This window comes from Aegilops tauschii, chromosome 2, assembly GCF_002575655.3.
Source record: "Aegilops tauschii subsp. strangulata cultivar AL8/78 chromosome 2, Aet v6.0, whole genome shotgun sequence".
In the NCBI taxonomy this organism is placed as follows: Eukaryota; Viridiplantae; Streptophyta; class Magnoliopsida; order Poales; family Poaceae; genus Aegilops; species Aegilops tauschii.
The window spans coordinates 358,096,400-358,168,488 of record NC_053036.3 but is presented as its reverse complement, the minus strand read 5'-3'; positions in this window follow the sequence as shown (position 1 = coordinate 358,168,488).

Sequence of the window (72,089 nt, the reverse complement as noted above, 5' to 3'; positions counted from 1 at the left end):
TCCTTCTTCAACAGCTCCGTCATAGGCTTTGCAATCTTGGAGAAATTCTCAATGAATCTCCGATAGTATCCCGCAAGTCCCAGAAAACTACGGATCTCTCCAACTAAGGTGGGTGCCAACCACTCAGTGATTGACTGAACCTTGGTAGGATCCTGTGACAGCCTGGATTTTGCCTTTCTCTCTTTCGCCGGACTTGGTTTTCACCGTGGTTTTTGCCCTGATTTGATTTGGGTTTTGGATCAATTCAAATGGACTTGTCACTTGGGCATATCCTTGGCTTTCACCCAAGTGACCCATCTATCTTATTCCTCCCACAAATTCCCAAAATAATCAAATGAATATTTTTCCTAAAAGAAAAATATTCATTTTTCTCTCTTAAACTCACTTCAGAACCATGTCCTCCAAAGCAACCCCATTTTTTCTTGCTCAGAAAAATCTGAGATAATTCCTAAATATTCTTAGAACCCTGGCACACCTTCCCATGCAAAAATATTGCATCACTTTTTGTAATATTTTTGCTGTAGAAAATCTTTTCTCTTCTGAACTAAGATCCCAATTTGTACAGCAAGTACATTTTTCCTTTAGCTTTTGGCCTTGAACTTAAGCACCTTCCTAAGAAACCCTAAACCCCAGGAGATTAGCCCTAATGGCCTTCTAGAAGGTGGCCAAACTTGGCGACCAAGTTTCTGACCAGAAACTTGCCAGCTTGGTAGAGTCACGTCTGGTCGGCCTGGGTATGATCCATCACCCCTCCTTGACGTAACACTGCACGGTCGAGCGCTTGGACAAGGTTTGGCCGCTCCTAGCTGTCGTTTTGACCATGCCAACATGGTGACCGCACGAGGACACGGTGCCTGGCAGCGTCTCGACGCGCTGTGGCTGTCGCCTTGCCCTCTATTTCGCGCGTGCTCGTTCCAGCGCTCGCCTCCGACTGCCGCACCACGCCACAACCCTCGACCCATCAAGCTGGACCCCTCCCTGGCGCTCGCCGACGCCGGAGCCGCCGCAACAAGCACGGGCGTGTCGCGTCCAAATCAACACAGTGCGCGCGTGCACTTGTCCTCTTCTCCAACCGCCTCCTGTGCGCGTCCGCAAGCGTGGGCAAGCCCCTGAGTCGACGCAGCATCTTGCCCCCTCGCGTTGGAGCTTCTCGTCGACGTTCGCCGCGTGTCCAGAACACTCCGGCGGTGACACATTCCCTCCCTCCGCTCTGGCTATATATAGCACCCCCGCCTCACTTGCTAGCCACGCACGAGTCCACACCACCTCCACGAACACGTAGACGAGCACAAGCCCGGTCTGGCAGGCCTTTGGCCGTCGCCCCGACCCGAGGACTCCGGCGATCCCCGCAGTCCAGCTGCCATGCTCCGTTGCCTCTCGATCTCAAGCAGCTGCTTGGGCGGGGCATTGGGGGTCTGCTGGTGCTGCCTGGAGCCCGCCATGCCCTCAGAGGTGCCTCTAGCCACCGTCTTCAACCTCTCCGGCGAACCCCATCCTCCACCGAAGCTTGCAAGCTCGACTGCGGCCAGCTCCGTCCACCTCTCGCCAAGCCACGGGTACGGGCAGGTGCGTAGCGAGCCCCGCTTCCAATCTATCCCTCTAGCTTAGTCCCAGACCCCTCGTCGCCGGCATGAGCTCCGACGAAACGCCGTCCCTCCTCTGATCTCGATCCCCCTTCTCTCTCCTGACGGGCAGGGCCCAGTGTCAGCCTCACCATTCGCGCCCGAAGCAGTACGAGTGGAGGCGCACTCCCGTTTTACGCCATCGACGTCACCCCCTAGGATTTTCTGTTTATTCAAATTTAATTCAGAAATTTGACTAAACTTTGACCAGCCACCATTTCTAAACCATAAGTCCAAATGAATTGATTCTTTTTGCATTGTCAGCACACCAAAAGGTGGATTTTTCCTTGCTGTCTAGAATTTCTGGTGATTTTCAGAATGTGTTTTGACATTTATTTTTGTGGTTTAAATTGTTTTTCAGAAGGAGAAGCTTGTCTTGAAGCAAACCAAGAGGGGTGTGATCCTCCTCTACACTAAGGCAAGCCACACCAGCATTTGGATGGTGTTATTTCAATATCTATGATTTTTGTACTTGAATATGAGTTCTTATTTGCATTAAAAATTTGGTAAATAATTTTGGTAAATTGCTAGTCACTTTATTCTGTTAGAAATGCTTGTTTTAGTTACTGGTTGCATGCATGAACTTGCTTGGTTAAGTAGAGTAAGATTTTTACACTATGCATATTGCTATGGAAATTGATGGTATTAATTTTACTAAATGATATTTTCATTTATATAAAGAACTAATAAAAATATTACTTGTTGATAAAAATGAGGTATAACCAGAAAGTTTGATCCTTAGTGTTGCAAGATAATTATGTGGTTAAGTTTTATCCATGAACATGAGTTGTTTGCTTTGCATGGCGAGTAGTTGCATGATTTCCGGTATTATGCCATTGTTAGTAATAAAAAGTTTTCTTAAGAGTTAAACTGGATTAAGTTCAACTTGAATATGATGTTGATCACATCATGGTGCCACTGAACCGGGTTTTTAGTTTAGTGCGACCACATTTACCTAATGGGAAGGTCTTGATTCGGTCCTTTGTTGTGGCTCTCACCGGTGCCTCCCGTGAGGGAAGGTTATGGGCGTGCATACCCTGGCCCGGTAGGCAGACATAACCTTGTGTGCTCGTTTTTGTTTTATGGTACCTTATCCCCGTTTGGGACCGTTTTGCCACGACGGTGGCCGTTGGTGTCTTTGGTAGACACGGGGCCACCCAAGACCTAGCCCTGAGAGGGAGATGGTCGCAGTGGCCGGGGAGAGTGCATGACAAAGTGAGGGTTTCGTCGGGATATTTTGGTCCACCCGAATGGGAGTGCGAGGCCAGGTATTCCGTAGTGTGGGTAAAGTGCACTACCTCTGCAGAGTGTATTTAATCTATCGATAGCCGCGCCGTCGGTTATGGGCAAAACTCGGGAGTAAGTCACACCATGGGTCAACTTTTATAATTAATCTTTCAAACTAGAAATTGTTGTGATGCATTGTTTCGTGGTGAACCTTGAACACTCGAGGTGTTCATGAGCGATTGGTTTCAGGTGTGACCCCGGTGTGGTCACCGTTTGGTTACGAGGTAACCGTCTGGTAAGCGAGTCCGTGTGACTCGGTGCGCTGTTTGGCTGCTTTGCATCTGTAGTATTTTCTTGCATTATTTTAACCGGATTAATTATCATGATATTGTCTGTCATCGTGCTTATGTTTGTTGTGAGCTTACAAGTACATTCAATGTACTGACCTGGCGTGTTATGCCAGCTTTCAGGCAAGTCGAACCGCATCAGAGTGCATCTGGTGTCTAGGCCGTGTCCACGTCGGTGTCCCTATGCTATGGAGTTCCGCTACGACGTTCTTCTGCTGCCGCGTAGTTTCGTGTGATCGAGGCCCCAGCCATGTTCATTAAATAATGTACATACTGTCCAGCAACACTGTGCGTGCCGCTTGGCCTCGAATCTCGATGTAATATCAGACCTATGTACCCCGCTAGTATCAATAAAGCGGTTCTTTCTGTACCATGTTGTTTTGTGTTGCCAGAAGACTCGATCTCTGGGCTGGCAAGGCAGGGTAAACGTGTTGCTCTGAGCCGGGGTGCCACAATGCTTGGTATCAGAGCCGCGCTGATTGTAGGACACGCTAGGCCGGTAGTGCGTTAGTAAAACGGTAGATAGTTTCGTTTGAGTGCCGGTAGACATAGGAATTGGTTGTTGCATTGCATGCATGTTTAATTGTTGTTATTACTAACCGTATGGTTTGTGAGTGTAGATGGCACCAGTACCGATCTTGTACCATCCTGAGCCAGCTCCGTGCACATCGCCACACCTGCTTCAGAACGTGTGGCGATGACTCTATCCAGAGGGTGCTGATCCAGAGTATCGGGTGTATCGCGAGCATCTGGCCGGTGCATTGTATGAGTATTATGCCGAGGTCACTCTACACCACAGTTCCCCATCCAGCGCTTACACTCATTCGTCTAAGGATGGTCTTGCTTCTACGCCATCTCAGGCGGTTCAGTTTGCTGCTATCGAGGCTCTTGTAGACTTGCGCTACAATGAGGTTCGCATGCACACCCACCGTGGTCTTTTCTACTACCCATCTCTGCACAAGAATGGGCGTATCCGCTTTCCTTTGATTAACCCGGCGTGCGATCGTCCCACTAGCCACCTTGCATGCCACATCACCGCTAGTTATCTCCTTAACTACGAGTTAGCTTGGGAGCTCTCACGCGCTCGCGCCGCTCTCGCTGCTGCTCATATAAGGAACCCTCTTCCAGCTGTCATCTACAATTCTGCTCCTCCCACCTCCGTTCCTTCGACGACCTCGCAGGGTACCGTTAACCGTCTGGCGGTGAACCCTCGCAGCGCTCCTGCTGCATGGTCTTCTCTTGTCGCTACTCCTGCTGCTCCTATGCTTAGATCCCATCCACTGCCTGCCCCTGAGGGAGAGCCCTTGAGGCAGCGCCAGCGCACCTCTCTTCCCCCGAAGGTCTCTACTATCAGTTCAGGATCTGGGTCCGGCTCAGGATACGAGCCTGCAGCAGCACCATCCGAGCAGTAGACCATTAGAGTATCGTTGTAGTCATGAGCATGATGTATGGCTGTAATCGCACTTGTCATGACGCGTAGTTTCATGTACGAGGGTAGTAGACCCATTGTGATGTTTACTTTCATGTTGGGACTATGTATAATTATGTTGGACTCTTTTATTCGACTTGGTTTTCATTCGCTGTTTTCTTCCGGGATTTGTCATTCGTTTTTCCCCCATTTTGGAATTTTCTCATCCTGGTTGCTATGTATTGGGAAAACGAAAAATAGGATGCCGCGTGGAGGCAGCAGTAGTCAAGATGGTGAGGATATCCCTGTCCGTTGCTCCGCAAGACAGGCATGACATTCCCCTGAGCCATACCAGCCACCACCACCTCCACAACCGCCTTCCACCGAGATAATCCTGCGAATGTTTGAAGAAAGAAGGAGTAACGATCTGCTGGAAGTACTGAAAAGTGTACAAGTTATGGTTGGGCAGAATGGAAACCAGAATGGCCATCACTCCAAGTTATTAGATTTTCAGCGAACCAATCCTCCCAGCTTCAGCCAAGTACTTGATCCATTGGACGCCGACGACTGGCTAAGGACCATTGAGAAGAAATTGGAGATTGCCCGCACTGAAGGAGGAGACAAGGTTCCTTTCGCAACACATTATCTCGAAGGAGCTGCTGCTATATGGTGGGATAATGCCAAAGCAATATGGCCCGCAGATGAGGAAATTACTTGGACAAAATTCAAGGATCATTTCCGCAAGTATTATATTCCCACCGGAATCATGAAGATCAAGCAGCACGAATTTCTCGCTCTCACTCAAGGCAGCGCGACCGTCATTGAGTATCTGAACAAATTCAACCATTTGGCCCGCTATTCTCTCCACAATGTGGCCACAAAAGAGCGGAAGATCGACCGGTTTCTTGGAGGCCTGAATCAGCATCTCAGGTGCACTCTCAGCATGTTTGATTTCCCAGACTTCCTGACTCTGGTGAATAAGGCCCTCATTGCCGAGAGGGAACATAAGCTCATGCACGACAACAAGCCAGCCGTTAATGACCACAAGCGCAAATTCGAGCCAAAGAAGGATATGCAACCAGTGCAAAAGGCCCGTACTTGGCAACAGACTCAGGTGGAGTACAAACCCAATTGGCAGCAGAATGTCAACAAGACTACTACACAAGTCAAGAATGTCGTGACCAGCCTGGTGCGCGACGATTATCAGCGCAACAATTCGTGCTTCAGCTGTGGTCAAACCGGACACTACGCCCGACAGTGTCCCAAGAACACCAGGCACGTCGCTCCATTTCAGCCGCAAGTCAACTACATGGAGCCGTATTCTGCCCCCGATATAATCCAAGGGCAAGTTCATCACATCTCCGCAGACGAAGCCCAAGAGGACTTGGAAGTCGTCATTGGTATATTTCTCGTTAACGACATACCAGCCGTAATTTTATTTGACTATGGGGCTTCCCACTCTTTTATTTCACGGGGTTTTGCTTCCCAAAACAATTTTCCTTGCTCTATTTTGGGAAAACACATGCTGGTACAATCCCCGGGATCCCTACTCAGAAGCAATCTCGTCTGCCGAAATTTGGAGATCGACATCAAGGGCGTCAAGTTTCCAACATCATTGATAATCATCGATTCCAACAAATTGGATGTCATTCTGGGCATGAATTGGTTGACCCAATACCAAGTCTGTATCAGCTGTGTGACCCGAGAAGTTACCCTGAAAAATATGGAAGGTCGCACTACCAGTTTTTATGCCCGCAAGCGCATCCCCACGAAAGATATGGTTTTCGCAGCTGTGGCAGAAGAGGTGGAATTAATTCCAGTGGTCAGCGAGTATCCAGATGTATTTCCTGAAGAATTACCCGGCATGCCACCAGACCAAGAATTGGAGTTTGCTATTGACCTGGTGCCTGGAACCACTCCGATACAAAAGAAATATTATCGGATGCCTTCCTCAGAATTGGTGGAGTTGAAGAAACAACTGGATGAGATGCTGCAGAAAGGATACATTCGTCCAAGCTCTTCACCATGGGGATCACCCGCAATCTTCGTGGACAAAAAGGATGCCAGTCTACGAATGTGCGTAGACTACCGACAGCTGAATGACATCACCATAAAAAACAAGTATCCACTACCGATGATTGATGATCTGTTTGATCAACTCAGTGGGGCCAAAGTATTCTCCAAAATTGATTTGAGGATGGGATATCATCAACTCAAGATAAAGAAGGAAGATATTCCTAAGACCGCGTTCACCACTCGGTACGGTCTTTATGAATACACCGTTATGTCCTTCGGGCTCACCAATGCTCCTGCATTCTTTATGCATATGATGAACAAGGTGTTTATGGACTTCTTGGACAAATTTGTGGTGGTGTTCATTGAGGACATACTCATTTACTCCAAGAGCAAGGACGAACATACGGAGCATCTTTGAGCAGTTCTGCAAAGACTTCGCGATCATCAACTGTATGCCAAATTCAGCAAATGTGAGTTTTGGCTCCAGCAAGTGGGATTCCTTGGACATATCCTCTCAGCAGAAGGAATCTCGGTGGAACCAAGCAAGGTAAAGGACGTACTTGATTGGTCCGCACCCACCACCGTCTCAGAAATCCGGAGTTTCCTTGGACTAGCCGGATATTATCGTCGGTTTATCGAAGGATTTTCCAAGATCACCAAGCCAATGACGGAGCTTCTCAAGAAGGACAAGAAGTTCGTATGGACTGAGGACTGCGAAAGGAGCTTCAATGAGTTAAAAACCAGGCTGACGTCGGCACCTGTATTAATCTTCCAGACATCTACCACAGTTTCGATGTTTACTGCGACGCCTCCAGAAGAGGACTAGGGTGTGTACTCATGCAGGATGGCAAAGTGGTAGCCTATGCATCTCGCCAATTGCGACAACATGAAGGAAACTATCCTACCCATGATTTGGAATTGGCTGCAGTGGTGCACGCTTTGAAAATCTGGAGACATTATCTGATTGGAAAGAAGTGCCAGATATTCACCGACCATAAGAGCCTCAAGTATATATTCACTCAGCCCGACTTGAACCTTCGACAGCGAAGATGGGCTTAAGTTGGTTAAGGACTATGACCTCGGAATAAATTATCACCCGGGCAAAGCTAATGTGGTGGCTGACGCCCTCAGCCGCAAACCAGCCAACCTTAATGCTCTAATGGATTCCTTACCTCCGGAGCTTTATGAAGAAATCATGCAGCTAAACTTGGTGATCACCGACGCCCGTATTACCAGCATATTGGAAGTTGCCCCCACTCTCGAAGAGGAAATCCACTGTGCTCAGGCGGATGGCAAGGTGTTACAAATATATGTCCAGAAGATGCACCAAGGGCATGCACCGGATTTCTCTATGGATCAGCAGGGTTCGCTAAGATTCCGCGGAAAACTTTGCGTACCCAATCACGAAAGCCTGAAGAAGAAAATATTGGCAGAAGCGCATGAAGCACCATATTCAATTCACCCCGGTGATACCAAAATGTATGAGGACCTTCATCAGATATTTTGGTGGGATGGTATGAAGAAAGACATCGCGTATTTTGTGGCCTGTTGCGACACATGCAATAAAGTAAAGGCGGAACATCAAAAGCCCGTCGGACTCCTTCAGCCTTTGCCGGTATCCCAATGGAAATGGGATGATATTTGCATGGATTTCATCACCAGATTGCCAAGGTATCATCGAGGCAATGAGGCGATATGGGTCATAGTGGACACCTTAACCAAGGTAGCACACTTCCTACCTATCCGGACTACATACCATGCAAATCAGCTCGCACAACTATATGTATCAAGAATCGTCAGTCTACATGGAGTACCTAACACTATCACCTCCGACAGAGGATCCCTTTTCACCTCCGCATTTTGGGCCCGACTACATCAAGCCTTGGGGACCGCTCTGAAGTACAGCACGGCTTATCATCCTCAGACAGATGGACAAACTGAGCGAGTAAATCAAATACTCGAGGATATGCTACGAGCCTGTACATTGGCCCAAGGAACCAAGTGGGAAGACTATCCGCCCTACGCCGAGTTTTCCTACAACAACAGTTTCCAGGCCAGCTTGAAGATGTCACCCTATGAAGCCCTGTATGGCCGGAAATGCCGCACCCCATTGAATTGGTCTCAACCGGAGACAGCCGCATTTTCGGGACTGATTTAATGCTTGAAGCAGAGAAGCAAGTCAAGGAAATCCGAGACAGACTGCAACTGGCCAAATCCCGACAGAAGAGTTACTATGATGCCAAACATCGTCAGATCAGCTTCGAACCCGGAGAACACGTATATCTCCGAGTCACCCCTATGAAGGGAGTCAAGAGATTTCAGACCCGAGGAAAATTGGCACCCAGATATATCGGCCCATTCCCTGTCAAGGCCAGAGTCGGAACCGTTGCCTACCGGTTGGAATTGCCACCAGAATTGTCAGAAGTACACAACGCGTTTCACATCTCGCAGCTAAGAAGATGCATCTCGCCACCGGAGCAAAGGACTGATATGTCAGAGATAGAATTGGCTAAGGATTTGACTTATGAGGAAAAGCCAACCAGAATATTGGATCAGACAGAAAGGGTCACTCGCAGCAAAGAGATACGGTTTTACAAGGTTCAGTGGGAGCATCACACCAAAGAAGAACCAACCTGGGAAAGAGAGGAATTTTTAAGGACTGCATACCCAGAATGGTTTTCCAAAGCAACCGAATCTCGAGGACGAGATTCATCCTAAGTGGGGTAGGTTTGTGACAGCCTGGATTTTGCCTTCTTTCTTTTGCCGGACTTGGTTTTCACCGTGGTTTTTGCCCTGATTTGATTGGGTTTTGGATCAATTCAAATGGACTTGTCACTTGGGCATATCCTTGGCTTTCACCCAAGTGACCCATCTATCTTACTCCTCCCACAAATTCCCAAAATAATCAAATGAATATTTTTCCTAAAAGAAAAATATTCATTTCTCTCTCTTAAACTCCCTTCAGAACCATGTGCTCCAAAGCAACCTCAATTTTTCTTGCTCAGAAAAATCTGAGATAATTCCTAAATATTCTTAGAACCCTGGCACACCTTGCCATGCAAATATATTGCATCACTTTTTGTAATATTTTTGCTGTAGAAAATCTTTTCTCTTCTGACATAAAATCCCAGTTTGTACAGCAAGTACATTTTTCCTTTAGCTTTTTGCCTTGAGCTTTCTTGAGCTTAAGCACCTTCCTAAGAAACCCTAAACCCCAGGAGATTAGCCCTAATGGCCTTCTAGAAGGTGGCCAAACTTGGCGACCAAGTTTCTGACCAGAAACTTGCCAGCTTGGTAGAGTCACGTCTGGTCGTCCTGGGTATGATCCATCACCCCTCCTTGACGTAACACTGCACGGTCGAGCGCTTGGATAAGATTTGGCCGCTCCTGGCCGTCGTTTTGACCATGCCAGCATGGTGACTGCGCGAGGACACGGCGCCTGGCAGCGTCTCGACGCGCTCTGGCTGTCGCCTTGCCCTCTGTTTCGCGCGTGCTTGTTCCAGCGCTCGCCTCCGACTGCCGCACCGCGCCACAACCCTCGACCCATCAAGCTTGACCCCTCCTTGGCGCTCGCTGACGCCGGAGCCGCCGCAGCAAGCACGGGCGCGTCGCATCCAAGTCGGCACAGTGCGCGCGTGCACTTGTCCTCTTCTCCAACCGCCTCCTCTGCGCGTCTGCAAGCGTGGGAAAGCCACTGAGTCGACGCAGCATCTTGCCCCCTTGCGTTGGAGCTTCTCGTCGATGTTCGCCGCGTGTCCAGAACACTCCGGCGGTGAAACATTCCTCCTCCTCCGCTCCGGCTATATATAGCGCCCCCGCCTCACTTGCTAGCCACGCACCACTCCACACCACCTCCATGAACACGTAGACGAGTAGAACCCCGGTCGGGCAGGCCTCTGGCCGTCGGCCCGACCCGAGGACTCCGGTGATCCACGCAGTGCAGCTTCCGCCCTCCGGTGCCTCTCGAGCTCAAGCAGCTGCTTGGGCGGGGCATTGGGGGTACGCTGGTGCTGCCTGGACCCCGCCAAGCCCTCGGAGCTGCCTCCAGCCACCGTCTTCAACCTCTCCGGCGAACCCCGTCCGCCACCGAAGTTTGCGAGCTCGACTGCGGCCAGCTCCGTCCACCTCTCGCCAAGCCACGGGTACGGGCAGGTGCGCCGTGAGCCCCGCTTCCAATCTATCCCTCTAGCTTAGTCCCAGACCTCTCGTCGCTGGCGTGAGCTCCGGCGAAACACCGTCCCTCCTCTGATCTCGATCCCCCCTTCTCTCTTCTGACGGGCGGGGCCCAATGTCAGCCTCACCACTCGCGCCCGAAGCAGTACGAGTGGAGGCGCACTCCCGTTTTACGCCTTCGACGTCACCCCCCAGGATTTTCTGTTTATTCAAATTTAATTCAGAAATTTGACTAAACTTTGACCAGCCACCATTTCTAAACCATAAGTCCAAATGAATTGATTCTTTTTGCATTGTCAGCACACAAATAGGTGGATTTTTCCTTGCTGTCTAGAATTTCTGGTGATTTTCAGAATGTGTTTTGACATTTATTTTTGTGGTTTAAATTGTTTTTCAGAAGGAGAATCTTGTCTTGAAGCAAACCAAGAGGGGTGTGATCCTCCTCTACACTAAGGCAAGCCACACCAGCATTTGGATGGTGTTATTTCAATATCTATGATTTTTCCACTTGAATATGAGTTCTTATTTGCATTAAAAATTTGGTAAATAATTTTGGTAAATTGCTAGTCACTTTATTATAATAGAAATGCTTGTTTTAGTTACTGGTTGCATGCATGAACTTGCTTGGTTAAGTAGAGTAAGATTTTTACACTATGCATATTGCTATGGAAATTGATGGTATTAATTTTACTAAATGATATTTTCATTTAAATAAAGAACTAATAAGAATATTGCTTGTTGATAAAAATGAGGTATAACCGGAAAGTTTGATCCTTAGTGTTGCAAGATAATTATGTGGTTAAGTTTGGTCCATGAACATGAGTTGTTTGCTTTGCATGGCGAGTAGTTGCATGATTTCCGGTATTATGCCATTGTTAGTAATAAAAAGTTTTCTTAAGAGTTAAACTGGATTAAGTTCAACTTGAATATGATGTTGATCACATCATGGTGCCACTGAATCGGGTTTTTAGTTCAGTGCGACCACATTTACCTAATGGGAAGGTCTTGATTCGATCCATTGTTGTGGCTCTCACCGGTGCCTCCCGCGAGGGAAGGTTATGGTCGTGCATACCCTGGCTCGGTAGGCAGACATAACCTTGTGTGCTCGTTTTTTTTATGGTAACTTGTCCCCGTTTGGGACCATTTTGCCACGACGGTGGCCATTGGTGTCTTTGGTAGACACGGGGCCACCCAAGACCTACCCTGAGAGGGAGATGGTCGGAGTGGCCGGGGAGAGTGCATCACAAAGGGAGGGTTTCGTAGGGATATTTTGGTACACCCAAATGGGAGTGCGAGGCCAGGTATTCCGTAGTATAGGTAAAGTGCGCTACCTCTGTAGAGTGTATTTAATCTATCGATAGCCGCGCCCTCGGTTATGGGCAAAACTCGGGAGTAAGTCACACCATGGGTCAACTTTTATAATTAATCTTGCAAACTAGAAATTGTTGTGATGCATTGTTTCGTGGTGAACCTTGAACGCTCGAGGTGTTCGTGAGCGATTGGTTTCAGGTGTGACCCCGGTGTGGTCACCGTTTGGTTACGAGGTAACCGTTTGGTAAGCGAGTCCGTGTGACTCGGTGCGCTGTTTGGCTACTTTGCATCTGTAGTATTTTCTTGCATTAGTTTAACCGGATTAATTATGATGATATTGTCTGTCATCGTGCTTATGTTTGTTGTTAGCTTGCAAGTACATTCAATGTACTGACCTGGCATGTTATGCCAGCTTTCAGGCAAGTCAAACCGCATCGGAGCGCATCTCGTGTCCACGTTGGTGTCCCTGTGCTATGGAGTTCCGCTACGACGTTCTTCCGCTACCGCGTAGTTTTGTGTGATCGAGGCCCCAGCCATGTTCATTAAATAATGTACATACTGTCCAGCAGCACCGTGCGTGCCGCTTGGCCTCCAATCTCTATGTAATATCAGACCTATGTACCCCGCTAGTATCAATAAAGCGGTTCTTTCTGTACCATGTTGTTGTGTGTTGCTAGAAGACTCGATCTCTGGGCTGGCAATGCAGGGTAACCGGTTGCTCTGAGCCGGGGTGCCACAGATCCACTGCTATACCTTCACCTGATATAACATGTCCAAGAAATCCAACTTCCTTCATCCAAAACTCACACTTACTGAACTTAGCGTATAACTGGTGTTCTCTGAGCTTCTCGAGAACTAAATGCAAATGCTCCTTGTGTTCCTCTTCATTCTTCGAGTATACCAAAATATCATCAATGAACACCACAACAAACTTATCCAAGAACTCCACGAATACCTTATTCATCATACTCATGAAATAGGCTGGGGCACTAGTCAACCCAAATGACATAACCGTATACTCATATAACCCGTACCTTGTGGTGAAAGCTGTCTTGGGTATATCCTGTTCTCGAATCTTCAACTGGTGGTACCCTGATCACAGATCGATCTTGGAAAATACTTTAGCTCCTTGCAGCTAGTCGAACAAGTCATTGATCATCGGTAGTGGGTACTTGTTCTTGATCGTCACTTCATTCAATGCACGATAATCAACAACCATTCTCAATGATCCATCTTTCTTCTCAACCAAGAGCACTGGGGCTCCCCATGGTGACGAGCTTCGTCGAATGTAACCTTTCTCCAATAACTCCTTAATTTGCTTCTTAATCTCCTCCAGATCATTTACGGGCATCCGGTATGGTCTCTTCCATATCGGTCTGGTGCCTGGCAATAACTCTATCACAAACTCAATGTCTCGATCCGGCGGCATGCCTGGTAACTCCTCTGGAAATACATCTGGGTAATCCTTCACTACAGGCACTTCCTCCTGAACAACTCCCGTGAGATAATTTACTTGGGTCCTCCTCGGCGCATGCCTGGATACATACTTGATCCGTTTTCCCTCCAGGGTGGTGAGTAGAATTAACCTACTAGCATAGTCAATGTTTCCTCCATACTTCGATAACCAATCCATTCCTAGTATCACATCCAATCCTTGTGACTCCAGAATTATTAGGTCTGAGGGGAAAACATGGCTACCAATGGTTGAGGGTATCCGATCGCACCATCGGCTGGCCATATACTCTGCACCTGGTGAGCTTACTAACAAGGGTGTCCTAAGGGCTACGATGGGTAACTTAAACTTGTCCACAAATCCCCTTGAAATTTATGAATGCGATGCACCAGTATCAAAAAGAACGAGAGCGGTAATGACTTAACCAAAAACTTACCGATAACTGCATCTGGCTGCTCTTCAACCTCCTCCACGTTCACGTGGTTTACTTGTCCCCTATTGAAAGGGTTGGGCTTCTTCCCAGAGCTTCCATTGCCATTACCATTCTTTGCTTCAGAACATTCAATGGCGTAATGTCCAGTCTTCTCGCACATGAAACAAGTAATGTGACTTAGATCCTTCTTGGCGGGCGTTGCTGGGTTTAGAGAAGTTCTGATTGCTGCCTGCTCCATTCCCGTTTCCATTCTTGGGGCCACTGTGGTTATGCGAACTTCCTCCATTGTGAGTATGTCCTCCATGGTTATGAGTAAATCCTCCCGAGTTCAGGGTGAAACGAGGCTTCTGTTGAGCTCCTGAGTTGTACTTCCCCTGTCCATACTCCATCTTGCGGCTCTCAATCTGTTGCTACTTCCCTTCAATCATAAGAGCCCTGTCTACCAACTCTTGATAGTTAGCAAATGTCGCTACCATCAACTGCATACTCATCTCATCATTCAGCCCTTCCATAAACTTCTCCTGCTTCGCGGCATCAGTGGCCACATCATCCGGGGCATAATGGGCTAACTTACTGAACTCATCCACGTACTGCCCCACAGTACGGTTTCCTTGGCGCAAGTTGCGAAACTCACGCTTCTTCATGCTCATAGCCCCAGTTGAGACATGTGCAGTGCCAAATGCTTGCTGAAACTGATCCCAAGTGATATTGGCTATAGGGAAAGTGGTCGTGTAATTCTCCCACCATGCAGCTGCGGGTCCATCCAATTGATGTGCGGCAAAACGCACCTTCTCAGCATCTGTGCAACCTGCGATGGTCAACTCCCTTCCAATCCTGCGTAGCCAGTCATCAGCAACTATTGGCTCGGTGCTAGTGGAAAACACCGGTGGCTGCAACCTCAGAAAACGAGCTAAGTTGTCAACTGGAGGTGGTGGTGGAGGGTTGTTGTTGTTGTTGTTGTTGCCTTGGTTCTGGACTAGTTGCTGTATCAAGGCATTCTGCTACTGGATCAACTGGGTGATCTCAGGTGGGAAGACAAATCTGGTGTCACGTCTCGGAGGCATCTGATGGGTTTAGAGGGGAGAGATTAGAATAGAATGAGGTCTAGTGAGAAAGCACTACCCATATGCACATGAGACAAACACAATCATGTCACACCAAATCAATTCAAGCAAGGGCACACAATCGGTCTAGAACTATCGTTACAAAGTGCTCGGACTACTACTGTATACATGGGGAAATACTACTATTAATATGGTGGTCATCTAGAAATTTTAATTGGTGGAAGACTCCATGATATCCGCTCCAGCTTCGTCTTCATAATCATCATCACTATCGTCGGGGTTGGAGTCATCGATGATGATGTAGTCTTCAGAACGAATTTCCTTGGGTTCGTCGTCTTCTCCTCCTGGCGCGGGGTCTCCCATGAATACTCCTAGCTTGCTTGTCTGGTCGTCATTCTTCTCCACTAGTATTGCGATTTCCTCCTCATATCCATCGCGGGTAGACTTGAGTTCCTCTTCTAGCTCCGTGTTCCTGGTCATCGCCTTCTTCAAATCGATCATGCTTGCGCACATCTGGTTCTCCTGGCGACGAATGTGTTGGTTTAACTCCTGGATGAAAGCTGCAATGGACATGTCCCTCCTGGTGCTGACTATCTCCCATTGCTCATCTTGGCTCCCACATATCTGGTAGATAGTGTCCTTAAGTTCCTTGTGGTAAACTTCGCCGATGCGTCCCATGGCGATGTGGGCTGCCATGCTCTTGCCTAGACTCTAGGTTGGTGCATCAAATGGAAACTCTATGGGCTCCTGGAACTTGAACTCGAATCATCCAACGCTCCTCTTCTGGTAAAGTGGCGGTGTAGGTCCGGGTGAAGCTTGGTATTCCGATATTCTGGTACCTAGTGACTTCCTTCAAGTGTCGTCCAAAAGGTGTGTCTTCAGCCAGTTGTGCAAACTTGTTCCTCGAGTCCGCCATCCTAAAGAGTAGAAAATGGAGAGGAGTCGGAAATTAGTAGAGAAGAGTGACCTATGGCTCATCTTAGTGGTCGTGTCCTACATTCAGCATGTGCTCTGATACCATCTTGTAGCGATCCGACCTCAGACGGTCAAATCTTTGTGTTCAATGTCATCCCTGGATCGGTAATGCTGACACACACAGTACTCGAAGGATTTATAACAGAGTTGCAATCACACACTTATTACATCGAATGTCTCAAAAGAGAACTTATTACAATAAATATGGCTTAAGGCCATCTAAAAAGATAACAGCGGAAGGCTTGGAAGATAAAGTGAGTCCATCAACTCCAACGGCATAGCTGAGTGCATGACAAATGACCTAGCGCACCTTACTCTTCATCTGAAAATTCTGCAACATGATATGTTGCAGCCCGAAATGGGTCAGCACATGGAATATGCTGGCAATGTAACACGGTAGAGCAATGAACAGATAAATGTTGTCACTACATGCATATATGGCTGGTGGAGGCTCTATGGTTATATTGTTTTGGGAAAAGCCAATTTTTCCCTACAACAAAGGAATATATTTTGTTTAACTATCATGGTGGTTGAAACATTGAGAAGGTTCCTCCAACTCAATCCCAGTTAGAAAGTAATTAGCAACCCAACAAATTAACTTAGAGTGATGAGATCAAATCAATAATTCAAGTACCAGATGCTCAAGATGTCCATAACCGGGGACACGGCTAACCATGATTAGTTTATACACTCTGCAGAGGTTTGCACATTTTCCCCACAAGACTCGATCTCCTCCGTTGGATTTCTCGCACTACATTGTGTTTGAGAAACGGATGACCGAGACACAGTCTTTCAGAAGCATTAACTCTAACCCTGGGTAGACAGTACCAACCTACATCCCCTACATCTGCTAGCCTACCACTGGAAGAGGTCATGCAACATACTCAACTATGCTAGAGCCCATAATAGCTTGTGGCCGCACACGGAAGTTTCTAGCATGAATAATCTTATGATCCCTTTGACCCTGGGTGGCGAACCGTAGGATGATCACACGGGTACTCCGGGATATCCTAGGACAACACTGGATTCTCCAAGTGCCCGCAACCAATCCACCCAGATGTGTATTTAAGTAGCCACCTTAAGTTAACCATTAATTAACATCTCACATCTATCATGGGTACACTCAAACCCAATCCACGTCTACGAGCATAGCATGGCAATAAGCATAACGTAGAAGTAACTCCGAAGGGTTTGGTAATAAAACAGGTAATAGGTTCTACCTCATCATCTACTTCCCAATGCCCACAAGTTAATCACATCCTAATCATGCAATGTTTGAGGATTGTAACTAATGCACAAAAACTGGGTATGAAAGGAGTATGATCAATGTGTTACTTGCCTTGCTGACGATCTGCAAAACCTAGTGACTCGTAGTAGCACGCTTCGCACTCTGGGAGTCCTATCGCAAGCAAACAATAGCATACATAAGTAATCAAGCAAAGATGCACGGGTAAAACTCAAATAAGAGGATCGAATCTGAAAACTCAACTGAACAGATTCGATCTGCAAAAAGAATCAATCGAATCGGAGCTAGAGAATTGAAACTACGGTCAAAAGAACTTCGAATTCAAATCTGCTTGAAACCATGTTTTAAATTGTCAAAACCTTGTTCAAGTTGGTCAAACAGAAAGAGGGTTTCGAGATGAAGATTTTGGCGTTGGTTTCACTGGATTTGGACAAACGGTTAAAAAGTTACGAGGGTTTGAAGATGAGGGGCTAATCTGCGATAAAAATAATCACAGATAGGTCCCTGGCCGAAAAAAGAGAAAAGACTAAGGAACGGACGTTCGCTAACAGAACCAATCTAACGTAAACCGTTCACTAACAAATCTAAACGAACGAACGTTCGTTAAATAAATAAATCGACGAAAAACCGATCTAATAAAATAAAGCGCGAAACTAATAAAAACAGGGTTAAACTAAAAAAACGATCGGTCAACGGCGGCGGCTCCGGTGGCGGGATCCGGGCGGCAGCGGCGCGGGCAGCGCGCGGCGGCGGCTAGGGTTTGGGGCGGGGCGCGGGGCGGCTACGTGGGCTGGGGGCGGCCTCGCCTCGCCTTATAAAGGCCCGGGCGGCAGTGTCCTGTTCGGACAAGGCCCGTTAAGGCGGTTCGCGTTTTCTTTAAACAGATTTCGCCGGCAAAATCCTAATAAATAAAATAAAAATCTAAAAATGCCAAAACAAATTTTGTTCTGTCTAAATAAAATATTTAGAACATGATGAACATTTTGTTGGCCTAAAATGTGGATTTAAAATATGCATATTTTTTAATTCAAATAAAATTGCAATAAAATCCCAAATAAATTTATTTATTTGATTTTAATATTTTTCCTCCAATATTTCTTTTATTTTGGAGAAGTCATATTATCTCCTCTCATATATTTTAATATGAAATATTTTTCGAAGAGAAAAATAATTAAAACCAAAATGATCCCCATTTCAATATTTGAGAAAATTCAAATATGAAAATCGTGAAATCCCCAACTCTCTCCGTGGGTCCTTGAGTTTCTTAGGATTTTTCTAGGATCGCAAAACAAAATGCAATGAAATATGATATGCATGAATGACCTATGTATAACATTCCAAATTGAAAATTTGGGATGTACATGAACCCCGTGAACCCTAACCCCATGAATCCCATGAAACCCATGAAACCCTAACCAGAGGGAGATCATCTCCATGAATCCCCATTGATCCTTCTCCATGAACAAGAAAACCAGGAGATCTATCAATCCTAATCCCATGAACCAGAGAGCAACATGTACCCCATGAACCCTACGCTAACCATCCCCACCCCCATCAATCCATTCCCATGAACCCTAGAAGAACCCACGAGGGGGATCTACCGAACCCTAGAAGATCTACCGAACCCATGAGGGGGATCTACCGAACCCTAGAACATCGAGGGGAGATTGATCGAGGGGAGAAGTACCTGTCGTCGTTGATTGTCGTCGATGTAGTCGCCGTTGTCGATGTAGTCGTAGCCAGGGCGGTCGATGTAGCCGTCGATGTTGTCAATGTAGCTGCCGTCATCAAGGGGAGAAGGGAGGGGGATTCGACAACGGGGAGAGGGGAGAGGGGCGGCGGGACGACGCAGAGCAGGGGAGGGAGTGGGGGTGGGGAGTCGTCGGCGGCGGGGCAGCGGGGAGGGAGTGGAGGTAGAAGCTAGGGTTCGTCGAGGAGTGGGGAGGGGAATGGGGAAATTGTGGGGAGTGGGGAGGGGACCCCGCGTGTTAGTGGGAGACGGAGTGGTGGGTCCCGCCTGGTAGTGGGAGAGCGAGTGGATGGAAATTTTGGTGGATGGAAATTTTTGGTGTCGGATGGAAATTCTTTTGGGTTTGGAGGCCGAAATTTTTAGGTTTTTTTGTAAAGTTTGTATAAATAATGGTTTAAATCATACCGAATAGCTGAAGAAAACATCGGTATTTCAAGTTTAATATTTTTGCTAGTTGGTAGGCCACATTTAATGATGTGACGTGGACGTTTCCCATATTTTCTGATTTTTTGAAGTTTTTAACGGTGTTTTCAAAATCCGTCCGATTTCGTCGCGGTGGCCGTCCGTAGCTAGGGGTTGAATCATGCAGAGTTGTTGTTGATTCTTTGATGAAATGCTTACCCATGAAGCTAAAAATGATTTTTAGCAAAAATAACGTGGAGGCTATGGAGGACCCGTAGTTCAAATTTCAGTGGGTTCCAACTGAATCGGCCGAAAGTTGTCTGAATGGCCGGGAGTAGCTACGAGGGTCGAAAATGCATGATTTTTGGCGACTGTCCATAAAATAGGGTCTTCTTTGAGATAGACATGGAATGGCGCCATTTGGAATGTCTCTCTTTGTAGCCGCTTCACGAAAACACACATGTTTTTAGCATTCAAAAAATGGAAAATGGTTTTTTTTGTGAAACAAGTTGGAACCTCACTTTGGAAACATTGTTTGCCATCCCAAGATGCAGGCATGTGCCAAATTTGGGCATATTATCACAAACTATTCAACGAATGCGGCCATATCATTGCTTGTTTGGCTTGAAAGCCATGAATCTTCGTTCATGGGAGGTCGTTTTATAGAACACCTTTTCAAGAAAACATCGATATTTCAAGTTCAATATTTTTTCTAGTTGGTAGGCCACATTTGATGATGTGATGTGGAGGTTTCCCATTTTTTGAATTTTTTATGGTGTTTTCAAAATCTGGACGATTTCGTCGCGGCGGCCATCCGTGGCTAGGGGTTGAATCATACAAAGCTTTTGTCGATTCTTTGATGAAATGCCTACCTGTGAAGCTAAAAATGATTTTTAGCAAAAATAAAGAGCAAGCTATGGAGGACCCGCAGTTCAAATTTCATCTGGTTCCAATCTTAACGAAAAACCATGTTTTTAACAATCACAAAATAAAACTTATATTGTTTCATACATGAGCACGCACAAAAACCCACAATTTTATCTTTCATCCATGAGCATGCACAAAATTTCAATTCCCATTAGTTACCAAACTAAATATTCATAATTAAGAAACTAACATGTTCAGATGACACTGTCATACTTGAGCATCCATGAGCATGCACAAAATTTCAATTCTCATCAATTTCAAACTAAGTTTGGCTGACACTGTCATACGTAAGAGGTTTACACTAACAAGCTTAAACTTGACATACTTAACATTGACATGTTCCGGTTAACATGCTTAACATTGCCACTTGATTTCTCAACATCTTCACTCCTTCTTCTCCTTCTTCTCCTTCATCATCCTGATGCGCTTAGAGTGGCGAATGCCAACGCAGATGTACTCCTCTACCACAGTTGGCCTGGTCCTATCGCCCAGCTGTGGGATCGCCGGCGCCACGACCATTGCGAGATCATCGTCAGGCACCACCATCGCAAGGTCATCGTCAGGCACCACAATCGCGAGGTCGGCATCAGCCACCACCATAGAAAGGTCGTCGTCAGCCACCATCATAGCAAGGTCGTTGCTACCTCTTGATCACTACGTTGGTTTTCCCTTGAAGAGGAAAGGGTGATGCAGCAAAGTAGCATAAGTATTTCGCTCAGTTTTTGAGAACCAAGGTATCAATCCAGTAGGAGGCTACGCGCGAGTCCCTCGTACCTACACAAAACAAATAAATCCTCGCAACCAACGTGATAAGGGGTTGTCAATCCCTTCACGGTCACTTACGAGAGTGAGATCTGATAGATCTGATAGGATAATATTTTTGGTATTTTTATGATAAGATGCAAAGTAAAATAAAAGCAAGTGACAGAATTGAGCAATCTGATAGACCTGGGGGCCATAGGTTTCACTAGTGGCTTCTCTCAAGAGCATAAGTATTTTATGGTGGGTGAACGAATTACTGTTGAGCAATTGACAGAATTGAGCATAGTTATGAGAATATCTAGGTATGATCATGTATATAGGCATCACGTCCGAGACAAGTAGACCGACTCCTGCCTGCATCTACTACTATTACTCCACTCATCGACCGCTATCCAGCATGCATCTAGAGTATTAAGTTCATGAAAACAGAGTAACGCCTTAAGAAAGATGACATGATGTAGAGGGATAAATTCATGCAATATGATAAAAACTCCATCTTGTTATCCTTGATGGCAACAATACAATACGTGCCTTGCTGCCCCTACTGTCACTGGGAAAGGACACTGCAAGATTGAACCGAAAGCTAAGCACTTCTCCCATTGCAAGAAAGATCAATCTAGTAGGCCAAGCCAAACTGATAATTCGAAGAGACTTGCAAAGATAACCAATCATACATAAAAGAATTCAGAGAAGATTCAAATATTGTTCATAGATAATCTTGATCATAAACCCAGAATTCATCGGTCTCAACAAACACACCGCAAAAAGAAGATTACATCGAATAGATCTCCACGAGAGAGGGGGAGAACATTGTATTGAGATCCAAAAAGAGAGAAGAAGCCATCTAGCTACTAACTATGGACCCGAAGGTCTGAGGTAAACTACTCACACTTCATTGGAGGGGCTATGGTGATTATATAGAAGCCCTCCGTGATGGATGCCCCCTCCGGCAGAGCTCCGGAACAGGCCCCAAGATGGGATCTCGTGCATACAGAAGGTTGCGGTGGTGGAATTAGGTTTTTGGCTCCTGTTCTGATCGTTTGGGGGTACGTAGGTATATATAGGAGGAAGGAGTACGTCGGTGGAGCAACAGGGGGCCCACGAGGGTGGAGGGCGCGCCCTAGGGGGGTAGGCGCGCCCCCCTACCTCGTGGCCTCCTGGAAGCTTCTCTTACGTAGGGTCCAAGTCTCCTGGATCTTGTTCGTTCCAAAAATCACGCTCCCGGAGGTTTCATTCCGTTTGGACTCCGTTTGATATTCTTTTTCTGCGAAACTCTGAAATAGGCAAAAGAACGGCAATTCTGGGCTGGGCCTCTGGTTAATAGGTTAGTCCCAAAAATAATATAAAAGTGAATAATAAAGCCCAATAATGTCCAAAACAGAAGATAATATAGCATGGAGCAATAAAAAATTATAGATACGTTGGTGACGTATCAAGCATCCCCAAGCTTAATTCCTGCTCGTCCTCGAGTAGGTTAATGATAAAAATAGAATTTTTGGTGCGGAGTGCTACTAGGCATAATTTCAATGTAATTCTTCTTAATTGTGGTATGAATATTCAGATCCGAAAGATTCAAGATAAAAGTTCATATTGACATAAAAATAATAATACTTCAAGCATACTAACTAAGCAATTATGTCTTCTCAAAATAACGTGGCCAAAGAAAGTTCATCCCTACAAAATCATATAGTTTAGTCATGCTCCATTTTCTTCACACAATAATGCTCTCATCATGCACAATCCCGATGACAAGCCAAGCAATTGTTCCATACTTTAGTAATCTCAAACTTATAAACCTTCACGCAATATATGAGCGCGAGCCATGGACATAGCACTATGGGTGGAATAGAATATGATGATGGGGGTTATGTGGAGAAGACAAAAAAGGAGAAAGTCTCACATCAACGAGGCTAATCAATGAGCTATGGAGATGCCAATTGATTGATGTTAATGCAAGGAGTAGGGATTGCCATGCAACGGATGCACTAGAGCTATAAATGTATGAAAGCTCAACAAAAGAAACTAAGTGGGTGTGCATCCAACTTGCTTGCTCACGAAGACCTAGGGCACTTGAGGAGGCCCATTGGTTGAATATACAAGCCAAGTTCTATAATGAAAAATTCCCACTAGTATATGAAAGTGACAAAACAAGAGACTCTCTATCATGAAGATTATGGTGCTACTTTGAAGCACAAGTGTGGCAAAGGATAGTAACATTGTCCCTTCTCTCTTTTTCTCTCATTTTTTGGGCCTTCTCTTTTTTTATGGCCTTTCTCTTCTCTTTTTTTTATTCCTCACTTGGGACAATGCTCTAGAAAATGATGATCATCACACTTCTATTTATTTACAACTCAATGATTACAACTCGATACTAAAACAAAGTATGACTCTATATGAATGCCTCCGGCAGTGTACCAGGATATGCAATGAACCAAGAGTGACATGTATGAAAGAATTATGAATGGTGGCTTTGCCACATATACTATGTCAACTACATGATCATGCTAAGCAATATGACAATGATGGATGTGTCATGATAAACGGAATGGTGGAAAGTTGCATGGCAATATATCTCGGAATGGCTATGGAAATGCCATAATAGGTAGGTATGGTGGTTGTTTTGAGGAAGATATAAGGAGGTTTATGTGTGAAAGAGCATATCATATCACGGGGTTTGGATGCACCGGCGAAGTTTACACCAACTCTCAATGTGAGAAAGGGCAATGCACGGTACCGAAGAGGCTAGCAATGATGGAAGGGTGAGAGTGCGTATAATCCATGGACTCAACATTAGTCATAAAGAACTCACATACTTATTGCAAAAATCTACAAGTCATCAAAAACCAAGCACTACGCGCATGCTCCTAGGGGGATAGATTGGTAGGAAAAGATCATCGCTCGTCCCCGACCGCCACTCAGAAGGAGGACAATCAAAAAACACCTCATGTTTCAAATTTGTTACATGACGTTTACCATACGTGCATGCTACGGGACTTGCAAACTTCAACACACGCATTTCTCAAATTCACAATTACTCAACTAGCACGACTTTGATATTATTACCTCCATATCTCAAAACAATCATCAAACATCAAACTTCCCTTAGTATTCAACACACTAATAAGAAAGTTTTTACTAAACTTGAATACCTAGCATATTAGGATTATTTAAGCAAATTACCATGATATTTAAGACTCTCAAAATAATCTAAGTGAAGCATGAGAGATCAATAGTTTCTATAAAACAAATCCACCACCGTGCTCTAAAAGATATAAGTGAAGTACTAGAGCAAAACTATATAACTCAAAAAATATAAGTGAAGCACATAGAGTATTCTAATAATTTCCAAATCATGTATGGCTCTCTCAAAAGGTGTGTACAGCAAGGATGATTGTGTTGAACTAAAAAAATAAAGACTCAAATCATACAAGACGCTCCAAGCAAAACACATATCATGTGGTGAATAAAAATATAGCTCCAAGTAAAGTTACCGATGGAAGTAGACGAAAGAGGGGATGCCTTCCGGGGCATCCCCAAGCTTTGGCTTTTTGGTGTCCTTAGATTATCTTGGGGGTGCCGTGGGCATCCCCAAGCTTAGGCTCTTGCCACTCCTTGTTCCATAATCCATCAAATCTTTCACCCAAAACATGAAAACTTCACAACACAAAACTTAACAGAAAATCTCGTGAGCTCCATTAGTGAAAGAAAACAAAAGACCACTTCAAGGTACTGTAATGAACTCATTATTTATTTATATTGGTGTTAAACCTACGGTATTCCAACTTCTCTATGGTTTATAAACTATTTTACTAGCCATAGATTCATCAAAATAAGCAAACAACACACGAAAAACACAATTTGTCAAAAGCAGAACAGTCTGCAGTAATCTGTAACTAACGCAAACTTCTGGAACTCCAAAAAATCAGCAAAAATAGGACGACCTAGAAAATTTGTTTATTGATCAGCAACAATTGGAATCAGTATTTTATCACGTTCTGGTGATTTTTAACAATTGTTTTCGTGAACAGAAAGTTTCTGGAAATTTCTGCAAGATCAAATAACTATCATCCAAGAAGATCCTATAGGTTTAACTTGGCACAAACACTAATTAAAACATAAAAACACATCTAACCAGAGGCTAGAACAAATATTTATTCCTAAACAGAAGCAAAAGCAAAAAAAAACTAAAAATAAAATTGGTTGCCTCCCAACAAGCGCTATCGTTTAACGCCCCTAGCTAGGCATAAAAGCAAGGATAGATCTTAGGTATTGCCATCTTTGGTGGGCAATCCATAAGTGGCTCTCATGATAGATTCATATGGTAATTTTATTTTCTTCCTAGGGAATTCTTCCATGCCTTTCTTTATTGGAAATTGAAATCTAATATTCCCTTCCTTCATATCAATAATTGCACCAATCGTTCTAAGGAAAGGTCTACCAAGAATAATAGGACATGAAGGATTGCAATCTATATCTAGAACGATAAAATCTACGGGCACATAATTCCTATTTGAAACAATAAGAACATCATTAATTCTTCCCATAGGTTTCTTAATAGTGGAATCTGCAAGGTGCAAGTTTAGAGAGCAATCATCAAAATCACGGAAATCTAGCAAATCACACAAAGTTTTGGGAATAGTGGAAACACTAGCACCCAAATCACATAAAGCATAGAACTCATGATCCTTAATATTAATTTTAATAGTTGGTTCCCACTCATCATAAAGTTTTCTAGGGACAGAAACTTTCAACTCAAGTTTTTCTTCATAAGATTGCATCAGGGCATCAACGATATGTTTAGTAAACGCTTTATTTTGACTATAAGCATGAGGAGAATTTAGCACGGATTGCAACAAGGAAATACAATCTATCAAAGAGCAATTTTCATAATTAAATTCCTTGAAATCCAAAATAGTGGGTTTAACATCTAGGGTTTCGATTTCTTCAATCCCACTTTTGTCAATTTTAGCATCAAGATCTAAAAACTCCGAATTTTTGGAACGCCTTCTAGGTAAAGGTGGATCATATTCAGTCCCATCATTATCAAGATTCATATTGCAAAACAAAGATTTAATAGGGGACACATCAATAACTTTTAGATCTTCATCTTTATTTTCATAGAAATTTGAAGAACACGCTTTTATAAAGCAATCTTTCTTAGCACGCATTCTAGCGGTTCTTTCTTTGCACTCATCAATGGAAATTCTCATGGCTTTGAGAGAATCATTGATATCATGCTTAGGAGGAATAGATCGAAGCTTTAAAGAATCAACATCAAGAGAAATTCTATCAACGTTCCTAGCCAATTCATCAACTTTAAGCAATTTCTCTTCAAGCAAAGCATTGAAATTCTTTTGCGAATTCATAAACTCTTTAACACTAGTCTCAAATTCAGAGGGCATCTTATTAAAATTTCCATAAGAGTTATTGTAGGAATTACCATAATTATTAGAGGAATTGCTAGGATAAGGCTTAGGATTAAAGTTTCCTCTATACGCGTTGTTACCAAAATTATTCCTACCAACAAAATTCACATCCATAGATTCATTATTATTATCAATCAAAGTAGACAAAGGCATATCATTAGGATCAGAAGAAACACTCTTAGTAGCAAATAATTTCATAAGTTCATCCATCTTTCCACTCAAAACATTAATTTCTTCTATCGCATGCACTTTTTTATTAGTAGATCTTTCAGTGTGCCATTGAGAATAATTAACCATAATATTATCTAGGAGTTTAGTAGCTTCTCCTAAAGTGATTTCCATAAAAGTGCCTCCCGCGGCCGAATCTAAAAGATTTCTAGAAGCAAAATTCAATCCGGCATAATTTTTTTGTATAATCATCCACAAATTCAAACCATGAGTAGGGCAATTACGTATCATTAATTTCATCCTCTCCCAAGCTTGTGCAACATGTTCATGATCAAGTTGCTTAAAATTCATAATATCGTTTCTAAGAGAGATGATCTTAGCGGGAGGAAAATACTTAGAGATAACAGGATCTTTGCACTTGTTCCAAGAATCAATACTATTTTTAGGCAAAGACGAAAACCAAGCTTTAACACGATCTCTAAGCGAAAAAGGAAATAGCTTCAATTTAACAATATCATTATCAACATCTTTCTTCTTTTGCATATCACACATATCAACGAAGCTATTTAGGTGAGTAGCGGCATCTTCACTAGGAAGGCCGGCGAATTGATCTTTCCTGACAAGATTCAACAAAGCAGCATTGATTTCACAAGATTCAGTATCGGTAAGAGGAGCAATCGGAGTGCTAAGGAAATCATTATTGTTGGTATTGGTAAAGTCACATAATTTGGTATTATCTTGGATCATCGTGACAAACAAGCAATCCAACACACGAGCAAAAAAAAGCAAGCGAAAAAGAGGCAAACAGAAAAGAGAGGGCGAATAAAACGGCAAGGGTGAAGTGGGGGAGAGGAAAACGAGAGGCAAATGGCAAATAATGTAATGCGGGAGATAAGGGATTGTGATGGGTACTTGGTATGTTGACTTTTGCGTAGACCTCCCCGGCAACGGCGCCAGAAATCCTTCTTGCTACCTCTTGAGCACTGCGTTCGTTTTCCCTTGAAGAGGAAAGGGTGATGCACCAAAGTAGCGTAAGTATTTCCCTCAGTTTTTGGGAACCAACGTATCAATCCAGTAGGAGGGTACACGTGAGTCCCTCGTACCTAAACAAAACAAATAAATCCACGCAACCAACGCGATAAGGGGTTGTCAATCCCTTCACGGTCACTTACGAGAGTGAGATCTGATAGATATGATAGGATAATATTTTTGGTATTTTTATGATAAGATGCAAAGTAAAATAAAAGCAAAGTGAAAAGCAAAGGAAATAACTAAGTGTTTGAAGATTAATATGATGAAGATAGACCTGGGGGCCATAGGTTTCACTAGTGGCTTCTCTCAAGAGCATAAGTATTTTACGGTGGGTGAACGAATTACTGTTGAGCAATTGACAGAATTGAGCATAGTTATGAGAATATCTAGGTATGATCATGTATATAGGCATCACTTCCGAGACAAGTAGACTGACTCCTGCCTGCATCTACTACTATTACTCCACTCATCGACCGCTATCCAGCATGCATCTAGAGTATTAAGTTCATGAAAACAGAGTAACGCCTTAAGCAAGATGACATGATGTAGAGGGATAAATTCATGCAATATGATAAAAAAAACCATCTTGTTATCCTCGATGGCAACAATACAATACGTGCCTTGCTGCCCCTACTGTCACTAGGAAAGGACACCGCAAGATTGAACCCAAAGCTAAGCACTTCTCCCATTTCAAGAAAGATCAATCTAGTAGGCCAAACCAAACTGATAATTCGAAGAGACTTGTAAAGATAACCAATCATACATAAAAGAATTCAGAGAAGATTCAAATATTGTTCATAGATAATCTTGATCATAAACCCACAATTCATCGGTCTCAACAAACACACCGCAAAAACAAGATTACATCGAATAGATCTCCATGAGAGAGGGGGAGAACATTGTATTGAGATCCAAAAAGAGAGAAGAAGCCATCTAGCTACTAACTATGGACCCGAAGGTCTGAGGTAAACTACTCACACTTCATCGGAGGGGCTATGGTGATGATGTAGAAGCCCTCCGTGATGGATGCCCCCTCCGGCAGAGCTCCGGAACAGGCCCCAAGATGGGATCTCGTGGATACAGAAGGTTGCGGCGGTGGAATTTGGTTTTTGGCTCCTGTTCTGATCGTTTGGGGGTACGTAGGTATATATAGGAGGAAGGAGTACGTCGGTGGAGCAACAGGGGGCCCACGAGGGTGGAGGGCGTGCCCTGGGGGGTAGGCGCGCCCCCCTACCTCGTGGCCTCCTGGAAGCTTCTCTTACGTAGGGTTAAAGTCTCCTGGATCTTGTTCGTTCCAAAAATCACGCTCCCGAAGGTTTCATTCCGTTTGGACTCCGTTTGATATTCTTTTTCTGCGGAACTCTGAAATAGGCAAAAAAACAGCAATTCTGGGCTGGGCCTCCGGTTAATAGGTTAGTCCCAAAACTAATATAAAAGTGAATAATAAAGCCCAATAATGTCCAAAACAGAAGATAATATAGCATGGAGCAATCAAAAATTATAGATACGTTGGAGACGTATCAGTCGTCGCCAGCCAGAATAGGCTGCACCTCCCCTATTTTCCTCATCGTCACTACAATATTGCAGCATCTGCCACTAGAGCCATCATGATCACCAAAACTACATCATTTTGCATTGTATCTTCACCATCTTCCTCTCCATCACTACAACCATCAGTCTCATGCATTTTGCTACATGGAGAGAATTGTAGTACAAAAACTACATCAGGATCACATCCACAAAAACTATAGAGAAGGTTGATCACCAATCAAAACAAGGAACATGCAGTAATAGTATTAGATCACCAAGGAGACAAAATTTATCTTCATGTCCATTCGCTACTCATCGTCGTCGATACGAAAACAAGGAATTATATGCCCATTCCTATTTTCCTCATCATCACTACAATATTGCAGCATAGTATGAGTCCTATTTTCCTCATCCTCTCTCTCAAGTGCATCAGCTACCACCTTTCTTCTTTTCTTAATGCCTTCAACTGTTGCAGCATCAACAAGCACACGTTCCCGGTCCCTTCGCAATCTGCTTTGCACCGGAACTTCCATAGAGTCATCATCAGCTTGCACCGGAACTTCCGTAGAGTCATCATCCTGGTATGTTAGTCCACTACCACCGGGGCCCTTTTCCATTTCAGTTTTAGTCACACTCGACAAGTGTCTGTGCTCAAAGTTTTGCACAACTCGCCATTTTCCATGCAAATGAGTGTCTGGTAGGTAAAACACCATTGTTGCTTGTGCTGTTAGAATAAAGGGATCATTCCTATACCGTCACCTTGCAGTGTTCATGCTTTTGAAGTGGCCATCATATTTGACAAAAGAGTGTCTCTTCTTCTTGCTACCAAGATCAAACCAGTCACAACGAAATAAGACAACCGAGCGATGGATGCCTCCAGTAGAGTTGTACTGCAACTCTACGATGCTTCTGAGCTGACCATAGAAGTCAATGTTCTCACCATCATGTGACCCTTCAGTGACGATTCCACTATTCTGTGTCTTCCTTTTTTCTTCGCGGTAAGCATGCCAAAGAAAATAGATCAGCACTGACCTTCTTCTCCTCATGCAACTTTCCAATCTGGACAAATAAACCATTTAGCAACAATGGTATTTAACAGTTGGTTAATAACACAGAAAACATAAAGCATGTGGCTAAAGATCTCACATGATTCTTAAACCATTTAGAAAATCGCTTGGCAACCCTTTTATCAACATGGATCTGGCTTTCTTCCTGATCTAACTCTTCCTTGCATTTCCTGCAATGCCAACAAAACATGTGAATTAAAACATTAGGCTGGTGCCAACCCAAGCAAAAAAATATAACGAGTGCACAAGATATAACGTACTCGATATATGGTAGAACCTCGGCGCAATTGCTGAGCACATACCAAACCATCTTGTCATACTCATCACCAGCCTCTAAGTATTGTGAGGCTCCAAGAAAGTTCACACCATGGTTGAAAACCGAGACATCACCACTTTGTGAATCAGACCGCTCTCTATTTCTGCCCGACCAGTTCCATCTTGTTTCCACATTGCCAAAGTATCTAGAGCAAAAAGTCAAGCACTCGTCAATGACATATTCAACAATCGAACCTTCAGGTCTTGCCGTGTTTTGCACATAACGCTTACAAGTAAGCAGCCTTCTTTTGATTGGGTACATCCAACCGTATTGCACAGGGCCTCTAAGCATTGCCTCTTTTGGTAAGTGCACCGCCAAATGGACCATCACGGTGAAGAAAGATGGAGGGAAAATCTTCTCGAGCTTGCAAAGAATAATTGGGATTTATTTTTCAAGTCTTTCCAGAACAGTTAACTTGAGTGTTTTGCAACACAGTTCTGTAAAGCAATTTCCCAGCTCAGCAACCGCTTCATATATACATCCTTGTCCATGATTCCTCAGAGGCCCGCCGATAAAATCCTTTGGAGGAGGATGTGACAATCATGGGTTTTCAGTACTGAAAGCTTGAATCCATCAGAAGTAACACACTTTGGTAGGTTAGCAGCATAACCATCTGGAAATCTCACCGCTCTTATGAATTCACAGAATGCAAGCTTTTGTTCTTTACTCATTGTATACCATGCTCGTGGCATTTCAAATGAATCTTCATCCTCATCATGCTGTAGATGCAAATCTTCTCTTATGCCCAAGCCGTCCAAATCAAGCCTAGAACTAACCTTGTCCTTTGTCTTCCCTTCAATGTTCTGAAACGTCCCTAGCAGATTCTCGCATATGTTTTTCTCAATGTGCATTACATCGAGATTATGCCTTAATTTCGGATCAGCCCAGTATGGCAGGTCCCACAAACAAGACCTCCGGTCCCAACATTGAACTTCTTCACGCTTTCTTTTCTTTGCAAGCTTTCCTGGTCTCACATCTTTCTCCTTTTCAAGTTGCTGCTCCAACTCTTCTTTAGTGAATTCAGTCGGTGTTGGGGATATAACCCCGTGATATGACCCGTGCAGGAGGGGCCGGGTCATATCGTTGGCGACTCATAATTGAAGGCCTAATAAGGCCCAAGAAGACAAGATGAGAAGACTGAAGGCGGCTTGCAAGCAGGCCTGTTGAAGGCCTACGACCCGGAGGCGATTCAAGACCCGAAGGTGTGAGCCGCCCGATGATAGCTTTCCTAACAAGGCAAGGTGACTAGAGACCGGGTCGGTTACGTTGTGTGATCCGGCCTAGACTTCTGTAAGCCGCCAGGCCTCGACCTATGTACATAAAGGCGAGACCCGGCGGCAGGTTAACTCAAGAAACAAATGATCGATAGCTAGGTCAAGCGTAATCACTCCCTTGTGATCGAGACTCAAGTAATACAACTAGAAGCAGGACGTAGGCCTTTACCTCATTGTGAGGGGCCTAACCTGGGTAAACCCTTTGTGTCTTTTGTCCCGTTCAACCCCTTCAAGATAACCTATGTTGCGATGGCTCCACACCTAAGTGCTTTCACTAGGGCATCTTCCATGTTAAATCCACGACAGTTGGCGCCCACCATGGGGCCAGAGCATGGTGGTTTTGAGTTCTTGAAGGGCAGCTTCTCAGGGATCAAAGAATACACCATGGGCCGGATGACCAAGAGTCGCCGCGGCAAGATCTACGTCGACGACGCTGGCTGGAGCCCCGAGGCCGACTTGATCAGCAAGATCGGCGAGTCAGAGCCTGAGCCAGACACATGCACCGACATCATTGACACAGCTCAGCGCGTGCGACCCGCCAGGGTTCAACCTACCGGCAGCATGCCTTTGTTGGCTTTGTTCATGGGGAGGATCTTGAGGAAGGGTCTGTGTCTAGTGGGGAGACGGCCATCTATTCAGGTGATGAGTCCTCAACTAGAGAAATCGAATCAATCTATCAGTTGCAGGACGATGGGCTTGGGGTCTATTTCTATGGTGACAATATTCCGGATCCCTATGAGCCACCGAGCAGGGCTGCTGTTTTCATGGCTGGTGCGCAGCCAGTGCTAAATTCGTCAACAGCTACGGCTATGACGTCGGGCTCAACCGCTGCTGCGATGGCTGGGGCGAGTGGCTCTGCGCGACCCCCGGCTCAAGTCTTATCTGAGCTCTTGGATGCCTTGGCAACTCTATTGACTACAGAGGTAACACCGGTGAATCAAGCACAACATAATGTGGAGGTTGCAAAACTATGGGATGAGGTGACCAAGGCCCGAGAGGATCTTAATGCGGAGAACACTAGGATGGCGATGGAGCGGGCTTCTCTAGAGGCCGAGTCACAGCAGAACAAGCAGAGGCTTTTCGTCTGAATTTGGACCAGAACACGTCTATTGATGTTCTCTGAAGGAGGCATCAGAGCCGTTTGCCTTCACATTTTGAGGGATGAAATCTTTTTAACACGCCCGGGGAGGAACAAGTAACCCGCCTGGTGTGACCCGGGCTGCTGAAGCGCCAGGTACCAGGGCGGCGGCTCAACCTCATGTACCAGACCCGCCCCATAGGGATCAAACCCCTCCTCAGCGAGTCACAACCCCCTATGGACATTACTCCAAGCTGGTGGATAATATGATTGCTGGAGCCTCATGATTGGCGGCTATTCCGATCGAGGGCGAATCTCCAGCTGCGATAGAGACCCAGAACGCCGTGGAGCTCCTTCAAACGGCTATGGCACATCAGGCAGCTTATTCGTACAGTCGCGAGCATGTTCACTCAACTCCCCGTCCAAGTCAAAGTTATAGCCGGCGCATTGAATCGCTGTCAGTTTCCAGCAGTGAGCGACGCCATAACCCGCCTCATAATGATAACCCTCCACGCGGGCTTAACCCGCCCCGCGATGACCATGTGCCAAACAATGCTCAGGCCCTCGTAGATCAGGCTAGAACCCGTCGTGAGGCGGAATTGGCGGCTCATCAGCAAATTCCAATAACCCCTTCGGTGTCCATTGGAGTTGGGACGATTTCTAGGACACTTGGTATGCCGTGTCTAGTGCCGGCTCTGCGCAATGAGCATCTGCCCAAGGATTTTAAGGGCCCTCGTAAGGTGCCTAATTATACAGCTGATCTTCCACCTGAGGCTTGGATGGAAAGCTATGAGCTGGCAATGGAGATGCTAGGTTAATGATGCTGTATGTGCCAAGTACTTCACCATGATGTTGGATGGACCAGCTCAAACCTGGTTGAAAGGACTACCTGCCAATTCTATTAATTCATGGGCTGAGCTGAAGGCGCGCTTCATTCAGAACTTTAAGGGAACATGCAAGCAGCCTTTATCGATCAATGACCTGGACAACTGCGTGCAGCGAGAGGATGAGTTGGCCCATCATTGGGTTCGCCGAGTCTCAGCCATCATCCACTCATCGGATAGCATTACGGCAGGCTCTGCTGTTTTGATTTTGTAGAAGAATTGTCACTTTACGCCTCTCAAGCAGAAGATGGGGTGGCTTAAGCGTCACTGCAATGACATGGGAGAGCTCATGGAGGCTCTCATCAAGTATGTTGACTCAGACAACACTAAGGACCCTGGATCTGATGAGGAAAAATCCAACAAGGGGAAGAAGAGTGGCAATGGTAAGGGTCAACAACAGAATGTGACAAGGCATAATGGTCATAATCAGGGCAGCGGTGGTAAGCGCAAAACAAACCGATGGCGGGTTAGATTTTGTGGGTAACACCAATGCTCAGCATAGGAATTAGCATCATAAGGGTAAGCCGCAGTTTGGAGGACCAAAATTTAACCTAGAGGCCATGCTTAATGACCCTTGCCCAAAGCATAGTCTGCCCAGTCAATCATCAACTCATGCTTGGAAGGATTTTTTCATCATGAAAGAGTACAAGAATTCTAGCTTCAATCATAATCATGGTGGTAATAATGGCCAGCCCGGCGGGTCAGGATCCGGCTCACAGGGGCCCGGCTTTGGCGGCAGCGGCTCAAATTCTGGATATCAAGGACAAAGCAACCAGGGTGGTTATAATCAACAGTTTGTCAAAGTAACCAGCAACATCAGTCAGGATACCAGAGCAATCCAAAGCAGCTAAACAGTGGTCAGTACCATGTCATCACCATGAGTCTCTGCAAGCGAGATTAGAAGGTCCATAAGCGTGCGGTCAGCATGACTGAGCCGGCGGTACCTCAATATCTGCGGTGGTCAGAGCATCCGATCACATGGAGTAGGGAGGATCACCGCCCCGGGTTGAAAATCTGGGTCAACTAGCATTGGTGGTAGCCCCTCAGGTTGGGGGTTACAAGTTCACTAAAGTGCTCATGGATGGTGATAGTAGTATCAATATCCTTTATTATGATACTTTCCGTAGAATGAATTTAACGGATAAGGAGCTTAAGCCATCTTCTACAGGTTTTTCATGGTGTGGTCCCTAGTAAGTCGGCATACCTAGTGGGGAAGATTGCCTTGGAAGTGGATTTTGGTGATGACTATCACTACAGAGCAGAGACGTTATGGTTTGAAGTGGTTAAAATCAAGAGCCCTTATCATGCCTTGTTTGGGCGGCCAGCTTACGCCAAGTTTATGGCACGACCTTGTTATGTTTATTTGCATCTTAAAATGCCAGGGCGTAAGGGCACAATTATAGTCCATGGTGATATAAGAATTGCATTGGAATGTGAGGAAGGAGATGCTGCATATGCTGAGTCGGCTTGTGCCACGGAGGAGCTCAAATTCCATAAACATAATGTTGACCCGGCCGATATGACCCCTTTAAAGAAGCAGACTACTGAGCAAGACCCTTTGTTAAAGTTTAAGTCAGCTGATGATACCAAGCAGGTTGATTTTGTCCCTGGCGACTCATCTCAGCAGTTCACCATCAGTGCTAACATCAATCCGAAATAGGAAGGCGCGCTCATCGAGTTCATCTGTGAGAATCGGGACATCTTTGCATGGAAGCCTTCAGACATGCCAGGTGTACCAAGAGAACTCGCTGAGCACACCCTTAATATTGGTCCTAAGTTTAAGCCGGTGAAACAGTTCCTTCGCCGATTAAATGAAGAACGACGTAAGGCTATTGGAGAAGAGGTGGCCTGGCTCTTGGCGGCCGGGTTCATCGTTGAAGTTTTTCACCCTGAGTGGTTGGCTAACCCGGTGCTGGTACTTCAGAAGAATGGCACTTGGTGTATGTTTGTGGATTACACAGACCTCGATAAGGCTTGTTTGACTGATCCTTTTGCTCTTCCCTGTATTGACCAGATTATAGATGCCACGACGGTTTGTGAGCATTTGTGCTTCTTGGATGCTTATTCTGGTTATCATCAGATTAAGATGGCAGTTAAAGACCAAGAGAAGATGACTTTTATTACACCTTTTGGGGCTTTCTGCTATGTATCTATGCTTTTGGGCTCAAGAGTGCCCAGGCGACTTATCAACGTTGTGTCCAGAATTGTTTCCATGACCAGATTGGGCGCAATGTTCATGCTTATGTGGATGATATTGTTTTTAAGTCCAGGAAGAAGGAGACTCTGTTAGAAGATTTAAAAGAGACCTTTGATAATCTCTGGGTCTATAAAACGATGCTTAACCCGACCAAGTGTGTTTTTGGTGTGCCTGCAGGCAAGCTCATGGGTTTTCTGCTCTCGAAGACAGGTATTGAAGCTAACCTGGAGAAAATTAAGGCCATCACTTCATTGGCTAAGCTGGCATGTGTCAATGACGTTCATCGCTTGGCGGGTCGTATTGTAGCTTTTAGCTGGTTCATAAGCCGCCTCGGAGAGAAGGAAATTCCTCTATACCAGATGATGAAGAAAACAAATCACTTTGTCTAGAGTGATGCTGCTAATGAGGCGTTTGAGGCGCTCAAAAAACAGTTAGCTGAGTCGCCTGTCCTTGCAGCTCCGGTTGAGAAAGAGCCTTTTCTTTTATATGTGGCTGCCAACAACAGGGCTGTCATTGCGGCAATTGTGGTGGAACACAAGGAAACGAGTAAGGAGTACCCAGTCCAGAGGCCGGCTTATTATGTCAGAGAGGTATTAATTGAGTCTAAGTAGCGTTATCCACATAGGCAAAAGTTGTTATTGTTGGGAACTCTTGCATAAAAACAAAAAAATCTACGCACACGCAATGATCTATCCATGGAGATGCATAGTAACAAGGGGGAGAGTGTGTCTACGTACCCTCGTACACCATAAGCGGAAGCGTTTGACAACACGATAGATGTAGTCGAACTTCTTCTAGCTCCGACCGATCAAGTACCAAACGTACGACACCTCCGAGTTCTGCACACGTTTAGCTCGGTGACGTCCCTCCCCTTCTTGATCCAGCAAGACGTCGAGGTCGTAGATGAGTTCCATCAGCACGATGGCGTGGTGACGGTGATGGTGAAGTGATCTCCGCAGGGCTTCGCCTAAGCACTACGAAAATATGACCGCAGGCGTAAACGGTGGAGGGGGCGCCGCACACGGCTAGGCAATTGTCTGGGGTGTGCTAGGGGCGCCCCCACATATATATAGCTGGGAGGGAGAGGGGAGGCAGCCAAGGTGCACCCCAAGTAGGATCCGAATCCTACTTCGGGTTTCCCCAAGTGGCGCCCCCCTTCCATAAACCATCGGAGAGAAAAGGGAAGGGGGAAGAGAGATGGAAGGGGGGGCCGAACCCCCTCTTTTCCTTCTCCCAATTGGCCTCCTGCCATAGGGGGGTGCACCACCCCTTGTGGGCTCGTGTGCTCCCCACTCATGGCCCATATGGCCCATATATTCACCCGGCGGTGTCCGGTAACCCCTCCGGTACTCCGATAAATACCCGATACCTTCCGAAACGCTTCTGGTGTCCGAATACAATCGTCCTATATATCATTCTTTACCTCTCGACCATTTCGAGACTCCTCGTCATGTCTGTGATCTTATCCGGGACTCCGAACAACATTCAGTCACCAAATCACATAACTCATATAATACTATATCGTCAACGAACCTTAAGCGTGCGGACCCTACGAGTTCAAGAACTATGTAGACATGACCGAGACACCTCTCAGGTCAATAACCAATAGCAGAACCTAGATGCTCATATTGGCTCCGACATATTCTATGAAGATCTTTATCGGTGGAACCGTTATGACAACATACGTAATTCCCTTTGTCCATCCGTTTGTTACTTTCCCGAGATTCGATTGTCGGTATCTACATACCTAGTTCAATCTCATTACTAGCAAGTCCCTTTACTCATTCCGTAATACATCACCTCGTGACTAACTCCTTAGTCGTTTGCTTGCAAGCTTATGATGTGTATTACCGAGAGGTCCCAGAGATACCTCTCTGATACTCGGAGTGACAAATCCTAATCTCGATTTATGCCACTCAACAAACACCTTCAGAGATACCTGTAGAGCATCTTTATAATCACCCAGTTACGTTGTGATGTTTTATAGCACACAAGGCATTCCTCCGGTATCCGGGAGTTGCATAATCTCATAGTCAAAGGAATATGTATTTGACATGAAGAAAGAAATAGCAATAAAATTGAACGATCATAATGCTAGGCTAACAGATGGGTCTTGTCCATCACATCATTCTCCTAATGATGTGATCCCATTATCAAATGACAACTCATGTCCATGGTTAGGAAACCTTAACCATCTTTGATCAATGAGCTAGTCAAGTAGAGGCTCACTAGGGACACAGTGTTTGTTTATGTATTCACACATGTATTAAGGTTTCCGATCAATACAATTCTCGCATGAATAACAAACATTTATCATGAATAAGGAAATATAAAATAACAACTTTATTATTGCCTCTAGGGCATATTTCCTTCAGTCTCCCATGCCCTTTTTCTTGAAACTAGTGGTCTTGTTAACCATCAACACTTGATCCTCCTTCTTGATTTCTACCTCCGCAGCTTTGAGCATTGCGAAGAGCTTGGGAATTGTCTTGTCCACCCTTGCATATTATAGTTCATCACAAAGCATTTGTAGCTTGGTGGCAGTGATTGAAGAACTCTGTTAATAACACTATCATCTGGAAGATTAACTCCCAGCTGAGTTAAGAAATTATGATGCCCAGTCATTTTGAGTATGTGTTCTCTGACAGAACTATTCTCCTCCATCTTGCAGCTATAGAACTTGTCGGAGACTTCATATCTCTCAACTCGGGCATTTGCTTGAAATATTAACTTCAATTCCTGGAAACATCTCGATTCTAAGCCGTAAAGCATGGCACACTGAACTATCGAGTAGTCATCAGACCGAGCTTGCCAGACGTTCAAAACATCAGCATCTGCCCCTGCAGCAGGCCTTTCACCTAATGGTGCATCAAGGATATAATTCTTCTGTGCAGCAATGAGGATAATCCTCAAGTTACGAACCTAGTCCGTGTAGTTGCTACCATCATCTTTCAACTTAGCTTTCTCTAGGAACAGATTAAAATTTAGGGGAACGGTAGCACGGGCCATTGATCTACAACATAGATATGCAAATACTATCAGGACTAAGTTCATGATAAATTAAGTTCAGTTAATCAAATTACTTAAGAACTCCCACTTAGATAGACATCCCTCAAGTCATCTAAATGATACATGATTCAAATAACCTAATCCATGTCCGATCATCACGTGAGATGGAGTAGTCATCAATGGTGAACATCTCTATGTTGATCATATCTACTATATTATTCACGTTCGACCTTTCGGTCTCCACTGTTCCGAGGAAATGTCTCTACATGCTAGGCTCATCATGTTTAACCCAAGTATTCCGCATGTGCAAAACTGTCTTGCACCCGTTGTATGTGAACGTAGAGTCTATCACACCCGATCATCACGTGGTGTCTCAACACGACGAACTGTAGCAACGGTGCATACTTAGGGAGAACACTTGTACCTTGAAATTTAGTTAAGGGGTCATTTTATAATGCTACCGCCGTACTAAGCAAAATAAGATGCATAAAAGATAAACATCACATGCAATCAAAATATGAGGTATGATATGGCCATCATCATCTTGTGCTTTTGATCACCATCTCCAAAACACCGTCATGATCTCCATTGTTACCGACTCGACACCTTGATCTCCATCGTTGCGCCGTGGTCGTCTCGCCAACTATTGCTTCTACAACTATCGCTAACACATAGTGATAAAGTAAAGCAATTACATGGCGTTTGCATTTCGTACAATAAAGAGACAACCATAAGGCTCCTGCCGGTTGCCGATAAATTTTATATAACATGATCATCTCATACAATAACGTGTATCACATCATGTCTTGACCATATCACATCACAACATGCCCTGCAAAAACAAGTTAGACGTCCTCTACTTTGTTGTTGCAAGTTTTACGTGCCTGCTACGGGCTTCACTACAAAAAAAATACACTTCCGTGATGATACGTGTTTGTCACAGTAGGTCACGTTTTCTGTCATGCATGTACAGCCATGACAAATTTATGACAGAATCAAGATAGTCATACCTGTGCTTTCGTAGAAGTGTTCCTTGACATTACCAAAATTATCATCACGGAAGTGTCCACTTCCATGACGATAAATCGCGCGTCACAGAAGTGCTTTCGTCAAGGGTGACCGACACGTGGCATCCACCGTAATGGAACGCCGTTAAGCTATCGGGTCCCGTTTTGGATCCGATAACCCGTTAACAGCCCAGACCAATGGGGATTTTCCATGTGTAAAATCATCATTGGCCGAAGGAAACACGTGTTGCCTCACCGTTGGGACAGATGTCATCCACTCATTGGACAGGAGGCGCCTATGATAGGTCGACACGTGGCATGGCCCAATAGTGGCCCATTCCGGTGAAAAAGGCCGGCCCAGTAAAAAATAGCAGGCCGGCCCATATAAGGCCTACTTGTGTCAGGTCCATTTAAGCCCACGGCCCATACGAAATGTGCCAATTCGGCCCGTCAACGGCCCGTTAAAGATTTGACACCATTGTAGCCCATTGTCAGTTCGAGCCCGTTAACAGCCCGCTATATATTTGGACTCAATATCGGCCCGATGAGATTCCGGCCTGTTAACGGCCCATTCAATGGATGGGCCAATTTTCACGATGTACATCTTTCGGCCTTTTAGAGACCCATTTAAATATTGGGCTAATTACCGGCCCAGTGTGTCTTTCAGCCTGTTGACGACCCATAAATCAGTTGGGCCATTTGTAGTCGGACCTGAGTTTCGGCCTTTTAGCGACTCATTTAAGTGTTGGGCCAATTTCGGGCCCGGTGTGTCTTTCAGCCTGGTGACGGCCCATATATCTGTTGGGCCATTTGTAGTTGGACCTGAGTTTTGGCCTTTTAGCGACCCATTTAAGTGTTGGGCCAATTCCTGGCCTTGTGTGCCTTTTAGCCTGTTAACGGACCATAAATGAGTTGGGCCATTTGTAGTCGGACCTGAGTTTTGGCCTTTTAACGTCCCATGCCCTTCATGGTCCAATACCAGCCCGGTTTCTCTTTCGGCCTGCTAAAGGCCCACAACACAGTTGGGCCATTTACAATACTACCTGACTTTTTGCCTCTTAGTGGCCCATGCTCTTCATGGTCCAGTACAAGCCCGCTGTCTCTTTCGGCCTGCTAAAGGCCCACAGTATAGTTGGGCCATATGTAGCCCGAACTTAGTAATGGTCCGTGAAATCAATTGGGCCCACCTGTTGCCCGCTTCGATGTCAGCCTGTTAATGACCCGGGAGTTAAGAGGGCCGACCATTAACTTTCGGCCTCATAACGGCCCATTAACTTAATGGGCCCACTAAATTTCGTACATGTCTTTAGGCCAAATTAGATAATTTGAGCCCATTACGACGAGCAATTATGCACAGGACCAAAACCGATCAAGCAAAGGTATGGCATACAGGGAAAAACGTTGCACATCCAGCATATATGACAGGAAAATACATCCACTCGACAATCAAAGATTGATGCCAGTGCAAATAAATGAACAGAACCTAACGATCTACAACGTCACAATCTGCAACCTCAGCACGGATGACGCCCATAAGCATGTGGGCAAGTTCTTGCTGCTGTGCTACACTGTCTCTGAAAACATTGATCAGTTGTTGTGTCGCACGACTCTGCACCTCTGATTCCTCCACCATTTCCATCATTCCTTCAGCCATTAATTGGTTCACAAACATACATTTTTTCCGTTGCATTCGAGACAGAGGATACTGAACAGATTCAGATGGCGATTTTGGTAGGTTTGTATTATTGATAGTGGAGAGTGTCTCAACCACTACATCATAACATAAATTAGGAGGGGAACCAAACAGATTAATCATGAGTTATTGGCATATTACCTGGCCTAGATTTATTGGAAAGAAACAATGGGGTTGCCTTGCTGTTTTCAGAGTTTGTCTTCTTATCTTCGGCAGCCTGCACCAAATTAAGACACTAGCATTGCTATCATTGGCCAAGTCAGATAATAGGAAAGCAACATTGGCACAACGAACGTTTGGGCAACTAGCCAACACCAAATTAACACAATATGGCACATCTATCATCAACCAGGTAAGGTAATACGAAAGCAACATTGACACAATGAATGAATGGGCAACCAGAGCAGCACTACAATTCAGCAATGTGCATGATATGAGATAGTACACTCATGCAGCTCAGTATGCAAAACTACCAGGCAGTTTTCTTTACAAAAATCAACATTGGTGCCTTTAACATTTTTCTACAACTAATTTTAGATCAGACAAAGGTTGGATTCACGCCGATTAACAAAATACATGCTAATGTAAAAATATAGTGATATACAACAGGCACTTACATCAGCATTGGCGCACAGAGAATTCCCACAAGATATTTTCCTCGAATACAATGCCAATGAAGGAAATCTTCTATCATTTAACCTTATTTTCTAAAAGAGAGATGAGTAAGAAACATGTAGAAAATATGATCAGAATGCTATAAAATTTCATGATGCGAGGATACGCACACGCTTCTTAGAATGGAGTTGACATTCTTTTGCTAGACTGGAGCGGACTAGTTCTTTGGCCACTGGAATCTGCTTATTATCAGTGGGAGTTGGGTTTCTCTTTGCTGGAGCAGTATCTATGAAAAATGGAGTTGGTTTATTATCTCCTGGCGTTTGGATCTTTTGCAAAGACCTGGTTTGTAACCCTTCAGATTCTAACATAGCCGTCTTCCCCTTGCATGCCTTATATAGAAGAATGGTGCTTCAATTATAAAACATGCTACAGCAGAGATGGAAAAGGTACTGAAGAATAGAAAGGCATGACATATTGGCATATATTCCCTCCATCCGGAAATAAATGGATGGGTCTAGGCGTATTTCAGTTCTAGATACATCCAGTTTTATTCATTTCTGCGACATGTAATCCGGACGGAGGGAGTATGATGTAAGAGCTAGGGATACGACAGGACAACACAGTAAAAAAACACTGAAAACCCACTGCAGAACCAAAGTAATCAAACCCACTGATATGAGATAGTACACTCATGCAGCTCAGGATGCAAAACTACCAGGCAGTTTTCCTTAAAAAAATCAACATTGTTACCTTTAATCATACATTTTGCTACAAGTAAATTTAGATTAGATAAAGGTTGGATTCACGCCGATTAACAAAATACATGCTGATACAAAAATATAGTGATATACAACAGGTACTTACATCTGCATTGGAGTACAGAGAATTCCTGCAAGAATTTTCCTCACAGACGATACCAGTGCAGAAATTCTTCTATCTGTTAAGCTTATTTTCTAAAAGAGAGATGGGTAAGAAACATGTAGAAAATATGATCAGCATGCTATAAAATTTCATGATGCAAGGATACGCACACGCTTCTTAGAATGGAGTTGACATATTTTTGCTAGACTGGAGCGAACTAGTTCTTTGGCCACTGGAATCTGCTTATTATCAGTAGGAGTTGGGTTTCTCTGTGCTGGAGCAGTATCTATAAAAGCTGGAGTTGGTTTATTATCTCCTGGCATTTGGATCTTTTGCAAAGACCTGGTTTGTAACCCTTCAGATTCTAACAGAGTCGTCTTCCGCTTGCATGCCTTGTATAGAAGAATGGTGCTTCAATTATAAAACATGCTACAGCAGAGAGATGGAATAGGTACTGAAGAATAGAAAGGCATGATATATTGACATGTATTCCCCACATCCGGAAAAAAATGGATGGGTCTAGGCATATTTCAGTTCTAGATACATCCTTTTTTATCCATTTCGGCAACATGTAATCCGGACGGAGGGAGTATGGTGTAAGAGCTAGGGATACGACAGGACAACACAGTAAAAAAACACTAGTTGAATGTAAAACTGTATGCTAGCAGAATACATACAGAAAAAACTAAGGCAACATACACGTGTATGATTGGGAAACTAAGATGGCATTGCAACAAAGCACTAGAACAACACTTCAATGTAAAAAAACATGGTATGGTAGACAGATGAAGTACATACTGACGAATAACAATGCATAAGATATTCAGAAGCATGATGTCCAAATTAAGCAGATGACATTGCGATAGAGCAAGTACCTTGTGGGGTGAAGAGGATTCGACATCTTTCTGCAAGTCTTCTGAAGAACTGCCTTTACATGTTTCATCATATTGGGTATCATTGACATCAAGTTTATTGGCCTTTACATTGCTCCGTGAGGTTCTTGTTGATATATCAGTGTGTGCAATTATACCTGACATGCATCAAAGACAACTAGTAGTTAGATTTATGTAATGAGTGCCTGTAGGGGACGACATAAATAGTAGGACTGGGGTTAACTAGCAACAACAGGTCTCAAAAACTAAAGGGAGAACACAAATGAAAGCTACAGAATATGTATCGTTTGTACTCGAGATTAACTAGATGGCACACAAAAGTATTAAAGAACAACATAGGTAATACTAGAAGTGGCATAATACTATAATCACCAGCCTGTGGGATAGCATTGGCTGATGGATGATAACTATGGAACAATGTTACCTAAAGAACAAGTATCTTAGCTGAACTATGGAACAGCGTTAACTCCTGAACAGGACCCGTAAGAAATCATCATGAATATACAGTGAAATGTGATAATCTATTTCCCATGCTTAGATGAATAACAAAGCCATAAATGTTGCACACAAGTAAGATGAGGGTACAACCTATCTGGTCGCCATCCATAGGAGTGAGCATCATGTGCTGACTTGTCGATGGCCCTGCAGTTGTTGTGGCTGTCCATGTCGGGCACGCGCATTCAATGCAGGGAACTGTTGAGTGGGGACTATAGCTCCCTTCTGGTGTATGCTTCCCTTGTTGGAGCAGCTGCGGTGAGTCGGAAGACGGTGTGGCTGAAGATGCAGATAACGCATAATGTCAAGAACGACACATCTCTTTGATCTGAAGAAATACACTAAGAGATCAACAGCAAGGTACGAGAGTGGTCACACGTCTGTTGACTGAGACTAAATTGGGGTCACACGATTTTATTTTATTTTGGTACTGTTCGATCTACGCCGGATGGCTTGATGGCCGTCTTGTGCCTCCTGGCTGACACTGTTAGGAATCTTCCCCGAAGAGCTAGCGACCAACGGCAGAGCAGCTTGCCTCCGCCGTCCGTGGCCCTGGCCAAAACCCCGCTCCCCGCCCCACCGCACTGCCGTGGTTGCGCCGCCCCCGAGCCAATCCACAAAGACTCCCCGTCATCCAGATCCGGCGGCGGCAGTACCTTGAACCCACGCAATGCTAAGATAGCCATCTAAGCGCTGCTTCCGCGGCGAACTTGCGGCCTCGCACCCTTATGTTAGACACCAGCCAACCGGCAGCCTAGGAGCTCCGCCGCCTCGAGGGGTGCTTCTTCCCATTGGGAATCGATTGGCCTAGAATAAAAATTCAGACAACTGACACCTAAATAAAGTGATTTGAGATGAGGGTGCGACCTATCTGGCGGCATGGTGAAGTAGGCAGGTCCAGCTGCCAAGTCGGTGAGGCCGGCGCGGTTGCGGTGGCCACCGGCGGCAGGGAAACAGCGATGTCGCGACGGTCGACGGCTACGGGGAAGCAGCGCCGGGACTCTGGACGGATCCGAAGTTGGAGCCGCTCTGGCGCCGTGAACCACGGCGGGGGTGAATCGGCTCCGGTACGGCTCACGCGGTCGTCGTCGAGGCAGCTCCAGCAGCACGGAGTAAGAGGCACACGGCCCAGTGCATGACGGCAAATGGACAGCATCTCCGGCATTAGGGAGGAGGGCGGCTGTGAAATTGGTGCGGTGGGGGCGCCATAGAGGAGGGGCTGAGATTTCGCGGCTCGGGAGAAGGGAGCTTCCAGGGAGAAGGTGATTTGGCACCCACGAGGTATGAATGGGGGTGGGATTGGGAGGGGAGTGGAACCATGTTTTACGGACGCATTTGTCTGAAATGTGAGGGGGAGTTACAGTTCTACCCCTGCCTTTAGGCTTCTCGGCTTGGGTCTGTGTACTGAGGGTCGGGGATAGTCGAGTAACTTTGCTTCTCCCCAAATAGTGGGCGGGAGCGATTTCGGGCGAGGAGGGCGTGTTTTGAAATATATGGGCGCGAGCGATGTCGGGCGGGGAGAGCGTGTTTTGAAATAGTGGGCGCGAGCTATTTCGGGCGAGGAGAGCGTGTTTTGCCGACCATGGTTTATGAATTATTCGGCACATGTCATTTCGGCCGAGGAGAAGGCGCGCTTGGATGAAGTTACGAACCTACCCTCGATGCACAACGGGCCAATTAATGCGTCTCCCACATAGGACGGGAATTTCGTGTCTCCCATTTATTTGCTCGGGCGAATTCCACCGAGCAGAGGATGTTTAACGGTTCGTTCAAAATTTGGGAGAACGAGCATTCATGTCTACCTTACCAAGTCGATTCGAATCAAATTTAGAAATATTAGCTTGCCACTTCTTTTTTAGATGGAGAGATGATGCTCGGGAGTAATGTGTTTTTACATGCTCGTTGCTAGCGATTTACTATATGACAAATAGTTGACCCACTAAAAAACGGGAATCAAACCCAAAATGAAATATCTCGATTCAATGAAATAGCTCGTTCACCAGGTCAAAATAGTGAACTAAATCCAAAATTGAACACCTCAATCGAATAGCATGTTGTACAATATTATAATACTCCATGAACATGTTGAAAGTCAAATTAATGAACTTGTTTGATATACGCATATATCCGTTCATGTGTGGATTGCAGACAACATGTTCTCCAATTTAAATATCTGAATGCAAGTTTATATCGAAACATGGTTTATATCAGTCTTTGATGCATAAAACACGACCTCCCCCTCTCCCGGACTCCTAGTCTCTCTCTCTCTCTCTCTCTCTTGCCGGCAATCTTCAATTATGTCACACACATCCAACACACAAACCTTGTTGGTCCTCTCTCTTTCTCTCCATCTCTCTCTCTTTGTGTGTGTGCGTGGGGGGGGGGGGGTCTTTCTAGTTCGCATGCGTATATACTCCATCTATAGGTCTCTCTCGCACACTATGTATGATTCTCTAGTCCAAGCTAGATATCTTGGGTGCACTCATCGTACGCACACAAATTCCTTGCCTCGTTGCCCGTAACTCTCTCACGCACCACTCTGTCGCCTCGGAGCTCTTCCCCCTCTCTCAAACTCTCCATGTACTTGGGTCACACATACACATGCATATCTCACTCGCACTCGATAGGCCCATCTAAAACTCTATCTCTCTCCCTCGTTCTCTCTCCATCTCACACGCACACACACACAATCTCATGCCTAGCTAGCCAAGTATGATGGTCTCTCACTCAATTGTAGGAACACGCAGTCCCCCTTATATGTATATGACTAGCTAATCTTAGTCTCCATCACAAACATGTGCATGGTCTATCTCGATTTCTCTCGGGTCATCTTTCTATCACGCACGCACCTCCCTCGATCTCCCACTCATATAGTCCCCTCACGATCTCGAGGGAGTCTCTCTATCACAAACACACCCTCTCGCCCTCCCCATGCGTCCATGTTCTCCATGTGTCCCTCTCGACCTTTGTTCCTTGTTGGCCAGACCTCTATTGGACATGTGCTACAGGGGTGTCTCTCTTCGTTGCAAACAATCACACACTAGCTATCTTCGTGTATCTCCTCGCCTCGCTTTTCTATCTCGGAGATGCATGCGTGGTATGTTCGCCTAAGAAACAAAAATACACACTCTCTCTCTAATTTATCATTTGTTGTCACTTTCTCTTTCACACACATACTCTTTTTGCACACTTACTCATTCTCCTTCACACGCACTTGATCCCTCTCGACTTAGGCACTCTCCTCAGTCCATAGCATATTGATTTATCAAAAAGTCAAACATCACAAAGTTTGACCATGTACGTGGAGAAAAACAATTACATCTGGAACGGCAAACGTATACCATTAGATTCACCATGAGATGTAGTTTCGTATGATGTATCTTTGGTATTGAAGATATAAATAATATTTGTGTAAACCTGATCAAAGTTTCCAAAGTTTGACTTCTAAAAAAATTACATGCACTACATTATCGAGCGGATGGAATATCTCTTTCCCCCTCTCAGCTATCTGACGCACCACTCAGCCTTATCGGGGCTCCTCAATCTCTCTCAAACATTATATCTCCCTGGTTCACACATACACATGTCTCGCTCGCGCTATACATATAGACCCATCCAACACTCTCCGCTCTTGTTCTCTCTCTATGTGACACGCACCCCCCTAATAAGTACCATAATCCCTCACTCCATCATAGGCGCAAGCACTCCCCCCTAAGTATGATTATCTCTCACTAGCCATCAGGAACACACGTATTGTCTCCTTCCATCCATACGTCTATCTCGATATCTCTCGGGGTATCTTCTATCGCGCACACACCTTGTCACTCGATCTCCCACCCATGTAGTCCCATCACGATCTCCAGGGGATCTCTCTATGACAAACATACACTCTCTCCTCCCCATGTCTGCATTTTCTCCGTACATCTCTTTCGACCTCTCTCCCTTGTTTGTCAGAACCCTCTTGGCCACGTGCTAGGGGTCTTGCTCTCTCGGTTGCAAACAACCACACACTATCTCCTCTCCTTGCTTCCGTTGTCGAAGATGCATGTGTGATATGTTTGCAAACAACCACGCACACGTTTTTTCTCGACTTTTATCGAGTGTTGTCCATGTCTCTTTCACACACGCACACACACTTTTTTCGCTCACTCTTTCTATTTCACACACTCTCTCTCTCTAGTTAGGGACTCTCTCACGTCCATAAGCATATGGATGTTTTGAAAAGTCAAACCTCAGAAAAGTTTGACCAGGTATATGTGGAGAAAAACATTTACATCTGGAAAGATCATTAGATTCATCACAACATGTACTTACTTCATACTATCATTTATCTTTGGTGTTATAGATATAAATAGTTTCTTTATAAACTTGGTCAAAGTTTCAAAAGTTTGACTTTAAAAAAAATGTTGGAACTACATTATCGAACGGAGGGAGTAGCTCTTTCTCTCTCTCTGCTATCTCTCACGGGCCTCCCCTCTCACATGAACACTCTATAGCGATGGATTATACGCTCACTATGTCAGCGTATAGCTCCGTATATTGTTTAGTTGACCGGTCAACCAGTCCACATGCTGCCTTGTCAGCTCGTGTTCTGTATCTTCGTGTGCTGGCCCATGTGGCAGTGGGTGAAAATAAGTAAACTAGAGGCCCATCTGACACGCGATGAAGTAAACAAAGTTGAAACCACTCGGGGTAGCACCCCGCACGCTAATAAATTGAGGGTGCATTGAGGACACACTTTTTCCGCGTGGAGGACGCACTCGCGCACAATTCACCACTGCGCGGCGGCATGCACAGAAGGACATACTCGCGCTCACCCAGCACACAACACACACCAGCACACGTGTACACCGGCGTCGCCGCCGGTTGAGATGGACGGCGAGGCAGCCAACAAGCGGAGGTAGCTCGAGCCAAAACCGCATCCGGCGAGCCTGGACTTCATCAGCAGCCTCCTCCCCACCAAATCTGCCGTGCGGACCGCCCTGCTCTCCCGGCGGTGGTGCCCCCTCTGGCGCCGCGTCCCCCTCAACCTCACCGTCGACATCTACCTCTGCGACGGGGATTGCAAATGCATGGATCGCACCCTGGGCCAGCCAAACGCCTTAACATCCGCATGTTCAGTACCAACTGCAAGGTCCAACTGAAGTTCGATGAGTGGTTCTTATCCCCCGCCCTAAATCAGCTCGAGGAGCTCAGCTTTGAAGCTGGACGATGTCGCTCTCTGTCGCTGTCCGCGCTCTGCCTCGCGCCAACGCTGCGCCACGCCAGCTTCAGCTCCTGCTATCTTCCCCAGATTAATGCCGCGCCCGCCCTTCTTCTCCCTCAACTCAGGCAGCTCGACCTCTTCGACGTTGTCATCTCGAAGAAGGCTATGGAGCACCTGCTCCGCAGCTGTACTGCGCTCGAGTACCTTCATCTTGAGCAGATCCACGGGTTCATTAGCCTCCACATCGCCTCGACGAATCTCCGATGGATTTATGTGTCTTGCTGGCCCCGCAATAAGACATCAATTGGGAAGAGATCACTCCAGCTGTTCCACGTTATGGTCATTGAGACTGTGCCTTTCCTTGAGAGATTGCTTGTATCGGATCTAGAAGGTCCAACAAAAATCAGGGTCATTGACGCGCCAAAATTGACAGCGTTGGTGCACTCGTCTGCCAAATTCTCCGAACTCTTTATTGGATCCGTAATCGTTCAGGTACATCACTCATCTTCTTCTCCGTCTTCTTGAAATTCACATTTTTAAATTTCTTCTTGATGTATTTACGACCGTCTTCCAGAAAATGATTCCCACAAGCTTGACCCAGTCTATGCGCACAGTGAAGATCTTGGCAATAAAATCTATCGGCCCCAATCTGGATCAAGTTGTTGGATTCCTTAGATGCTTTCCATGCACGGAGAAGCTACTCATCGAGGTGAAACTTCTTTCCTATTAGTAAACGGTAATCACAACGTAACTCAAATTTTTCGTAATTTTCCCAAATTACGATGACAAGTGTAGTGTTCAAAACTGCATCTACGCACTGCACCGAAAGAAATGTTTTTAGTATTTTTTCTCACGTGATCACCTGCATCGTTTTTTTGTTGTACTACTATAGTAGCCTAGGCTAGTCATAGTGGAAAGTAACTTAGACTACTCCAGTAACTCTATGGTTACCCTAAGAGCAAGTACTACCTCTGTCCTGGTTTACTCTTCCTATTTTGTAGTATCAAAATTTGACCATAGATTTAACTGACAAAATGTTAATGCATGTCACTAAGAACTATATCATTGGATTCGTATTTGAACATAATTTCAAATGGTGTAATTTTTAGTGACATGCATTGGCATTTTATGACATAAATATATGGTCAAAATTTTATACCAAATAAGAGGTAGTACAAAAGTGGGCTATAACAGCCCTCCACTATGTAGGCCAAAACACGTGCCAAATTCACTTGTGATGCATTTGGCATCGATGCCCCTCCATTGCTCACCTGGTGCCCCAATCTGGATCACCTACTTTGCTCCGGTGCCAAATTAACTCACGCAGTGAAAAAACACTTGCGTGGGAGAGAGAGAGGACCGAGGCAATAAAAAACACTTGTTTGGGAGAGTGAGAGGCTGGTGTAGTTGGTTTGATTGATTTTTTTATACATGTGGGTCTGTGTGCACAGCGGCGCCAACTCTCTCACATCGCAAGAGCGGTGCCAAAATCTTTTGATTTGACATCGATGCGTATTATGGCATCGGCCACATAGTGGAAGGCAACAAATGCCCAAGCTCTTCACGTACTCCTAGGTAAATGAGGAAAGAGAAAGAAAGAGAGAGAGAGAGAGTGAAAAAATATCACTAGCCAGCCAACCCTATCGTATGAGCGAATGATATTGGTACCTCTTGATGACACGGCAATCTTATACAGCCAGCTGCTCTAATATGTTCTCTTCTTTTGCAGATAAAAAAAGTCCCGAAAGTGAAAAATGTGCTACACTATAACAATCTCATCGAATGTCTTGATCTCCATCTTACAGAAATTGATTTGATTGACTACCGAGGCAGCACATCTGAGATTAAATTGGCCAGGTTCTTTGTTCTGGAGGCAAGTGTGCTCAAGGTAATGAGGTTGGGCGTTCTCTGGCGCAACAATGAATGGCGTGCTGATCACCGCAAGCTCTAAGCCTAAATGACAAAGTCTCCGCAGAAGCTTAATTTGTTTTTGAAACATCAAGTGGCCAGAGACTCGAAAACTTATTTTCCCATTAGTGACTTGTCAGGGCGGTGGATTTTAGTTTGTACGATAATGCTGCATCCACCTAAAGTAACTAAAGTTCTTACGTAAACTTCCTAGTAATTCCCTCTTCGTAGGTGCAGCATTACTCCTAACATTTGTAATATCAGTTTGAAACATGTAATATTGCCATGTCCTATTCCTGCGTTTTCAAAATCTTACGAATCAAATAGGTCCTGAGTTGGTGATGATGTTGTGCCTGCCATCTTTCACCAATAGCCGTCGGATCTAGATCTGACGCATACAAACCAAACTTCTCCAGTTTTGCAAAAAGATGCCCGCACTTGTTCCCTATTTACAAACAACTCCTTGTCTCTCACAATCAGCCTTATCTCCTCCCCACCACATCTAGAAGGCCATGGAAAAATCTGGCGCGATGGCCGCTGTCGGCGCTGTCCACCCCCCAATCTTGGTGTTCCGTGCAATGCACGGGCATCTACGCACGGGAAATTATGTCGAACACGGCTAGTTGTAAGCAGGCTAGGTCTACAGCCATGATGATAGTGACTGCAGACGGTGAGGATGACTATGGTATGCCGAACACGGCGCCTATACTCAGGTGCCATCTCCGGCGTAGGGTCTTGTCACTTCACTGTGAGGAGCAGCACGTAATAATTTGACCAACGGGCAATACAGTGCTACTACATTGGTAGTACTACTACTACTAGTACTAGCACCACCGTCTGGATTTAGTAGTACTACCACGTCCATCTGGATTTAGTATTTGACTAGCAATATCTAGTAATGCATGTCACAAAAAATGTACTACTCCCTCTGTAAATAAATACATGGTGTATTGTTTTATTCCTATCGGCGAGATAACTTAATGTCTTTTTGCTACTTAATAGGATTACATGCAATGAACTAACCACTGCATGTGATGTTTGGTAGTCTCAAGTCATTGAAAGCATGCACGGGCATGGAGGGGGACGCAACTTCATTGACTTACTGCACCTGCCTTTGGGTGTATGACACGTGGGCCCAATGGGTGGCTGACCAACCTGTCATACAGCCAAAGGCAGGTGCAGTAGAGGGGCGAGGAGTAGATGGCCAACACACACGTGAATTCAACGTAGTCTGCACTTCTCATATAAAGGCTCCTGCCAGTCCAATCTACGAAATCCTACGCACCTATGCACCCAAGGGCAAGAGTGATCACTCCAATCACAAGATCAGTTGACTAGAAGCTAGACCCATGGAGGCGATGAGCGCAAGCATCAGCCGGCTGTGCCAGATGGTCCACAACGCCGGCCTGTGGCCCGGCACCGAGGACGTCTCTAGGTAGTGCTTGAGGCTGCCAGGGCGAGGGGCTGCTTGGACGACAGCTTCATCTCCTTGTTCGACGAGGTCCTCGTCGGCTTCCTCGACAAGTTCACCGTCGTCAAGAAGCTCGCGGATGACCTTGACGTACGCCTCCAGCCCACGCGCCCAGGCTCTGTGATGCCTGCCACCCTCAACGGCCTCTATGGTGACAACCTCTTCGACGCACTGGTGGCCCTGCGACTGCCCGCCATCGTGCCGGAGAATGTCCACCTCGAGGTCGCGCTCGCCACGTAGCGCCTGGCGCAGCAGGACCCATCGACATAATCACCGATGTCTACGCGCAAATCGTCCACAAGGACTACTACATGCAAGAGGAGGAGAATAGGACGCTGGCCTTCTTGGACCGCAGGGCAACCTTGGACGGCATTGTTCAGAAGCACGTTGAGCTTGCCGCCAACACCGCTGCTGCTCACACGTCGGTTGGTGACCCGGTGCACTAGGGCGTGAATCGTTGATGGATCCGTATGTATCTTTTTCTTTCCGTCAAATCCATGTAGTAGTATATGGTACTACTAGTAATTATCTTACCTTTCGCATCAACTTCATAATTTTCCTACGTACTCCATGCATGAACCGCGCTAGAACCAAACTTCTCATTACTCTAGGGAAAATCGTTATTTCTATCCATCGGTCGCGCCATGGAGCAGAACCAAATTTTACAAGTTACAAGTTCAAAAGGAAAAGCCTGCCGTGTTCGCGTCGCACCCCCACACGGTTGGTCCGGCACGCCGCTCAAGGGGGAATGCGTGCTGTGTTGCATTTTCACTTACAAGTGGGACCGCAGTTGAGCAAACCGATTATCGGCAAACCCCCACCCCGCCCACCGCGCGATGGCTGAGAAAACAGGAGGGAGAAGAGATGGCTGTAGCACGGACTCCAAGAAAATTGGTGTCGGATGGGACTCGTGTGGGTGGCGTGTGCCGTACTGCTAGACATGAATGCTAGTTATGGCCCATGCCACCCCACTATATCGAGGTGCTGGTTACGTAGAACAAATTTCCTGGAGTCCGTGCTCAGCCCTCCTCTATCTCTCTTCTCAGCCAGGCAGCAGACGCGCGGAGCCCATCGTCTGTTTGCCCATATGCGGTCCCACATGTCAGTGAAAACACAAGAGGACCCACTGAACCTGCACATCTTTCACCTCGGCGTGCTGGTGATAAAAACAAATCCAATAAAGATCTTCGGTGGCCGCTTTTGGAGTTACTCAAGGGTAGTAAGATTCTATTTACAGATTAACCCAAGATGCACATCACATGGCTTCAACTACCACTCTATTTTCTTGCATGACACGACCTGGATGCTGGATGTCCCACGTGTCGGCAAAAGGAGGAAGAACTCGACCAAATCTTCGGTTGTGCTCTCGGATTAGACTAGTTGTGCTAACTTATATTTTATTGTGTAGAATGGATGCAAGTTTTGGTATTGGGAAGAAGAGTACAACGATATATTGATAGAGCGCAATTTAGTAGATGTTCTAGCACTTTTAGCTAGCATAGAGGCCAGAGATGAGACTAGTGCACTTGTTGATAGAATAGAGGCTAGACACGTCTACTTCTTTACACTCGAAGAAGAAAGAAGCACGCAGGACCGAGCCTCCACAGATCAACAATGAATGTATCGAGAAGGCACTAATCCAACTTACAGGAGCAGTTATGGAAGTTGGATATCTTCTAAAATGTATTCTTGTGGTTCTTGTTTTTCTAGTCAAAATTTTGGTGATGTATTTCCATGTACCAAAAAATCAATGATGAAAAAAAGATATGTGTTTGCAAAGAAAAATGTACGCGGCCGGGATGTGTCCGCGCGTTCGGCGCACGGCCACTGCATCCGAGAAATGGCCCGGACACGACCCCATTGCCCTACCCAAACGGACAGAATCCGAGCAAAACGGAGGTCCGTTTGGGGTCGTGCGTTGGAGTTGGCCTTACAAGTGGGACCGCAGTTGAGGAAACCGACTATCGGCAAACCCCCATCTCGCCCGCCGCGCGATGGCTGAGTTAGAGAAACGACGAGGTTGAAGATATTGCTGTAGCACGGACTCCAAGAAATATGGTGTCAAATGGAAGTCGTGCTGGTGGCATGTGCCGTACTCCTGGACGTGAATGCTTGTTCTGGCCCATGCCACCCTACTACTCCTACTACTTATAGTAGTAGTATCGAGGATTCGAGGTGCTGGTTACGTACAGCGAATACATTAACATATGGCCCACCTCATACTGTGGCCAAATTTCCTGGAGTCTGTGCTAGGTTAAAAATTGTTCTTTGTGAGGATGGGTGGCTGGTCTCAAGTTTAAAACTTGTTGTATTACGTACGTAGACGTAGACATAGTGCAGCATGTGAAGCTAGTACAAATAGTGTACTATTGTTGATTGGCCTCATCCAATAACCTGTTGCAATGCACATACAATTATGTATTCGGAAAATATTTTTTTGCCTCGTCGCAGCACCCACTCAGAGAAGCGACTCGAAAGCCATTCATAAATTTAGTAAGTTTATCACAGGCATATCATTTTATTACATACAACAGGTAATCAACCCACAACGACAACGAGGATACATTATAAATATTAAAGTTTTCATCACACAACAAATAACATGCAATGAAATGAACTTCAACTCAACCAATCCTCGGCGTTGGAAACGCTTGCTTTGAACCACAAGCGATTCTCTGGGAAGAGCCAACTACTGTCAATCTCGAGACCAATGCAGGACTGATCATCCAGGCTGAAGCGGCCTACTATATCACGACCAGGGTAGGGAACCACTGCAATGTCCGACGTATAGATACAGTTGCTTCTCATAAATGGTAGTAACGTTGTGTCAACAGCAGTTGGATCGCCTTTCACCATCATTGGATAGTTTTGTCCAAGGAAGAGCGAGTTTGCTCCAAGACTATCAATACTGTACCAGGGAGAAGGTGTTGGCGCTAGCACACTAGTATCCACCCCGAATACCATGCAACGGGTGTTGGAATAGGTCCGGAGAGTGCGACCATGGGAGACAACACCTGCTCCCTCAGTAGTAACATCAGCAGTGGGCTGTATACACACAAGAAGTGGTGATCCATTGGAATTAGTTGCCAGCTGCCAGTGAGCATATGGGCCCTGCTCGTCCTCATGCTCGTGATCATCAGCATCGTCATCTCCCCCTTGGTTATAAAAAATTTCAAGTATAGGTGGTGGAATGTTCACAGGACCTTGGAATCACAAGAAGAAGATTAATTAGTAGAGAAGGGAAACTTGCTAACTCGCATGCATGTGGATGAAACAATTATAATTACGGTGGAAGACAAATGTACCGAAACTACGAGGATCCCATGCAAAAACAGTGCCACGACTGGTGGCAGCAAACACAAGACCCTCGTATTCAATTGCATCACAGTACACATCCGTGTATAGAAACTGATTTTTGAGCAATATCCATCCAGTCGAACCATGAAGGACGGCAACAAACTTGTCGAACATAGCAACAACTTGATAGTTCTTGTAATTCCAAGAGCGGTTGGGAACTCAAAAATTGCTATCTTCGATAGACGACAGTCACCATGATCATATTTGAACGTACGTAGATCATCTGTGTGCTCAACCTCAGGGCACTCGGAGATTTTTGGAAGTGGAATCCGCTGACGAGTGTACACATTCACAAGTTCCCACTCGCAATTGTACCCAATATAAACAACCCAATCTCCATTTGCGCCTGCCCAAGCCTTGCCCTCAAGCGATGGCATCTTAACATCATACGTATCATTATTAAGCGGCATCACTTGCACAAGGCGAGGCTTCCCTCGTCCCCGCGCCAGTCAGCAGGGTCACGGCGAAGAAGATAGGGGAGATCAAACCGCTCCTGGACCCTTGGGTTCCTTGTAATGATGTTATTAGTTGAGTCAAGAATGTTCTTGAACAAACCTGCCATGCAAGCCGAGGTGATGATGTCGCACCGATCAATGAGTTCCCCCACCACGTCATCTTTCAGATCGGGGCAAGAATAACAGGGTCGTTTCCGGCTTGTTCCCTCCATGGAGAAGACAGTCGAAAAATGGCAGAAGGAAGGGTGAAGGCAAATGGAGGAGGGAGGAAGAGCATGCGACAATAGTTCCAAATCGAGAGGGAAAGGCGAAGAGTCGGTGGACGGTTGCCAGTTTGCCACGGTACACGAAGAGGCGCCCCGGCCTACACGTCCTTTCGGAAATTGTACAAAAGGACTCGTCGTCGTCTCACTGACATGTTGGAACGGGACCACATGTCAACGAAACACGGTGTGTAATTTCTCGTGCAAAATGCGATCTGGCCACGTTGGCCCGAGGTGCCGCATTAGTTATCGACCTTTATTTTTTTAACATACAATCTGAGTGGATAGCTCCTGCGGTCGTCACACGTGAGCGGATATATAGGTGGGCTAGGTGGGCAGGCGGTAAGTGCTAAAAGAGTTGATCTCGAAAAAATAGTTGATCCAATGCTTGGTTTTGTTTGGATTTTCCAACTATGACCATTGGATAGAGTGAATCAATGGCTTACGTTCAAAGTTATTCTCATACTATAGAATGGTATAGGAACGTGGAGAGATTTGGTTGATTTTATATTGCTGAATAATATAAAATATTATGAGTGCAGACGCTCCACCCCGAGGTTTGTTGCTCCTTCTCGGTCGTCAGGAATCTATGTTCTTCCACTCTTTCGTTTAAGACATGAGCTTTGTTCATCCTTTTGCTGACACGTGGGACATCTATATGCCTCCGTTTTACAAAATCATACTATATGCCTCCATGACACGCGGGACATCTAGCATCAAGGTGGCGTGTCATGCAAGAAAATGGAGATATGCAGTGCGTAAGTGAGTCGTGCACTTTGATGGCACCTAGTACTACGCAATATTTTTTCTCCTCGATGGCACGTGAATAGTGCACGTACTCAATGACAGAGCACGGGATGGTAGCCATGGACATGGTCGGCTCTTTTTGAGGAGAGTACTAATAAATAACTGATGTGTCGCGTCAACTCGCAGAACAACGAGAAGCTTGCTTACTACGCCTTCTCCCTCGCCAACGCGTGCGCGGTGGCTCGCAGCATGAGGAGAAACTTTTGCTTACAAGCGGTGGACGTGCGGCAGTTCATTTGGTGTCAGATTGCCAGAAGTACTACTATATTACCATCATTATTGTTCAACTTCCGGAAGAGGAGAAGAGCCAAGCGCAAGATCACCTACTAACCTAGTACAATACTACTATAGCCAAAGCTGGTCCGCCTTTTTAGAGCATGGTTAATTAATATAGGCGGCTCTTGCAGCGGCACGTCATTTAGAGCAAGTACTCTCTTCGTAGGAACAAAGGAAGTGAAACAAAAGTTGGAGTGGATGCTAGATTGCCAATTAAAACATGATTACATAGGGGAAAAAATCCTATAGCATTCTATCCTATGAATCAAACGACCAATGTAGGAAAATTATGAGGGGGGTCTCTCCAACAGTGTTCCTTGGCTCGCACCTAGCATCACGGTGGTCGAACTTGGAGTCAATCATCTGGTACACGTGGCATCTCAGATCTGGACACAAGGTGACGCGACCTCTCACTTCCTCCTCCATTTGAAGCGGCGCACCGGTGGAGGGATAGCATACTCCAATATTAGGTTGGCTCTATGTGATGTGGCAACTTCATATACTAACCGGATGCTGGCTATACTACTACGGTACTCACACTCCAAGAAGTGACTCGAAAACCATTCATAAATTGAGTCTATGACATGCATTTGCAAATGTACCATTCATTACATACAACGGGTCATCAACCACTACTGGAATTAGCTAATTTGCCGTCAGCTAGCGGACGACAAAGAGTCAAAAAAGCTGACGGCAAATGTTTGGCGGACGGCAAAGAACTAACCTAACTAACGGCGAGACCCACCCGCCCTGGATCCATCTCTGTGTTGCTCTCCTCTCTCCTCCCGAGCCACCACACCGCCGCCCCCGCCGCCCGCCGCCGCCCCCCACCTGCCGCCGCCCCCGCCACCCGCCGCCGCCCCCACCCCGTGCCACCGCCCTCGCCACCCGCCCCCACCCCCACCAGCCGCCCCCACCACCCCCCAGCCGCCGCCGCCACCCACCAGCCGCCACCGCCACCCGCCGCCACCCCCACCACCCGCCGCCCCCGCCGCCCCCACCCCGTGCCGTCGCCCCACCACCCCGCCGCCCCTGCCACCCGCCACCGCGGCCCCATCGCCCCCGCCTCCCTGCCGGCTCGTGGCCGCCGCTCAGCGCCCCTCCCCCCTGATGAGCTCCACCGCCCCTCCCCCATGATGAGCTCCACCGCCCCGGCCGGAGCCCTGCGGCCCCCGTCGCCACCGCCACCGCCACCCTTCCGTTGCGAAGCCACGACCCCCGTCGGGTCCGGTGAGTTATTTTTCCTTTTTTTGCTGTTTAATTGTTAGTGTTAGGTTTAGTGCTAGATATATATGTGTTAGTGTTAGATTTAGTGCATGGGTTTTAGATAATTAGTCATATAATTAAAAGAAGTAGAAAAAATATGAAAAAAGAAGAAGAAGAAGAAAAGAAGAATATGTAGAAGGGGGAGAATAATAAGAAGAAGGAGAAGAAGAGGAGGGGAGAAGAAGAAGAAAGTGTAGGAGAAGAAGAGGAGGGGAGAAGAAGAAGAAGAAAAGAAAAGAAGAGAAGAAGAATATGTAGAAGGTGCTCTTTGGCCTTCCAGAGGCCGGCGGGGTCATATATTTGTGAATTATGAGTTTGGTCGTATATTTTTTGATTTTGTTATGCAAAACATCATACATATTTGTGTTTATCGGGTGGATTCAAATGTGCAGTTGTTTCGTCGCTGCGAGGGTGTGGTGTTTGACGACCTCCCCGTGCGTTCGATGAGCTCCGCCCCTGCGTTCATTGGTGAGCACAAATGACATCTCCTCCTCCCCCCTTCATTTGCTCTGTTCCGGTCTTCGTGCCGATGAAACTTGCTAGCTATAGGTGTCAATCATCAGTATGCGTAACCACTATGTGTCTCCCATTCGAAAGGGTTACATCTATAAATATGCATGCATTTGCATATTTATAACCGTGATTCTTTCGAATTGTCCAACGCTATCCATGGACAGCCCGAGTATGTGTAGATTGGGTTCGTTTTCCCATATGCTTTGCTCCGGATCCGACGCATAAATTTCGTCAGTGTCTCCCTGTTGTTCTCCGGGTACACATCCTCTCTGTTTATTGCAGAGACGTGTATCAGGAGAACAGCGGGGAGGTGTTTTGCGTCGGATCCGGAGCATAGCATGGGAAAAGGAACCCAATCTACACATACTCTGGTGGGATTAGGACCTATCATTACCTATTAGAGTGTAGGTTGCATGGACGTAATAAAAGTGACAAACTAGATCAACTAATGAATATATACATGGTGAATTATATATATATATATTTGTTGTGTGTCCAGTAGCTCTGAAAGTCAAGATGAGTGATCGTGCGTGGATGTACACCGGTCACACTGGTCAGAACAAATGGAGCACTGAATGGTTCACAAAAACCAAGGCGTTTGTGCAAGCCGCATTTGCAAATGGCCAGAGGAAACCTGGTGCCCCTGTTCCCAGTGCGACAATTGGGAAAAGAGGACAGAGGCTGAAATGGGCAAACACCTGCAGAAGAGTGGTTTTACGCCCAATTATACGGTGTGGACATTTCATGGTGAGTCTGCCCAACGTGACTGAGCTGAGGTGGTTCGTCGTCACACCGACGAGCATGGTGCCGGGATGGAAAACATGGTGCAAGACTTGGATGATGCTCGGGATCCGGACGAGGAGATCGAGGAATCTGCAAAGGCCTTCAATGAAATGTTGGAGTCTTCCAAACGTCCGCTCCACGAGCACACTGAGCTTTGTCAGTTGGATGCCATCTCACAAGTAATGGCTCTGTAGGCTCAGTTCAACTTGGGCAGAGAATGCTACGACGCAATTATGACAGTATTTGGACGCATTCTACCCAAAGACCATGTAATGCCTGCAAACCTGTACCAGTCGGACAAAATCCTCCGTGCACTGAAGATGCCCTATGAGAAGATACATGCATGTGAGAAAGGATGTGCCTTATTTAGGCTTGAATATGCGGACTTGAACTATTGTCCCATTTGCAAGTCTTCTAGGTATGTTGTGGTAGACAACGGTATGGGTGAGAAGACGCAGACCAAAATCCCCGTTAGTGTTCTTCGGTATATGCCAATCGTACCAAGACTTCAACGTCTTTTCATGGTTGAAGAGACGGCCAGATAGATGACATGGCACAAAACGGGCAAAAGAACCGAACTAGATGCAGATGGGAATCTGATGATGGTACACACATCGGATGGTGTTGCGTGGAAGAAGTTTGATGAATTACATGATGACAGAGCGGCAGACCCGAGGCATCCTCGAGTCAGCGTCAGCACGGATGGGTTCAGTGTGTTTGGTCTGACGGCAACCCAATACAGTTGTTGGCCCGTATTTGTCTTTCCACTCAATCTCCCCCCCGGACAGATTATGCAAAGAAAGAAGATTTTCCTGACGTTGATAATTCCAGGGCCCAACTATCCGGGGAAAAATATGAATGTGTACATGCAGCCGCTTAAGGACGAATTGCAAGAAGCCTTGGATAATGGGTTCAAGACATACGACGCCTATAGCAAACGGAACTTCATAATGCGTGTCTGGTACATGTACTCGACGCATGACTTGCCGGCGTATGCGCTATTCGTTGGCTGGTGTGTGCATGGAAGGTTCCTGTGCCCCACATGCAAGGGAGCTCTTGAGTTTCGTTGGCTTCAGGCTGGTCGCAAGTTTTCTTGCTTCGACATGCATAGACAGTTCCTGGATCCTCGCCATAAGTTCAGGAAAGACAAGAAGAGCTTCATCAGAGGTAGAGTCGTCAAAAACTCTGCACCACCTGCGTTGACAGGCCAACAGACCCGGAATCAGTTAAGCGCTCTCGAGCCAGATCCAGAGCATCCAGGGTACTTCAAGGGGTATAATTATAAACACGCCTGGACTCACAAGACATGCTTATGGGATCTGCCTTACTTCAAAGACCTCCTTTGCCCACACAACATCGACGTGATGCACACTGAGAAGAATATCGCCGAGGCACTTTTTGGTACATTGTTCGGCATAGATGGGAAGTCAAAGGATAATACTAAGGCTAGAGTCGACCTGGAGGCGCTATGTGATAGGCCGTTACAAAACATGAAAGAACCGAAAGGAAAGCAGAACTGGACGAAGCCAAAGGCATGGTTCAATCTTGGAAGGCCACCTATGAGGGAAATTATCTTGTGGGTGCAACAACAGTTGATGTTCCCCGATGGGTATGCAGCAAATCTAAAGAGGGGAGCGAATCTTGATAAATTGAAGATATTTGGTCTCAAGAGTCATGATTGGCACATATGGATTGAGCGGGTAATGCCGGTGATGTTGCGTGGCTTCATCCCTGAGGATGAATGGCTAGTACTGGCAGAACTCAGCTATTTCTTCTGTGTTCTTTGTGCGAAAGAACTATCGCCTGGCGTGCTAGAAGAAATGGAAGAGTTGGCGCCGGAGTTGATCTGCAAGTTAGAGAAGATCTTTCCACCGGGCTTCTTTAATCCAATGCAGCATTTGATTTTGCATCTCCCGACCGAGGCAAGATTGGGGGGGCCCGTGCAAAATCGTTGGTGCTACCCAACTAAGAGGATGCATAAGACGCTTCGACAAAAATATAAAAATAAACGTAGAATTGATGCATCAATGGCTGAGGCATTCATCACTGAGGAGGCGGCAAACTTCGTGACAGCACACTACGAAGCCAAAAATCGTCATGTGCATAATCCGAAGCCTCGGTACAATGCTGACGAACCTCAAAAGGGTGGATCCAACCTCATCCTATTCAAAGGGAATCTCGCACCAGCCAGTGGTTCAAAACCAATATCTTTGGATAACGAAGAATGGCGGACCATTACGTTGTATATCTTCAACAACTTGACAGAAGTGCGGCCGTACATCGAGTAAGTTCTCGGTACATTGTTTCGCAACTTCTATTTCCTTTGAACTACTCTTATTCCTGGATATTTCATACAGTCGATACGTCGCCATATTCTCGTATGGAGCGGTAATCCAAAAGGATTCCGTCGAAGAGTATGAGCTTCTCGCAAAGCAAGGAGGCGGCTATCGCGGTTTCGTCTCTTGGTTCAAACAAACGGTAATTTCTATTAGACCATTTCATTTCATTCGCTAATTTGTGCCTAATGTAACAATCCTTTCGTATTAAACTTGTAGGCTAATTCAGAGTCTATGGACGCCGAATTGAGACAAGTCGCTAATGGTTTTGACTATAAGGTCCGTTCATTTGACAAATACAACATCAACGGGTATCGCTTTCGTACCTATGGCAAAGAGCTATCTATGGCCGACCGAAAGTCTACAAATTGTTGTGTATCTGCTATCGGCGAAGGAGGTACCGAGTATTATGGGAGAGTTGAAGCAATTTATGAACTTCTATTCTATGGTGAAAACCCACCTAATGTCGTACTCTTCAAATGTTATTGGTTTCAGCCGAAGGAGACTAGAAGGACTCATGAACATATAGGGCTAGTTGAAATCAAACAAAGCACCCATTTAGATGTTCCTGATGTCTATATTACGGCTCAATAGGCGACCCAAGTATTCTATCTACCATGGGCCTACCAAACTAATCCAAATCTGAAAGGTTGGGATGTCGTTTATGAAGTGCCGCCACGTGCTAGACTATCTCCCCCAAAGGAAGAGGATTATGAACCTCACATTAACCCAGACACATATGAAGGAGAATTCTTCCAAGAGACACGTCTTTCCAAAAAACGTTTCAAGAACCGCTATACTTCACCCCAAAACATTGAAGTAGACAGCGACAGTGAATCCGGCATCACCCCAGAGGAGGAACAAGAAGAGTGGGAACAAGAAGAGGTTACCCCTGCGGATGACCTGTCAATGCTTGACCGATTACGTCAAGGTGGTCTTCCACATTTTGATGCTGCTGAACCCTATGAGCATGTCATTGATGATAGTGATAATGAGGATTATGCATTTATTGATGATAGTGATTGAGATTATTAGTAGCCCGCTCCTACACCTCCATGATCACGGTAAGTTTCTCTAGTGTTTTTCTTAACAAATGCATAAAGACCTAGACTTAGCTTTATTTCCTCCAAAATGACTTAATAAGCTTACTGACCTCCAAAACCATCCATTTTACCTAAGTTAGCTCTAAAACGATCTTTACTTAGCTTTGTTTCCTCCAAAATGACATGTACTTAGCTTACTTATGTCAAAAATGGCATAATTAGCTTAGTTAGCTCATAAACGATCCATTTTACCCAAGTTAGCTCTAAAATGACCCATTTTACCTAGGTTAGCTCCAAAATGACCCATCTTACCTAGGTTAGCTCTAAAATGATGCATTTTACCTAAGTTAGCTCATAAAGGATCCATTTCACCTAGGTTAGCTCATAAACGATCCATTTCACCTAGGTTAGCTCATAAACGATCCATTTCAACTAAGTTATCTCATAAATGATCCATTTCACCTTAGTTAGCTCATAAACGATCCATTTCACCTTAGTTAGCTCATAAACGATCCATTTCACCTTAGTTAGCTCATAAACGATCCATTTCACCTAAGTTAGCTCATAAACGATCCATTTCACCTAAGTTAGCTCATAAACGATCCATTTCACCTAGGTTAGCTCTAAAATGATCCATTTCACCTTAGTTAGCTCATAAACGATCCATTTCACCTAGGTTAGCTCATAAACGATCCATTTCACCTAGGTTGGCTCATAAACGATCCATTTCAACTAAGTTAGCTCATAAACAATCCATTTCACCTTAGTTAACTCATAAACGATCCATTTCACCTTAGTTAGCTCATAAACGATCCATTTCACCTTAGTTAGCTCATAAACGATCCATTTCACCTAAGTTAGCTCATAAATGATCCATTTCACCTAAGTTAGCTCATAAATGATCCATTTCACCTAAGTTAGCTCATAAACGATCCATTTCACCTAGGTTAGCTCTAAAATGACCCATTTCACCTTAGTTAGCTCATAAACGATCCATTTCACCTTAGTTAGCTCATAAACGATCTATTTCACCTAAGTTAGCTCATAAATGGTCCATTTCACCTAAGTTAGCTCATAAATGACATATACTTCTTCTTCTAGTCACCTTTTTTGTAACTTTCTTATTTGCCATTTTGCAGATCTCATTCACTTCACGGGAAGCTAGCTTGCTATGATGAAGTGCTTGTTTTTTCTTTCATTCTCTTCTAGTATTCTTAGCTTGCTATGATGGAACAATGTGTATGTGTAACTTGCTATGTATGAATGGATGGAACTATATATGTATGTACGATGAAACTTATGTGCTGGATATGTCATATGTTTGCTGTGAAATAACCCTGTGAAATATATCTATATATGTCATATATATTTGCTGTGAAAATTGTTGGATTTAAAAAAACAGAAAAAAGAGCCAATGCAGGCTCTTTGTCGTCAGCCACCGACGACAATGGGCTCTTTGCCGTACGCGACAGATGGCAAAGAAGCCACGTGGCAGCCAACTGTACTTCCTGGGAGCTGACCCATTTGGTCAGTTTGCCTACAGTGGCGGACGGCAAAGCCTTTGGCTACCGCAGCGGACGGCAAAGATTTGCTGGGCAGTGACGACCAACTGAACTCATTAGGCGGACGGCAAAGGCCTGATGCTATTTGCCGTCAGCCGCAGACGGCAAATACTGCCGTTAGCCACCCAACGGACTAACACGAATTTATTGCCGTCGACTTTCTTTTCCGTCAGCCGCTGATGGCAAAGGCCCCTTTGCCGTCCGCCTCAGAAAGCAGACGACAAAGAAGCTCTTTACCGATCCTTTCTTTGCCGGTGCCTTTTGCCGTCCGCAGCGGACGGCAAAGGCCTTTGCTGTTCGCCGTCCGTGCCTTTGCCGTCCGCCTTGGCTGACGACAAATTAGCTGATTCCTGTAGTGAACACACAACGACAACGACGATACATGTTGGATTATAGATTATTTCCAACAAAAAATTCTAGCAAATACTAAAGTTTTCATCACACAACAAATAACAAGCAATGAAATGAACTTCAACTCAACCAATCCTCGGCGTTGGAAACGCTTGCTTTGAACCATAGGTGCTCTGGGAAGGGCCAGCTATTGTCAATATCGAGAGCAATGCAGGACTGATCATCCAGACTAAAGCGGCATATATCAGGACCAGGGTATGGAACCACCGAAATGTCCGAGGTATAGATACAGTTGCTTCTCATAAATTGTAGTAACATTGTGTCAACAGCAGCTGGATCGCCTTTCACCATCATTGGATAGTTTGGTCCAAGGAAGAGTGAGTTTTCTCCAAGACTATCAATACTGAACCAGGGAGAAGATGTTGGCGCTAGCACACTAGTATCCATCCTGAATACCATGCAACGGGTGTTTGAATAGGTCCGGAGAGGGCGACCATGGGAGACAACACCTGCTTCCTCAGTAGTAACAATCTGAGTGCACTGTATACAGACAAGAAGAGGTGATCCATCGGAATTAGTTGCCAGGCGCCACTGAGTATATAAGTTCTGCTCCTCCTCATGCTCGTGATCATCACCATCGTCATCTCCCCCTTGCTTATAAATTTTTTAAAGTATAGGTGGTGGAATGTTCACAGGACCTTGGAAACACAAGAAGAAGGTTAATTAGTAAAGGGAAACTTGCTAACCCGCATGCATGTGGATGAAACAATTTTAATTACGGTGGAAGACAAACGTACCGAAACTACGAGGATCCCATGCAAAAACAATGCCACGAGTGGTGGCAGCAAACACAAGATCCTCGTATTCAATTGCATCACAATAGCCATCTGTGTGCATAAACTGATTTTTGAGCAATATCCATGGACGACGAAGCGTGGAATGAGTAAGGATGGCAACAAGCTTGTCGAAGATAGCAACAACTTCATAGTTCTTGTAATTCCAAGAACGGTTGGGAACTCGACAAATTGCTATCTTCAGTAGACGGCAGTCACCATGATAGTATTTGAACGTACGTAGATCATCTGTGTGCTCAACCTCAGGGCACTCTGAGATTTTTGGAAGTGGAATCCGCTGACGAGTGTACACATTCACAAGTTCCCACTCGCAATTGTACCCAATATAAACAACCCAATCTCCATTTGCGCCAGCCCAGGCCTTACCCTTAAGCGATGGCATCTTGACATCACACGTATCATTATCAAGCGGCATCAACTTGCACAAGGCGAGGCCTCCGTCGTCCGTGCCCATGCGAACAGGCTTATAGCGAAGAAGATAAGGGAGATCAAACCGCTCCGGGACCCTTGGGTTCCTTGTAATGATGTTATTAGTTGAGTCGAGAATGGGCTTGAACGAACCTGCCATGCTAGCCGAGGTGATGACGTCGCACCGATCAATGAGTTCCTCCACCACGTCATCTTTCAAATCAGGGCAAGAATAACGGGGTTGTTTCCGGCTCATTCCCTCCATGGAGAAGACGATCGAACAATGGCAGAAGGAAGGGTGAAGGCAAATGGAGGAGGGAGGAAGAGTGTGCGACAGCAGTTCCAAATCGAGAGGGAAAGGCGAAGAGTTGGTGGACGGTTGCCAGTTTGCCACAGTACACGAAGAGGCGCCCCGGCCTACACGTCCTTTCGGAAATTGTACAAAAGGACTCGTCTCACTGACATGTTGGAACGGGACCACATGTCAACGAAACATGGTGTGTAATTTCTCGTGCAAAAGGTGATCTGGCCGCGTTGGCCCGAAGTGCCGCATTATTTCTCGACTTTATTTTTTTAATGGCGTGCCGTTCAGTTTTGAAGCACGACTAACTGGTACTGTTTGCAGAGAAAATATAAACTACTCTACCACTACTCCACCTCTAGTAATAGTAGTATAAAAATATATATAGGGTGGAGCTTCAGAGCTTTCTTGCTAAGGGTTGCCCACTTGCTTCTCACACTATCACCCTCTCTCCAGATCTAAAAAAGACGGCCTCTCTCTCCCTCCTCACCGGTGGTCACAGATCCGCCGGGGAAGAAAAGGACGTGCAACGTTGACGCACTCGTCGTCGGTGAGCGAGGTCACGCACTGACGACAAGGCCGTCCTCTCAGACCTAGAGCCCGCGCGGGATGGCCTCCGTCCCCAAGCTCGCTGTCGTAGTGCGTGCGGAGGACGACGACCACGAGCGAAGCCACTTCCCGCCGACCCTCAGGTATGCTACCTCTTTTCGAACCATACCCTTGTTCTATTGCCCCATCTGCCATGTCGCTGCATGTGGATCTTTTTCCACTCCACCATCTTCCCAATTTCTCGTCCTCTGCTCTGCTTGTCATGCAGACGAAAACCTTAATTTGCACTATTAAAGGAAACTCTACTTCATGCAGACTAATCCATGTCTGGGTTGAATAAGGAAAGGAAGGGAGACTGTACTGTCCAAGAGAGTAGGCATCGGACCCGCATCTAGGTTGAAAGGGGAAAATCAGTAGCTAAGGAACTAGTCTCGTGTCTCTTGGTTGAAGAATGGTAGAAAGGCATGACAACGCAATAGAGAATGACCAGGTTGATTGGTTTGTTGTCCTCACATAGGAAAAAGGTGGCTAAAGAGAACAAAAATGGGACGTAATCCAGATATGTTGCCTGGATATTTGTTGCTCTGGGCAACCATACCTCCCTCACCACTCTATGCGTCCGTAGAGGTACATCGTACTGGTGCGCCCACTGTCCGAATGGGCCTAGCATGTCCCTTAAACCAAACACATCCTTATTGTCGCTTTTTTGCTGTTAGTATAATGCCAGCAGTCAAGTCAAGCAATGCTACTGCTAAAGTGATGCCACATTTAACTAATGCCGCACTCAGTCTAATGCCACCGATAAAAAAAAATTGACGAAAAGGCAGGGCCACTGCTTTTCATTGCATATAGAAGAAATAAACAATTACAAAAACAAGATTAGAGAAGGAGGATTGGGGTTAGAGATACATCAGAAGTACATCAGTCTGGTTCTAGGGGTGCTCTACAAGAGCCATTGCACGCTTACGCCCAGCGTCAACCCAGTCCTTTTCTTTGACCTGAATCTTCAGAAATAGTTGTGTGGGGTGACAAAAAATATTTCTAAATGTTCTATCATTTCTTTCTTTCGAGAGGTTCCACCAAACCAGGGCCAAAATTGATCTCCAAGATTTCGCTCTTTCCTTTCCCATGGAAGCATTTGTTCGCTGCCTCCAGCTAACTAGGGAATCATCATGAACTGCCGCCCTAGCCGGGCTCATGTTCAGCTTGCAGAGTGTCAGGTGCCAAACTTCCTTCGCAAAAGAGCAAGAAGTAAGCAGGTGGGCAGCAGTTTTAGGCTCTTGTAGACATAGCAGACACAGCGGATTATGGGGCCACCCTCGCTTAGCAAGGTTATCCGCCGTTAGACAACGATCTTGAGCAGCCAGCCAGACAAAGAACTGACATTTGGGAGGGGCATCCGAGCTCTAGGCCAGCTTCGCATAAGGTGGCCTAATGTTGGCAGTAAGAGTGGCAGCGTACGCCGAGCTGGAGGAAAACTGACCATCATTTGTCCATCTCCAGGTTAGTGAATAATCGTGAGCCTGAGTGAGTTGGATCGGCTACAACTCGTTCCAAAGGTTCACGAATTGCGCGATGGCCTCTTGAGTTAACCACCGATAAATTTAAGCAATGCCATTTAATGTCACTGGATTATTTCAGGGTTAGCTGTTGATGGGATGTATTAAAGATTTTTCATCTAAGGCGTTCTAATGCTGTTGCACAACCAGTATACCAACGATGAAACATGTTACTACCTTCAGATTTTTGCACTGTTAATGCTTATAGATTACATACCTCACTTTCATGAGATAAGTTAATTTTTTTGTACAGTGTCACCAAAATGCCAAGTCGCTGATGTCATTTTATTTTGGTCAAACTGCACAAAAAATTATGAAGACAAGAGGAAAGGTGAAGACTGGGCACCTCCTCCTCCGGCTGTTCTCTTGATACGTTCGATCAAGTTTTTATGTTTGATCGATTATCAAGATTGGGATACCAATTTTTAAGCCCCCCCCCCGAGTTCGAAATGATATTTACCTTGGAGGTACATGGTTTGCAATTTTTTTATACTGTCATTAGTTAATAATGCTAGTTACCTTCAGACTTTTGTATTCAGTTTAATGCTCATGCACAGCTAGTATACCAATGCTGAAACTTGTTACCTTTACATTTTGTATTGTTAATTCTTATAGAAATCTTCCAGTGCTAGAGTTTATTGAAATCTGTTCAGTAAAACCATTGTATTGTACCCTGTAATAAAATAACTACTCTACTGTTGCACTAGCCACTGGATTAGTGTATATTTGTAGTAATTGAATGGTGTTGCATTAGCATATGGACATAAATAAAGTGTGGCAAGCTTTCCCAGATATGTGCTCAAGAAAACTACTACGTGTTTTTCTAAATACTAGACGTTTGGGTACTTTAAATTGAACCGCGAAAACATCTTATATTAAGGAACAGAGGGTGTAGAGTTCACTCAAATTATCCCGGTAAAGCTAGTCACACCTTTGTTAAAATTAATGTTCATTATGTTATCAGAGGAGGTCTGTAAGTTTGTCTCTAATGCATGTCGACTACATACCTGACATCATGATGTAATGTTAAGTCATTTCCTTTTGTTACAGGGTCACTGAATTGTCAAGGTGGTGATGTCATTTTATTTTAGTTAAACTGCACAAAATATGCTTAAAAGAAGAGGAAAGGTCAGGAATCGATCATTCTTTCAGAAAGAACTATATATGCCTTTCTGACATCGGCCGTTGTTGCCTTATTTATTCCTTCAAACAGGTGGTTAGAAACAGTGTTGCTACCTTTTCCCATTAAGAAATTGGAATGCTTATATTTGTGAGTCTATGCTTCCACTAGTGCCACTTTTATAGTAATCACACTTTCAATATCTATGCAAACAGGGATGCTCGATTTTAGTGGAACTGCACAAAAAGTCCAACTGGTTCAATATTAGGAGCATGTTTTCTTCCAAACCTTTGTATCCAATTGGTGGCACTATGAGCTGTTCATTAAGAAGGTACATGGTTTGTTACTATCTTGCTACTCTTTTTGTACTGTCATTAGATAGTAATACTAGTGGTTTGCATGTGAATTTATTGGCAGGGTGGACCTACATTGGAGGTGCAGGACAGGATTCAATGATTGATGCTCAATTTCGGTTGTATCGATTTCACCTCTTCCATCACTGCGAACATGGATATCCTTGGTCTGATGAAGAATATGCACTATATTTCTGCTCTGAACAAGCAAATCAATTCAGTATGAAATTGTCCAGGGCAAAACATGACCATATCAAATTGTCCAGTGCAAAACATGACAGATGCTAAGCGGAAGAGACATGTTTAAACCAAAAATACAAGGTGGGGTATATGTTTACTAGCTGTTTGATATTTGTGCAGACATAGATGTCTGCCCGTTGCTATTTGGCAAACACACAAAGTGACCGCAATTTTGGTTGAACTGCACAAGAGAATAGTACAGTCACTGCATGCAGTGCCATTTGAAAATAGACACAGAAAGATTGGATAGTCACTTCATGGACTGCAGAAAAGTAGTACTGTACTATTTATTGGCCAACACTAGGTGCTTCATTGCTTTGGTCTGACTATACAATGGGTATCATTTTGCCTAAGTTAAAGTTTGTATTCCGAAAATAGTCTCGCCGTGTGATCGAGAGAAGACCAAATCATATTGCAGTGGATGTTCCTCCATCATGTGTGGTT